The following is a 72089-nucleotide window of genomic DNA, read 5'->3' as shown; positions in this document are numbered from 1 at the left end:
AGTTGATGGAGTTTGGTACTTTTCTGAAACAACTCTCCAGATATCGAGATCCATGGATTGCAAGAATATTGTCATTCTTACTTTCCAGTATCCATAGTTTGTTTCGTCGAAGAGAGGAGGACGAACAGAGGAGCATCCTTCTTTGTGCTGAGATGTTGTAGTTGTCATGATAGATGATGGTCAAATCAAAGTAATAGCAAACCTGTGCTCTGATACCAAATGAAAGTGCACTAGGATCTAGGCAACGAGCACTAGAGGGGGGGTGAATAGTGCTTTTAAAAAATTGTCTGCAGAATATTTAATGATTTTGCAAATCTCAAAGCAAACACACAAAGAACACAAGATTTTATCCTGGTTCGGTCTAACCCGACCTACATCCAGTCCCCAAGCAAAACCCGCTTGAGATATCCACTATCAACCTTGTAAACTACAAGATCACACAGACCATAACTGGTCCCACTTTCAGTAACAACCCTACTGAAAGCAAACAACTCCTTTACACCAAGGAGTCCTTTTTACAGAAAATAAGTAACAACTTACAAAACAACCTATGAGCCTTCCTTTTGAATGCAAATGAGATGCAATTGGCTTTTGAGGTTGTTGAAATACTCTACTCACGAATTCACTATCTCTCAAAGTGATTTGAGTGAAAAACTAAAGTGAAAATATCACGTGAGTGAGAAAACAAATACTTGAATGAATATGAGTGAAAAGCAATAAGCAAATGATTCAAATCGATTGAATTCTTGTTGTTTTTTAGTGTACAATGCACTCATATTTATAGTTAAAGTTTTCCATACGTTGAGGGTATGAAAGGGTATCAAAACTGTTCATTTCGAACGATCAAAACGTTTGAAAAATGAAAAGACACGCCTTTTTGAAGTTTCAGAAAAACGGCAAAATTAGTCGACTGAAACATCAGTTAGTCGACTAATAGTTAGTTATTAGTAGACTGACAGTTATCGTCGGTCGACTGATCTGTTAATCGAGCCGTTTGAAAATCTGAACTTTTGAAACTTAGTCGACTTTAGAAAAGTTAGTCGACTGATAATATCATCAGTAGACTGAAAAACCTTTTAGTCGACTGCTGCTAAAAAATCTTCTGAAAAACAAACATTCTGTTCGGTCGACTGATAAAAAGCATTAGTCGACTGCTGCTAAATTTTCAGAAAACACATGTTCTGTTCAGTCGACTGATAAAACTATTAGTCGACTACTGCTAATTTTCCAGAAAACAGACATTCTGTCTAGTCGACTGATAAAACCTTCGGTCGACTAATTTGACAAAAATGACTTTTTAGAAAATATGGCGCGAAAGGATTAGTCGACTGGTAAGTCTATTGGTCGACTAATAAACATGAAAATTTAAGAAAAGAGTTTTCTAAAAAGATTTTCATGAGGGTTCTTTTTAGAAAAGTTTTTCTAAAGACTTTTAAGGTGAAATGCAACCTAAATATGCACTCTAAGTAAGGCTCTTACAAGAATCTAAGACTTTTAATGAATTAAACATTTGCACACTAGTCTTCAAAGATTCTTCACTGAATTCATCAATTTCTTCATAGCCTTAGCTGAAATGCAGTTGATTCCACTTGCTCATCATCAAAACCTTGTACTTGAAGTATCATGTATGGCTTCATTGTCGTAACAGGGTTAATTAAGGATTTTTTGGACCGTATTAAGATTCGTAATTATGATTGTGTGTGAATTTATGAAACATCGATTCTACCCAAAGGTAGGTCGTTGTGTTCCAAATTTACATAGGGTGTGATAGTAGATGTGTATTCCAGCCCATGAAGCATGTTCGTACCCAAAGGTACAGTACTAAATTGCCTCTGGTTACATAATCTGCTAGTTTCACCAACTGAAGTAAATTTCTTCAGAATTGAAGAGACGGAGCAATTATGAGTATTGTCGTTTTCACCAAAGTGAAACGATAATGGCTCAACTATGCTTGTCTCAAAAAAGGTGAAAATAAAGGGTCTCACTTTTACCTTTTCAACTCGAGTCTCGTTTGAGCAATAATAGTAATGTTTTTCCATTTTCGTTCCTTGTTTTATCAGGTTCCTTCCATATCGACAGTTCTAGTAATATCCTCATTTTAGACTAATCAAATTTTTCTGATTGGAAAGAAATCGTATTATTCACTTTGGGCTATATGGATTTAGATCTGGCCATTAGAATTGACGAACCTCCTGCTCTTACAGAGCATAGCACAACCGATTAGAAGGCTGCCTCTGAGAAGTGGGAGCGCTCGAATAGACTTAGCCTATTGCTTTTGCAATCTCGGGTGGCTAAGAATATTCGAGGCGCCATTCCTCATTGTAGGACAGTTAAGGAATTTATGGGAGCCATTAAGGCTCAGTTCGTCACTTCTAATAAGGCAAGGGCCAGTACGCTCATGTCCAAATTAGTGTCTATGAAATATGTTGGTGACAGTCACATCCGACAACACATTTTGGAAATGAGGAATATTGCGACTCAACTGAATGACATGAAGTTCGCCATCTCAGACTCCTTCTTAGTCCATCTGATCTTAACCACGTTACCTACTGAGTATGGACTCTTTAAAATCTCCTACAACACACATAATGATGAGTGATCTTTTAATGACCTATTGGCTAAGTGTGTTGAGGAAGAGGAAAGATTGAAGAGTGAGAGGGTGTCAAGTGCACATATGGTCTCTCATAAGGATAAACAGAGGTCGATGCCAAAGAAAAGCTCTTTCAAAAGAAAGAATCAGAAGAAAGCCACTGAGGAGAGTTCAAACTCTCAGGCGAAAGCTAGATCCCAGTTAGGAGGCCCTTCTATAAAGTGTTTCTTCTGCAAAAAGAAAGGGCATAAGAAGGTGGACTGTTTGAAGTTCAAGAAGTGGCTCGAAAATAAAGATAATAAGTCATTCATTTCTCATGAGTGCAATCTAATTCATGTTTCATTGCATAGTTGGTGGATTGATTCTGGTGCCACGGTGCACATTGCCAACTCTTTGCAGGCATTTCTGAACAAAAGGGAACCAACGGAGCATGAAAGAAGCATTTTCTCAGGAAATAAGATGTGTTCACATGTCAAGAGCGTTGGGACCTGCAGAATTGTGTTGGAGTCAGAATTTATATTGGATTTGGTCGATACTTTTTATGTTTCATCTTATAGTCGGAACCTAATTTCAATTTCAAAACTTGATAAGTTTGATTTTGTATTTAAATTTGAAAAATATGAACTTATTATTATAAAAAATTCAATGAATATAGGTTCTGCATATATGTGTGATGGTTTGTATTGATTAAGAACCAAATTCTAAAATTGGGAATCTCACTCCATTGAGAACACAATGATTGACAATAAACGTGGCCTAAAGGATGATCAATCCTATTTGCTTTGGCATCGGAGGTTAGGACATATCTCCAAAGAGAGAGTCCAAAGGCTCGTGAAAGAGGGAATCTTTGGATCCCTTGATTTTACGAATATAGAGCCATGTGTTGACTGCATAAAGGCTAAGCAGTCTAACACATATAAGAAAGATGTCAAACACAGCAATGGAAAGTTAGAAATAGTGCATACGGATGTCTGCGGCCCTTTTTCGCCGTGTTATACGAGTGAAAAATATTTTGTCACCTTTATAGATGATTACTCACGATATATGTATCTCTACTTATTATTTGAAAAATCAGAGCTCTTTCAGGTTTTTAAGGACTTCAAGAAAGAAGTAGATAAACAAACCGGTGAAGTTATTAAGGTTGTTAGGTCAGATAGAGGTGGCAAATATTATGATCGTTTCATTGAGATTGGATAAAATGAAGGTCCATTAGCGCGGTTTCTAAAAGAGGAAGACATTGTACCTCAGTATACCATGCCTGGTAGTGCTTACCAGAATGGTGTAGCTGAAAGGAGAAACCGTATGCTTAAAGAAATGGTTCGAGCGATGTTGAATCACTCAAACCTTCCTTTGACCTTGTGGGATAAAGCTCTTAGGACAATAGTGCATATTCTGAATAAGGTTCCTACGAAGGTTGTTCAAAAGACTCCTTACGAGTTATGGACAGATAGAAAACCTTCTTTATCATATATGCACATATGGGGATGTCCAGCAGAAGCTAAATTGTATAACCCATATATAAAAGCTTTTGATCCTACGACAATTAGTGGTTTCTTCATTGGTTATCCAGAAAGATCGAAAGGCTTTAGGTTTTATTGTCCATCTTATACACCACAGATAGTGAAAACAGATAAAGCAAGATTTCTTGAAAATGGTTCTGTTGGGATAAATGCGTCTCAAAATATTGATTTTCAGGAAATGCAGGATTCAGGTTTCTCACCTGCTAAGGATAAAGACTCGATTTTCTCTATCATTGTTCCTTCGAGTAATGTAAGAGAAAGTCCAGTCAATGAATATCAATCCCAACTAGATCCAGTTATTGATGAGGATATACAACAACAACAGGATACAGAGGCTCATTTTGAACCGCCTGTAGCACCTGTATGGAGGTCCACCAGAATTAGGAAATCTGCTATTCATCCAGACTATGTGGTGTATTTACAAGAGTCAAATGATTTCATAGACATTGATGAAGATCCCTTCACATTTGCAGAAGCCATTAAAAGTGAAAGATCAACACATTGGATCAATGCAATGAAAGAAGAGCTTGACTCTATGGCAAAAAACCATGTGTGGGATCGTGTACCTCGACCTAATGGAGTTAGACATGTTGGTTGTAAATGGGTTTATAAAACCAAAACAGACTCTAAAGGTCATGTGGAGAGGTACAAGGTTAGGCTTGTTATAAAAGGTTTCACACAGATAGAGGGCATTGATTATAATGAGACTTTTTCTCTTGTCTCAACTAAGGAATCATTGAGGATAATCATGGCCCTCGTAGCTCATTTTGATTTAGAGATGCATCAGATGGATGTGAAAACTGCCTTCCTGAATGGGGATCTGGATGAGGAGGTATACATGCAACAACCTCCTAGTTTCAGTATAGATGACTCGAATAACTTAGTTTGCAAATTGAATAAGTCAATTTATGGACTTAAACATGCCTCCCGCCAGTGGTATAAGAAGTTCAATCAGGTAATTATGAACTTTCGATTCACTGAAAACATTGTTGATCAGTGTATTTACATTAAGACTAGTGGGAGTAAGTTCATGATTTTGGTTTTATATGTTGATGATATTCTTCTTGCAACTAATGATTTGAGTCTTTTACATGAAACAAAAGACTTTATTTCCTCTCATTTCGATATGAAAGACATGGGTGAGGCCACTTATGTCCTTCGAATCGAGATCCGTCGTAACAGATCTAAGGGTGTCCTTGGCCTATCTCAGAAATCCTATATCCTTAAGGTTCTTAAAAGATATGAGATGGGGAATTGTTCTCCTAGTTCGGCACCTATAGTGAAAGGGGATAAATTGAGCTTAAAGGACTGTCCTCAAGATGATATTGTGAAGGCTTAGATGGATGATGTCTCATATGCTTCAACAGTTGGGAGTTTACAGTACATGCAGACCTGCACTCGACCTGATATAGCATTTGCTGTGGGAATGCTTGGTAGATATCAGTCAAATCCAGGCATTGCGCACTGGAAGGCAGCAAAGAAGGTCATGCGCTATTTACAAGGAACGAAAGACTATATGTTGACCTACAGGAAAGTTGACCACCTAGAGGTCGTTGGATACTCTAATGCCGACTTAGGAGGGTGTATTGACAGTAGAAAATCCACTACTGGATACATTTTCCTTCTAGCGGGTGGTGTTGTCTCATGGAGAAGTGGAAAACAGTCTACCACTGTTGCTCATACCATGGAGGCAGAATTTATTGCTTTATACGAGACTTCGTCACAGGCCATTTGGATAAGAAACTTCATTATGGGTCTTGGTATAGTAGACTCTATTGAGAGATCACTAAAGATCTTTTGTGACAATGAAGCAGTCGTGTCCTTTTCAAATAACAACAAGAGCTCAACATCGTGTCGACACATGGAGTTAAAATATTTTGTTGTTAAAGAAAGGACTGAGAATCATCTGGTATGTATTGATACAATTGGAACGAAGGAAATGACTGTGGATCCCCTTACTAAAGGGCTAGCACCAAGATTATATTCCCAACATGTAAAGGGGATGGGTCTTTTTTATTCCTTCTGATGTATGACAATACATTATGTGATCACATTTGTGTTTATGTTTTGATTCTCTAAGGTTTTGTGTTATTGTTGATTTTGCATAAAGAATCTCTCATATGGGTTAGAGAGAATAACAGAATAACAATATTAAAGGACCAATAGAATAGGTAAGAGACCAACCTATTCATAAATGTGATTTCTTTACATGCCTAAGCACTAAAGGTGAATTGTAGCGTAGTATAAGGAATTATGACATTTCATAAAGGGGTGTTCATATCCTTGACTCATACGATTCAGCCTTGTGATAAAGGGTGGCATGTGAACCCACATGAAGAATTAGATCGAGATAACGATATATACCTCGATTTAGTACACTTTTGGTGTCAATGGGTCAAGTGGGAGAATGTTGGACATTATGGGTTAAGGGTCCAACCCACAGTCTGACCTGGTTTGACAGCCTTTAGTGGGTCACGTAAGTGGCCAAGTAATGAAGATAGTGGGTGAGATTTACGTGAATGTGGAGAGACCACATTCACGTAACTGCCTAATCTCCCATTATAAATAAGGGGTTAGGGGCAACTGGGATGATGAGAGACTTGTAGCGGTTTCTCTGCCCAAATTCTGCTCCACATTCGGACGCTGCAAAAAGGGTCCTGCTCACCGTCAACCTAAGGCCTGGGCTCATTGTGGGCGTCAACCGGTTGAGGAGAACGCCGAACTTCCTACACAAACTATGGAGAATTTAGGTACGCTCCCTGTCAATGTTGTTTTTTGCAGGGATACGCCAACAGATATTACCTTAAAATGTACCAGCTTTCGGGGCAGATGTGGTTTCAAGCCTTGTTGACATCGACTTTTCTGAGGCCATCCCTGTTTCTTAGAGACTCAAAACTAGTTTTAGGTTATGTTTTTTATATAACCTATTTAACCATTTCTGATGTGAAATATAGCTTTTCTGTGCTGTTTTGTTTATATTGATAAATTCATTCTTATGACTGCTGTATTAATTGCCAAACTATACTTTTTTCATAAAAGTTTTTGTTTATCAGCATTGTTGTTTTGCATGCTTGCCCATGGATCTTGAATTAATAGCTTCTTTGTGCTCATTTCAAGTTTTTGTTTTCCCCAATTTCACTCAATCTTATGATATTGTTAATGGATAACTTGAATAATCTTGAGAATGCATTTTAAACTTAACAATGGTGCCTTTCTGTTGCCATCACCATAGTTAATGGTAGTCATCGCTCTTTGCATTTCTCTTAATTTTCACCAAGCAATCTTGCTATGTTTTGAAAGAAAAATACTTTTTCTTTTATTGTCAAATCCTGGTCGTTCTGAGCCCTTAGGCGAGTGAGCACAACAAAACCATTATAAAGCCAATGACAAATATTCGTTTTGAGCCCTCGTGAGGACCCACTCATTTTAACATAGGTCCAACAGATGAGTTGTGGAGCCTGATTCAGAGTTTTTGCCCTTGCAGTAAGGGAGGTCCGGGGGCTCCTTCCCCCCCCCCCCCGATGCGGGTCCCAATTTTTTTTGGGGCTTATATATGAGACCTGGTGTCTTATGGATCAAACCCGATTTTTTACTAGCAGCTTAGTTAAAACTGTGTAAAAAAACCCTACTTTTTGGTCAAATGAGGACTTTGACCCTCATTTGACTAAAAAATTCAAGGCGTGTATGCCTCGACTTGAGCCTCGCCTCGCCTTGAGGCGTGCACCTCAAGGCGTATGAGGTGCATGCCTTGGGCTCTTTTTTTATTTTTATTTTAAAATTTTATGACGGATTAGCCACAGATATTATCCTTCGCTAATATTCAGCGATGAATGTTTGATGTTTTACGATGGATTATATTTCATCGTTAATTCCATTGTTAATTTAGCGACATAATATATTTCATCGCAAACTCAAATCAGTGCTTATTTAGCATCGAACTCGCGATAGATCATGTTTGTCGTTATTCTGTTGCAAATTAGCAACGAAAGTAGCGACAGATCAGTTCTGTCACTAATTAGCGACTAGGATTATCCAACGGACGCTATACGTCGCTAATTCGTTGCTAAACTGTTTAGCGACAGATAGAGTCCATCGCTAATCCGCGTTTTTCTTGTAGTGAAGGTTCCCCTATGTTTAGTATCCTTCTTTAAATGAGAGCTCTAAAAAAACATAACGTGTGCAAGAGAAGGTAGCAATTCATACTTACCTTTTTTTTGTTTCTATATGGAATCTCCAAATGCGTGTATGAGAGGGAGGGTTTATAGCTTTCTGTATTCCTTGCCCTCCTTTAGGTAGGTTTCTTGTATAGCTTTCATTTAGGATGTTCTTATTTACTATTATTTTTCTTTGTACTACTTAGTCTATTATTTAATTTAGGAAATTAATTAAATATCTTGACTCTTAATTATAATAGAATTCTAGTAGATAAATTTCAGCCATCAAGGAGAGTTCCACTAGGATGGGACATCCCATCCTAGGGGGTCTCCTACTTAACAAAACTTACAAAATTTTTAGATTTTGTTATTTTAATAAAAATCTCTCTTTTTTTATTTCCTTTCTTTTTAGTCTAGGTCTATTTTAGGCCACTTAGAGATCTGACTTAATTAATAAATTCCAATTAGGTATTTTATTTCTTTTTCATTTTTTCCAAAAATTTACCAAGGGTGAAATGCCACATAGGATGGGCCCCAAAGGGGACACCCCGCCTATGGATCTCTACAGGTTTATAAGTTTTGACTAAATCTAAATTTCTATTCCATTTAATTAATTTTCAATTAATTAAATTTGTAATTTGAATTTCAATTTTTTCAAAACTAAAATATAGAATTAAGTGAAATGACTCTAAATAAAATGTAAATTAGGTTCAAATGTAGGTGCATGTCCTCTTATCAAATTTTTGAAAAATTATTAGTTATTTATTATATATTTTTCTTTGCTAACGATATTCGAATTCTTAAGAAATAATTCACTAAGGTCGATGAGACCCTTGGGCGTGTAAGTGTATTTCTTACATTTAATTTTTTTTAAGTCTTTCATAATACACAATATAATACTTAGTACATATTAGCATTATCAATTTATCTAGATTATTTAAATTATTTTTTAAAAATATCATTTTCTCATAAATGCATTTCAAAAATAATTTCCCTCAGTGTCGGCAGTTTCCATTGTCGTTTTGAACATTTTATTTTATTTTTTTATAGATTAGATTTCAAACTCATGAACTAAACTCACCTTTACATTACACACATATCAAATTAGCTTAGATTCGTCTAAAATCTTATTCGACTTTATTTTAATAAAATTTACTAGTTATTTTATTGAATTCTATCTTTTCAGAAATTTGATTATAAATGCAAATTTTACTTAAATCAACTCGAATCAACTTTAATTTTTTATAGGATGTTTCTTATAATTTATTTTAGGCTAATCTATATTTTTACATTTCTTTCTCATAAAAGTATCATTATTATTATTTTATTAATTAAAAATACCCTTTGTAGGTATTATTTCTAGATTCAATTGAAGGTTCTAAATTCAATTTCACCAAAAATGTAAATTATTGTATATTTTAAACTTGAATTAACATTCAATTAAGTCTTAATTTAGATTCGAATCAAACTTAAATCTAATTATAATATTCAAGACATATTTATTAAATCCGAATTCGAATTCAAATTCAAATCTGATTGAAAATCAAAACCCTGATTCAAAATAAATTCTCCACTGAAAATTTATTTTTAATCCTAATAAATGTTTGAATTATAAATTAATTTTCATCTTAATCTCAAGTAATATTTTAGCCTTAATTCAACGTTATTTTTTTTAACATATTGAAAATTTGCGGGTTTTACAGTAGGCCCACTAATTGACCCGGTTCTCGGCAAGGACTCCTCGTCATAAAAACGCCCTATTCTAAAGAGTTAATTTTCACACTTTTGCATAGAATAATCTTGCCCAGGGTATGTTGACAGGAAGTCACAAGTTCAAAACCTAGAGGTCCGCTTCCTTTGGCCGAACATGGGTATACTCCCTAACGGGCAAAAGGGGGCCTGGAGTTGGCATGTTAGTGATCTCCCCAGTTGCCAAAAAAAATTCTTGTAAGGGGTATGTGGAGACCCTTCGGTGCTCCACCCTGTCCAAGTCCCTTGTATCCAAACAAGAAGGAAATTTGACTACATTCCTTCATTACAGCTTAACACTCTCCTACTTCCCTCCATAAGCTTACCGAGCAAAAAGAAACACCCTTTCCGAGTAGGTAGCAAGGTCATGTTCACTTTAGAGTTTTTTCTTTTCGAGGGAAATGTTCACTTGAGTTAAATGATGTTCTTATTTATTCCATTGCATACACGTTCATCTATCTCTACCCTCTTCCTCTTTGTGGAAGGGCCAATCTCACGAGTGTAAATGATGCCCCTCCAACAATCCTAATTGGTTGAGTGTGTTTCTATGGGATGAAGCACTTCTCAAACATGCACGAACACATTCCTTGATTTCCTTAGATGCACACTGATGGCCGTATTATTCATCTTGTAACAATGTTAAGACCTTCCACTTGAGAGAGAGAGAGAGAGAGATTACTGAAACCAGCATATGGAAACATGTTGAGGCCAGCCAACTCCTACATTTTGCATGATCGAAAGCCCTATGAGACATACACGGAACAAGGGAAAGCCAAAGAAAGACATGGTCATGGTGAGGCCTAACTTGCTCAAGAAACTGGCTACTAACAAAATCCATAACAAAGTCAACAAATTCACAGAGCATATGAACTTTATTATCATATTGAAACACAAAGCTTGACAAACTCACTTATGTTTCAAATGGACTTCAGTAGAAAAAGTTATAATAATAGCTACCAAAGGAAGCCTGCTAAAGTGAGCCAGCAAGAACTCCAACACCACAAATGGAATCTATGTGCATTTCTTTCATGGTTTTAGAGAATTGGGCAATTCCAATAATTGTCTTCACGGACAACAAACCATGCATCACATCTTCGGCAACAGTTTGGAACACAAGGGTATAGATCCTTCTTTTCGTCCTTCTCCTCCTTGGGAGGTCCAACACTCACAATCTGTGCACTCTTTCTGAATTTCCGTATCTTTTTTATGATCAGTGCCGGATCAGCCTCTCCGATGATTGTTGCTGTGCTTTTTGATGGGTCAAGCACAATGGAAGCGACACCTTCCAAGTCTGCTACGAGCTTCATAACTTTCATTTTGCACTTGGTACATAACATGTCCACAGAGATTACAGTTTTCTGCAACAGGACTTAGAGAGATGCATTAGTACTTTCAGATGAGAATGCAGAGATCATGCAATGGTTCAATTTACTGAAAAAAATGTTTACAGAATTCTTGAGTGAAGGTGTCAGTAATAACAGTGAGACAGAGGAACAGCCAAAATGGCATTAAAGGTACCTTTGACATGCTATTAAACTAGAGTTGAAGGCACAGACTGGCAGTGGCAGCAAGGTGGTATCATAAGAAAAATTTGCAGAGGACTTGACTGCAGAGTTCCGTATATAAAAGGACGTTTATTGTTCCTCATCATCATAACCAATATCATTATCATCATCATGATACCACCACCATCATGATAATCACTTTATTTAAGATATGCAATGTGAAGCTACAATATGTCGGAAAAGTTTGAAAATTTTCGTGGAAGCTTTAAAATTCAGCGTGACCACAATATTCATGAGCTCACGTTTCATCACAATGATCATTACCATCTTTGTGATACAGCAATATTTACCCTCTGCCTCCTTGGTTCCTCAATTGGACTCATTGGTTATCATATAGTGCAAAGCAGTGTAAATAGTCTTTAGTTCAATATAATAGGAAGCATCATAATCATCGTAATCACCATACGGCAGCAGATGAATGTCAAAAATGTTGTTTATCATCGTGGTCACCATCACATGAGGGTGTCAGCTTTTGTATAACAGTAAATTTGGCGCATGAAGCAAGTTGGCGACTTGTGAGAAGGCAGGCAGTAGAAGTAATTGTGTGTCAGATGTTTAATAGCGGTATGCCCTGTGAACAGCCTTTGATATACATATTGGCTGTCGAAAATTTAAAAGGCAGTTGGTTGCAAGCACAAAGAGGATTAAAAGGTAAAAACCTTTTTAAATTCACTGTGTGTGTGTGTGTGTGTGTGAGAGAGAGAGAGAGAGAGAGAGCTCTATTAGTTGAATTCGTTGTAGCGTAAGTCACACAGACACTATTTTGCCATACCCGTATACCCGTGTCGACAAGCATCAACACTTGAACATGCCATTCTACCCTCCATACATAAGTTTGTATTCAATTTATAACTATATTTTCAGTTTATAACTTTATATTTTCAGTATATAATATATATTTTAGATATAGCATATATATTTAGATTATATTCAGTTTATTTTGTATTTATGTGATATATATATAGCCATATCCCCGTACCCATATCTTTTGGAATTGCCGTGTCGTACCCTCCATACCTGTACCCGTACCCAGGTGACAGGTTGTAGCACATGCGATCTACTGTGTTGTGTTGTACTGGTCATTCTCATTTATAAACAGCATTGCTGCACAATTGTCAAGCATCAGCACCGCCTTTCCCTGAAAATGCAACTGCAGTAACTTGTACAATATGTTCAACCACAAATCTGTTGTGCCAATGAACCGTAATATTCGGGCCTGCGTTGTTTTGCTGCTACTTGTACAAAAAGAGGCGCACTGTAGGAATTAACAAAGATGAGGGCAACAACTAACCTTAATTTGTAGTGCCATTGCCACATCATATTCCGTTATTCTTCACAAATTTACCACAAAATGGCTTCACAATTTTAGCTTTCTACTTCTCAGAACCATATGATCAAGTAGGTCACTGGTTTGTGCTACACTAAATTCAGATGAAGATTTTGAAGATTCTTATTTGAGAAACATGATTTCCCAACAAAATCTGGTTTCAGACAGTGTTTGGATCTAAAGTTCAGGACACTGAACTTTTGAGTGGATTGAGTTGGTATCCTCCAAACCTCGTATCCAGAGAACTAGACCTTCAGCATCCTTGACAAAAACCAAATCTCTCTCTCTCTCTCTCTCTCTCTCTCTCTCTCTCTCTCTCTCTCTCTCTCTCTCTCTCTCTCTCTCCTGGGAAGCTGGGGAACGGCTCCCATTGGGATTAGAACCCAAGACCTCCCAATTTAAGGCACCACAACCCAACATTCCATTCTTGATGATGACTGCAACTTCACATGCCACTATAGGTTTAGCAAATTTTTAAGATGCATAGCAACCGTATCATGGTTATGCAGCACACGAGTTTTACACCTTGCTCATTAATCAGAGCCAAGTACCACCTACTAATAACTTAAAAGCATAGCAAAAAATATGAAAAAGAAAGAAAAGATTGAAAAAAAAAAAACCTATTTCAGTATGTCTCTATGCACCCAATGTTTTAGGGCAACCCTTCTTAACCGATTAATAGCAGATAATGACGTTAATAAAATCACCATAGCATCAATTAGCAATCATGTGGGAAACGGCACTATAAGTCATGCAACTCATGAATTCTACCTATTCAGAAAATGGTCCCTAGTTCACCAGTAACAGTAAACTAAGCTGTTCCACGCAAGGATAAATGCTATGAAGTTTGGTGGTTGTATCAATTCCCCTCCTGTCCCTTTCATGTTAAATACAAATGCCGGAGCCTAGCCACCCTTATGAGTAAATGATCTAAAGCTGGGGCCACACAATAATACCATACTGTGCCAGAATTTGTCAGGAATTTATCAGCTTGGAAATAAAAACTATGACTTTGGTGCATTACAATTGGAAAGTAGCACACGGTAAGAAAAACATTAGAAAAATAGAACAGAAACAAGTTTATAACAGGGATTAAAAGGATGGCTTATCAGATTGTGGTACTAAATGGAAACATTTTAATTATGCATTACCTTCAGTGGCAAAGCTATAGCCTTCTCAGCACCATCAATCTCAAAAGAGCCGCATTGTCCATTCATGCAATGCAGCATATTGCTCAAGTTAATGATTTCTCATCATGACTACATAATTTATGGTCATCACAAGCTGATCTATCAATAGAATGACAGTCAACAATGCAGGAGAGAGTCTGAGGAACATAAGAATAATTGATTTGAAGAAATGTTGTGAAGATCATGGCTGATCAGTGCCGGAAGTGGACATCAACCCCACGTCACACTAACCCCGATCTTGTGGTTGCGTCCTTTCACACTCTAAACCGGTTTTATGGTTCCTGCAGCAAGTATTGTTCTATGACTATTGCCTAATGTAGCATCATTTTGCATTATCAGATTTCACAATGAAGAGCGCAAACTGACTGAATTGAAAATAGTGCCTCTCATCTATGATACACCCATGATCCAAAATGTTGATGATTGCAATTGTCCATGTAGATTTTAAGTGGGTTTTTCATTTAACATGCACAAACACCCATTATAGAAAGATGACTCAAAACATATATAAAAAATGTTTTCAAGGCCAATGGTTGAAATTATCATCTAATTCCCATATGGTCCCCATCTCCCTGTGCTCAAGATACCATTGTTACATTGCTGTATAGAAACAAGGACTAAAAGATGTTCAGAAGCAACATTGCATATCTGTTGGCAGAAAACGAACTTCGAGATTGTGAACAAGTGAAGAATTCAAGCAAAGATCACAATTCCCCAAGCATGACTTGGTTAGAGGTGAGAACTGGACCAAAAAAAAAATACTCGGCTGAAGAGGATTAAATAAATGCATGGCATGTGGCAAGGGAGCTGAAAACACATCAGCCTTATCAAAACCTGAGGGTCAACAGGCCATTTGTCCTGGGTGTCATCACGACCCTATACATAAGTTTAGACACAAACCATAGTCTATCTGGCCACTAAGAAACTGTTTAACTCGGTACAATCATCAAAATTGTCAATCCAATATGCACATTAAGGATCCAAATCTACTAGGACCCAGTAAGCTAGAAGAATGTAACCACAGTGAAAAATGTGACCAGGAGGTGGTGTCCATCTTGTCAGAGCAAGCAGATCTCTGGCATCAAAAGTAAAAGGTATGCCTCTCAGGCATGAGGCAACATGTTATACACCACTATTATTATATAAAAAAACAAAAAAAAATGCATCAGATAGCATATAATATGGGTTATACATTAAAGATTTGAAGTTTAGAAATAGGCGCTTGTTGAATTTTCTGGCTAAATACTAAGTATATATTTTACACACTTGTTATTTTGATATAACAGGTACATACTGTTAAGACATATGTAATAATACATCTATATATATATATATATATATAAATATAGATGTATTCACCATAATACCCGATAGGGGTATTATGGTCTTTTCACAAGTACCCAATAGGGGTACTTGTTTTATTTCCTTTATTTTGCTGTTTTTTATTTTTTGTTTTTTTATTTTTTTTAAATGTAATTTGGGATACCAAAAGGGGTCCCACAATGGAGACGTTGGGGCCCCCAACGGTCACAATTGTGACCGTTGAGGGCTCCCAACGACTCTATTGGGAGTCCCCTTCGGTCTCCCTTTTCTTATAAATAGGGGGAACCCCCCTTGTATTTGGCATTGCTTTTAGAGAGCTTCTCTCCAATAAAAGAGATATTATTTTTATGTGTGTAGCCTTATTATAAGGCCCTTCGTATATCCCTTGGTGGATTTCCTCTCTTATGCTTGTTTCATTTGTCCGTGTTGGACATAGTGAATGTTTTGGCATTCTTGGATTCTTCCGCATGCTTCATTACATGGTATCAGAGCCATACGATCTTCTAAGGTAAAATCGTGTCTCTCTCTACTTCCTTTCCTTTTCACATCTTCATTTTTGTAGCAATGGAAGTCAAGATCGATCTATCATTCAAGCTCAATGGGAAAAATTACATGATGTGGGCATCCGCAATGGAGAATAATCTCAAAGGCAAGAAGCTTTGGGGTTATGTAATGGGAACAGTTCTGGAACCCCAACTTAAGCTCACAAAGATAGAAGAAGATCAAGAGAAAACACTTGAAGATGATGCTCGTCTCAAGGCCATAGAAGATTATCATCACCAAATGGAAGATTGGGAGAGCAACCATGCAAAAATCCTAGCATGGTTTATGAATAATGTCGAACTTAAGGTATGTGCAAATATTGCAAAATTCCGCCGGGCAAATGAAACTTGGTTTTTTATGAAGGGTATGTTTACCCAAAAGGATCTTGCAAGAGCTTATTTTTTGCAAGAAAAAGTGAGAACCACAAAACAAGGTGACATGAGCATACAAGACTATTATAGTGTTCTAAATCCTTTGTGGGATGAATTGGCTCTTTTAGAGCCTAAATGGGTGGCTATGGAGGATGTGGTACTAAGGCAAAAACAAATGGAACAAGATAGATTGTTTCAATTTTTATTTGGGCTTCGTCTCGAATTTGAACAAGTTAGATCCTCACTTCTCCATAGATCTACGTTTCCTCCCTTAGAAGAGGCTATTGCCGAAATTACTCAAGAAGAGACTAGGCATAGCATGGGTAAAAGCATAGATGAAGTTCTTGCCGTATCTAAACCCGACAATCATGTTAAAACATACAAACCACCTCATTTTGGTAAACAAGGGAGTGGTGGAAGAAAAATGATTATATGTCATCATTGTTATGAGCCGGGACATATTAAACCCGTTTGCCCAAAGCTAAATGGGGCATTCAAGCCAAAGGCGGCTTCCGTTGAAGAATCATCCACCAAAGAAGATGACGGCAAGAACGGGGATCTCAAAGATACTCTTGGTCAAATCTCCTTTGCTCTCCAACAAATTCTAAAGGCTACTTCTTACGTACTCTTGGATTTTAGATTCCGGAGCCTCTTTTCATATGACTCCTCATGAAAATGCATTAACCAACGTGCACACCAATTCAAAAATATCTTGTGTCTCTATGGCCGATGGAACTTTTCTCAAAATAAATGGTATTGGAACTCTTGATTCTAAAAATGTTCAAAATTTTCTTGTTCCAAAAGTTAGAATAGTTCCTAAATTAAATCTTAACCTCTTTTCTGTTTCTCAAATTGTCGACCATGGATGTGAAATATCTTTCTCATCCCAAGGGTGCTTTGTGCAGGATCTCCGGTCCGGGAAGCGGATTGGGCAAGGCCATAGGAAGGGAGATCTTTATTTTATAGATAACTTAATGCTTCCAAATACCTCATTTTGTACTTATGTCCAAGACAAAAATATTGAAACTTGGTATAAAAGGCTTGAACATCCAAGTTACTCTAAAATGTATCTTTTTCCTTTTGGAAACAAGTTTTGTAAAGAAAAAGATATCAATTGCAAAGATTGCATTTTTGGAAAAATGAAGTCTATTCCTTTTCCTATTAGAACCTTTGTGACAACAAGACCTTTTGAATTGGTGCATTCTGATGTATGGGGACCATCTCCGGTTCTATCCAAAGGTGGTTATTCGTATTATGTTACCTTTATTGATGATTATACTAGATATGTATGGATTTATTTTTTTAACCTTAAATCGGAAGTTTTTAACTTCTTCAAAGAATTTCATGCAAAAGTTCAAAATCAATTTCAAAGTAAAATATCCATTCTTAGATCCGATTCGGGTGGAGAATACTTATCAAATGAGTTTCAATCATATTTAAAACAACATGGCATTTGTCATCAAAAATCTTGTCCAAGAACTCCTCAACAAAACAGTCTAGCGAAAAGAAAATATAGACATATTTTAGAAACCACTAGATCTTTACTCATTTCTAAAAATATTCCTAAAAGTTTTTGGGCCGAAGCCGTGTTAACCTCCACCTATTTAATCAATAGGATGCCATCTTCAAAATTGAACAATATCTCTCCTTATGAAAAACTTTTCAATATGACACCCAACTACAATCGTCTTCGTATTTTTGGGTGTAAATGCTTTGTTCTTTTACATAAAAGAGATAAATTGTCACCTAAAGCAATAGAATGCGTATTTTTAGGATATGGTGAAAATCAAAAGGGCTATAGATGCTTTGACTATAAAAACAATAAATTATTTGTCTCCAAAGATGTGACCTTTTTAGAAGATGAAAATGGATTTGAAATATTGGAAAAACCAAATGAAATTGATTATATGTTTATCAATGATCTTTTAGAAGACTCAAATGATGACTCTTTGAGTCATCCGGAATTTTTAGAAAATACTCATGATTCTCATGATAATGATGTATCACCAACTAATAGTGACAATCTCCAAGTATACACTCGGCGTGAGGAAGCACAACCTATTAGTGATTTAGAAAAATTCTTGCGGCTTAATGAACCCCTAGAAGAAACCTCCCTTAGGCGATCTTCTAGAGAATCAATTACACCTAATAGGTTTGTCTCATATGAAACTCTCTCACCTAACTATAGAGCTTGTCTAATAGCCTTGCATTCTTACTATGAACCTTCCCATTATAATCAAGCAAAAAATATTCCTCATTGGGTTGAAGCAATGAAAGTTGAACTAGATGCTTTAAATAAGGCTAAAACTTGGGAAATAGTTCAACTTCCTCCAAATAAAAAAACTATAGGATGTCGATGGGTCTACAAAGTCAAAACAAAAAGTGATGGTTCCCTAGAATGTTATAAAGCTAGATTAGTTGCTAAGGGATATTGACAAGAATATGGCATCGATTATGAGGAGACTTTTGCCCCCGTGGCTCGCATGACAAGCGTTAGAACTCTAACAGCGGTAGCATCATCTAAGAAATGGCCTATATTTCAATTAGATGTTAAAAATGTCTTTCTTAATGGTCAGTTAAATGAATAAGTATATATGGACCCTCCGCCGGGAATTAGTGTTAACCAAGGTCAAACTCTTCGATTATTAAAAGCTTTATATGGCCTTAAACAAGCCCCTAAGGCTTGGTATAATAGATTTAGTGCTAGCATGTTACAATTGGGATTTCATTTATGTTATACTGACACTGCTCTTTTTGTTAAACGTGCAGGTAATAGTATCATCATCCTTCTGCTTTATGTTGATGATATGATCATCACTGGCAATGATGAAAGTGGTATTCTTAATGTTAAAACATAATTTCGATATGTCTGATCTGGGTTTTCTCAGGTACTTTCTTGGTATAAAAGTAGCATACTCTCCTCGAGGGTATATATTGTCACAGATGAAGCTTGCTGCAGACATATGTTCCAAATCTGGGATTTCAGATGACAAAAAGGTGGAGACTCCCGAGGTTATCAATGCTAAACTACGACTGAAGGATGGAGTTCTGTTGGATGATCCTACACCCTACAGGCAACTCATTGGCTCCCTCACCTATCTGACTATCACCAGGCCTGATATTGCTCATGCTGTGCACTCTGCAAGCCAATTTCAGCATGCCCCTACATCTGTGCATATGAGTGTTGTGCTTCGGATCATTCGATACATCAAAAATACTTTGACTAAAGGGCTATTCCTATCCTCACTCTCTTCCTTAGATTTACTGGCTTATACTGATGCTGACTGGGGAGGAAACCCAAATGATCGAGTCTCAACTACTGGCTTTTGTGTTTTCCTAGGAGATTCGCTAATTGCTTGGAGGTGCAAGAAACAGCAGAAAGTCTCATTGTCTTCTACTGAAGCAGAATACAGGGCTATGGCAACTACTACAATGGAGCTTGTGTGGCTTCGAAGTCTTCTTCAAGATATGGGAGTCGAAATTACCGGTGCTTCGAAGCTTTGTTGCGACAACAAAAGTGTCATCTACATTGCCAGCAACCACACCTTTCATGAGAGTACTTAACATATTGAAATGGACTGTCACTATGTACGTGATGGATATCTTTGTGGGACAGTTACACTGCCATATGTCACTTCAGAATATCAACTTGCAGATTTCTTTACCAAAGCCCTGCCTGCTCCTCGCTTTTTGTTCCTTCTTGGCAAACTTTCGGTCATCTCCCCGTAAAGTTTGAGGGGGGGTGTTAAGATATATGTAATAATACATCTATATATATATATAAATATAGATGTATTCACCATAATACCCGATAGGGGTATTATGGTCTTTTCACAAGTACCCAATAGGGGTACTTGTTTTATTTCTTTTATTTTGTTGTTTTTTATTTTTTGTTTTTTTGTTTTTTTTAAATGTAATTTGGGATACCAAAAGGGGCCCCACAATGGAGTCGTTGGGGCCCCCAACGGTCACAATTGTGACCGTTGGGGGCACCCAACGACTCTATTGGGAGTCCCCTTTGGTCTCCCTTTTCTTATAAATAGTGGGAACCCCCCTTGTATTTGGCATTGCTTTTAGAGAGCTTCTCTCCAATAAAAGAGATATTATTTTTATGTGTGTAGCCTTATTATAAGGCCCTTCGTATATCCCTTGGTGGATTTCCTCTCTTATGCTTGTTTCATTTGTCTATGTTGGACATAGTGAATGCTTGGGCATTCTTGGATTCTTCCGCATACTTCATTACACATACAGCATGACACACGTATATATGGCATGATTTTACCTAATAATTATTGTAGAATGGCCTGAACCCTAGAAATAGAGAAGAGAGAGAGAGAAGAGAGAGAGAGAGAAAGAGAGAGAAGAGAGAGAGACGGCTGCAAAGAAAACCTCAGAACTCATAATTCGATTAGGGCCTCTCTCTATGTTAAATAGAGAGCCTTAAAGACCTAATTACAATACTGCCCCATTATAAATAACTAAATTACAGAAAGCACCTTAATGAAAGATAACTCTACTTAAAACCACCTATTCTCAACACTCCCCCTCAAGCTGGAGCATAGATATCGATCATGCTTAGCTTGTCACAACATTTTGAAAAATTTGGTCTGGCAAGAGGTTTTGTGAACATATCTGCAACTTGGTCTTCCGACTTTAGATATTGGGTAGTGATATGACCCGCTTGAACCATATCCCTTACATAGTGGCAATCAACCTCAATGTGCTTTGTTCTCTCATGAAATACAGGATTGTTCGCTATATATGTTGCAGCTTTGTTATCGCACATCATGGTCATGGGAGAAGAAACCTTCACCTGGAGATCAAGAAGCACAGTACGAACCCACATCAATTCAGCAGCTGTTTGGGCCATAGCCCGATATTCTGATTCTGCACTTGACCTCGAAACCACATTTTGCTTCTTACTTCTCCAAGAGATTAAGTTGTCTCCCAGGAACACACAAAATCCTGTGGTAGATTTTCTATCTACTACAGATCCTGCATAGTCAGCATCAGAATAGGCCACTATATCCAGAGGTCCACCTTTCTTGAACAATAACCCCTTTCCAGGAGAAGATTTTAGATATCTGAGAATCATAATAGTTGCATTCCAGTGTACCTCAGTAGGTTTGTCCATAAACTGACTGACTTTACTCACAGCTAAAGCAATATCTGGCCTGGTCACAGTTACATACAGTAGTTTCCCAACTAGGGAGCGATAGCTTTTGCTATCAACCAGTTTTGACCCTTCTTCAAACAACTGAACTTTATGGTCCATGGGAATATTTGTTGGTTTAGCTCCCAACATTCCTGTTTCCTTTAATAAGTCAAGAACATACTTTCGTTGAGACAAAACCATCCCTTCACGGCTCCTGGCAACTTCTATACCTAGAAAATACCTGAGTGAACCAAGGTCTTTTGTAACAAAGTGTTTGTGAAGATGAGCCTTTGTGGCTTCAATAGCTTTCACATCATCACCTGTAAGAATGATGTCATCCACATATACCACCATAACAACTATGCCAGAGCTAGTTTTCTTTATGAATAGTGTATGATCTGCTGCTGACCTATTAAAGCCAAAACCTGACATTACTTCAAACAACTTCTGAAACCATGCACGAGGACTTTGTTTGAAGCCATAAATTGCCTTTTTCAATCTACACACCTTCTGACACTCCCCCTCAACCTCGAATCCTGGAGGTTGTTGCATGTAAACAGTTTCAGATAGGTCCCCATATAGAAATGCATTTTTCACATCTAATTGAGACAGGCTCCAACCATGCTGCACAGCTACTGAGAGAACAAGACGAATGGTACCCATTCGTGCAACAGGAGAAAAAGTTTCAAAGAAATCAATACCATATGTCTGAGTATACCCTTTGGCTACTAATCTGGCCTTGTACCGTTCAATGGAACCATCAGATTTGCACTTTATCGTATATACCCATTTGCATCCAACAATGTCAGCATCTGCAGGGGAATCAACTAGGTCCCAAGTATGCTGAGATAATAAGGCATCCATTTCTTCTTGCATAGCCCTCTTCCAGTGAGTATGAATCTCGGCCTGCTGATAGTTCCGAGGAATAACTTCAGCAGATAAAGCTGAAATAAAAGATTTCATCTGATTTCCAATTCGGGCTTCAGAGACAAAACGAGACATGGGATATAAAGTACATTGTCGTGTCCCCTTTCGTAGAGCAATCGGCCTGTTATCATCATCATGAAGATCATTATTGTCAGTAGAACTTACCTCAGGAGAAGAAGATGGAGGCACTTGAGGAGGTGGATCTCTACGCACATATACCAATGGAGGATTATGAAATCTGGAAGAGGATGAAGTGTGGTTCGGGAATGAGGGCACGGATTCCAAGGGAAAAGGGGGTATAGGTAATGGGCAAGACTCAGCTGGATCAACCTGCAGCGGGGAACCAGTATTAGAGTAATATGGAGTGGATTCCAAGAAAGACACATCCGCACTGACATACTCTCTGCGAGAAGTAGGATCATAACATCGATATCCCTTTTGATTTTTGGGATAACCTATAAATATGCACTTTGTAGCTTGAGCAGCTAATTTATCACGGTCAGGGCCAAGTTTGTGTACAAAGCAAACACATCCAAACACTTTGGGCGAGAGGGAGAAAAGAGGGGTATTGGGTTTTAGGATATGAATTGGAATTTGATCACCCACAGAAGAGGAAGGCATGCGGTTGATCAGATAGCAAGCAGTTGTAATTGCATCTCCCCAGTATAACGCAGGAACATTTGATTGGATCATAATGGTCCAGGCAATATCAAGTAGGTGACGATGTTTTCGCTCAGCCACCCCATTTTGTTGAGATGAATAGGCACAGGAAGTTTGGGGTTGGATGCCACTATCATGGTAAAATTGTAACAGACTTTTTGATTTAAACTCGAGAGCATTATCAGTGCGAACAATCTTGACACTCGATTCAAACTGAGTCTTTATTTCAAGAATTAAAGATTTGATAATATTTGGAACATCAGATCGTTCCTTTATTAAAAACACCCATGATAACTTAGAGAAATCATCAACAATAACTAGATAGTATCGACACTAAGTCCTAGTAGGAATCTTACTAGGACCCCATACATCTGCATGAAGAAGTTCAAAGACTTTATTACTAGACGGACTCTGACTCGAAGGGAACGAACTTCGATGATGCTTGCCCAGCTGACATGCTTCACACTGAAATGATGTGGTGGAGGGAATCTGAGGAAAGACCGAACGAAGCTTTGACAATGAAGGATGACCAAGACGACGATGCCACTGAACAGGACTAAATGAATGGTCCACTGCTGCATGCACAGTACCCATTGGATGATGTAAGTAGTAGATTCCATTTTCTTCATAGCCGCCACCAATCTTCTTCCCCGTCAGCAAATCCTGAAAATGACAACCCATTGGATCAAATATTACTCTACAGTTTTGTTCTTTTACAAGACAACTCACAGAAAGTAAACTCTGAGGAAATTTTGGGGCATGAAGAGCATTTTTCAACTGTAATGAGGAGGATATAGAAATATTTCCCTGACCAACAACCGGGGAGGTACTCCCATCGGCTAATGAGACTCCAAGTTGAGCCTTAATATCCTTCAGATCTGAAAAAACAAGTGAATTTCCACACAAATGCCTGGATGCACCAGAATCAATAATCCACTTACTGTCAGTCGGATGAATAAGATTTCCGGTTGAATAGGCAACACCAGCAACAGGAGAGGTAGAGCTCAAAGGACGAAGAGCTATCAGCTCATCATATTCAGCACGACTGAGGGTTATACTACTGTCACTTGCAGAAATATTGTCTTGTGCCTTTGTTGCCTCGAGAGAAGTAGTATTAGCCCTAGGAGTATATGACTTTGATGAAGATGAGGTTGGTCGGCCATGCTTATCCCAGCAACGATCTTCTAAATGTCCAGATTTTCCACAGAATGTACATTGAAGCTTTCCTCTGCCTCCCACACCTCGGCCACGACCTCGTCCTCTGATGTTCTGAAGATTTTCACGTCCATAACCAGATGAGACAACTAAGGCAGAAGACTGAGTCACAGGCTGAGAATGTGGAAGAGATATAGCAAGTCTGCTTAGACGGTTATATGCCTCAGCAAGAGTAGGCACATCCGACCCAGTCAACATTTGGACTTTTGCAACAGAAAATTCTGAAGATAAACCTGTAAGAAACCTAGCAACCATAGTTTGTTCTTGATGATCCTTTTGTTTCGAACAACAGAGAGGTCTGTGAGCATTAAGTCTTTCAAAAGCAGCTTTTACGGAGGCATAGTACTGGGCCAAGGTTTGATCTCCCTGCTGTAAATTGTATATTTCCTGTTCGACTTGTAGGATACGACTCACATTAGTTTCTTGTGAGTATGTATCTCGAAGATTGTCCCACATCTGTTTGGCGGTATTATAATAAATTAAACCATCTGCAATATGGGGTTCGACACTATTCATAATCCATGACATGACTATGTCATTATCTTCATCCCAAGTAACATATTTTCCCACCTTTTCAGTGGGTCCATCTTCCAACAAGATATGTTTTCTACGATGTCCAGATACCGACATCATAAATGTTCTGGACCACCGGGCATAGTTGGTTTCATTTAACCTCACAGACGAGCCGTACGAAAAAGGATTGGCAAATGCCTTATATTCTCCCATCTGTTCCAATTTTGAATCACCTTTAGAAGTTTCAACCATACTGCAGAAAAAAAAAACTGGACAGTCTCCACACTATCCAAAAACAAACCCCGCGTGTTACACCCACACGCTAACTGATATTCCAACCAGCAGTTGTTCACTCACGAACAACAAAAAAAAACCCCACTACAGTAGTGAGCAGCAGCCCACAAGCAGACAGATAATTCAGCACTTCAGTGATTCACAGCTAACACGACTTCTGCATATGCAAAAAAATCTTTCATAACAGGGGCAGCTCCCCAGACATATACAGTTTGACAATACGTCATTAATTTTTCCCGAGCAACACCACTAAGAGTTGGATTGCTGGAGGGAAAAAAAATAAGCAGGAAGTACCAGCACCAATCAAACTCCACACAGCCACGATATCACCAATCAAACTCCACACAGCCACGATATCAAGATACACAAAACATTTTCAGTGCAAAGAGTACCAACACCAATCAAACTCCACACAACCACGGTATCAAGATACACAAAACAGGCCCCCAACCATATGTAAAATCACCAACAGTAATCAGACTCCCAACAACAACTATAGCAATATCTCACAACATGTTCAGTGTATATTATACCAACAACAATCAACTCCCAACAGGTAGCCACGAAACCGAGACAGTAGGCAGTCATGAAATGATAAAAACAAGAAGCTGCGAACTCACAGCAAGCATCCACGACAAGAAGCTGCGAACTCACAGCAAGCATCCACGACCAACTGCGTGATCAGATCTGTCAACAGATCCAGAAAAAAAAAATTATCGCTGACCTGATTAGGTATTTTTCCTTTTTCTCATTAGATCTGTTGACAGATCTGGTGGCCTCCACGATCTGATGGCCTCCACGATCGATCGAGCCTTGATCAGACTCGATCACGCTCCCACGATCACGTTCCCACGATCACGCTCCCACGATCACGCTCCCACGATCACGCTCGATCACGCTCCCACGATCGGTACAGCTCTGATACCATGTAGAATGGCCTGAACCCTAGAAATAGAGAAGAGAGAGAGAGAAGAGAGAAGAGAGAGAGACGGCTGCAAAGAAAACCTCAGAACTCATAATTCGATTAGGGCCTCTCTCTATGTTAAATAGAGAGAGGCTTAAAGACCTAATTACAATACTGCCCCATTATAAATAACTAAATTACAGAAAGCACCTTAATGAAAGATAACTCTACTTAAAACCACCTATTCTCAACAATTATTATCAACCACTATCTTTTGTGCAACTAAATTTGACCAACAATCAACAGTTATTGTTTGACATTCTTATTGTAAAATCCAGCCAATTCTAGTTCGCCTGTGCCACTCCAAGAAGAAAAAGGAATCATAATGATTACAGCATAAAAGAACAACCATTTCATAAGACATGGGTGAATTTCCACTCAAGAAATTTCTGCTTTTTCTAATCAAGCAATTTCTTTAATGAAAGAGAATATCAGGGATTACCTGCTTCAGCTATACACCCACATCACACTAAACAGCATTACGAAATAAGTGCACTTCCAAAATGTGTAGTGCTAGCAACTAACAAATGAAACATTCAATCAAACTGGGCAATTTCGTGAATTGAAAATAATGTACCTATGGGCATAACAATTCATTATTAACTAATACAGAATTTCTCTCATTTCCAAAATGTAATATCCTACTTTATTTGATCACCCATGTTTGGTTCAAATAATGCTAATTGTTGGTTATGCAACTTGGCTACTGTGTCACCATCTCCAACTTCTCTTATCATACGTGCACAATAATGGCTGACAATTTTCTGGTCCAACTCATAGTAGTAAACCATCTTCTTCAAAGGCTTCATATCAAGGTCAATGAAGTGAGCCTGCAGGTAGGATTTGTATAGTACAGTTAACACCAAAATCACAATTAACCAAGAAAAAAGAACCCAACCAAAAGTGCCATGATAATAGAAATACTATTTTGTCTGGATGGAAATTAAGAATGGATTAAAATAATAGCCTCATTAAAGTCATGGAGCCGCTCATCTTTGGTGAAAGTTTAAGAATGAACAACAGCCACTGGAAGGAGGTAGGTATGGTTGCCCTTTTTTTCCATGTTCTGTATTTAGTTTACTAGATGAATAACTTTATTCATTGATAAAAGTATTGCCAATAACTAATCTTATTAAATCACAAGCTCAATGCACTAGAAGGAAACAAAAATCCAAACATACTATAGAAATGTGCAGCAATCAGATGTATCTGCACAAGACTCTTACTGATGAAAACACAATAAAAAATAAATTTGTTACATGAGTAGTGAGGACAAAGTAAATGCACGTTTTGTATTGATACGTGAAAACACGTGCACAAAGAACGTTATGCCTTGGGTTTTGACGACAAGAGACAAACCTAACTAGAAACAATATATGTGAAAACATGTGTTTACAAAAAACTCTACGCCTTGGGCTTTGACGTAAGAAGGAAAACCTAACTTGAAACAATCTAAAGAGATATTGCTAAACTGAGTTTTTTTTAGGCAAATTACTTGAATTTTTTATTGCAAAGTATATGAAGGACACTCATCATGTAGGACCAGATAACTAAACCATGAAGTTCATTCTTGGAAGTAGAGGAACAGGTAAAATGCACTACTATATTGAAACTGGGAGAACAATTTAAAAATGAAGTCAGGATGAGATAAATTTACAGGATGGGTATAAGGCCAAGGAGCTCTATCTGTTAGCTCAAGCCTTTGAATAAATGAAGCAAGTAACAACAGATTAGTGATTTTTTATGCAATGCTAATTTGTGGAACATAAAGCCAAAAAGGCAAGAAGAAATTATGGATTGGATTCACAATCTTCTGATAACGATGAGAATGCTAATGTACATAATGAAATGATGCCACAACAAAACAACCAAGGTGGTAACATAATCACTTAATAAACTTGTTGCAACTTTTCACGAGAAATGACTAAAAGCAAAACCATTCTCGTTTGGCATGTACAGCCCTAGAATAAACCAAAGCAAATTATGTCTACTCAAAAGAGAGACTAAAAGGAAAAGAGTGCAATGACTTAAGATGCATATGAGCGTGTGAAATGAATAGCTATCACGGGATGATCACTATTATGTGATCCTTAACTAGATTGCCTAGACTTAAACAAACATAACAGTAATAACTGAAGAAAATACTGAGGGTCAGGATTAACCTTGTAATTGAAACTTTGATTTGTGGACCCCAGAGAAATAGAGCCATATTCATTATGTGAGTCTCCAGTCCCTCTGGGTTGAAAGCTGATCATAACACTGCAATCCTTTGCAGTTGCAGATATTAGGTACTCCCTTATGATTTTTAAGCTCTCCTCCAATGAAAGAGAATGGAAGAAAGAACAACGCTGCACCAATTTTGAATCAAATGAATTCTTGCATATGCTGCAGGGTTGTGAAATTATGTTGTAGTATGCATGGATTGCTCCTTCTATGTCAAATAAATCAAGTTTCTGAACCTTGACAAGCTTATTTAGTATCCCAGAATGGTAAAGTGTCTCTGCAACTAGCTCTATAAAACATGAGATGCGCTGACCATTGTTGGACTTGATCACACCATCAAGCATATCCACAAATACTTTGCTTCTTTCACATGTGTCAGTCAAACTACAAATAGCTTCCGAGTAACCACCTAAACTACCATAAATGAGCACCCCATCCAAAAATACACGAAAATTGTTCTGTGGAGTAGTAAAGAGAGCTCTGATAGCATGGTGTATTCTTTCCCTAGATCCAGAGAATAAATCTAAGGGGTCATATATGCTTAACTCTGATATCTGAAAGAAAAATAGAAAAACGCCCTGGATGAGACCAGCATATACAGTGTATGTGGACTTCTGCAGAAAACCTGAATCTACAAAGAATACTAAAACAACAAATGCTTCCAGTTTGTTTGGACTTTTAAAAGAACATCTACAACAAACTGACTTAAATATTTATGTGTTTGGTTCAATAAGGTGAGTTTGTGAGGTCAACAAATTGATGACTAAAATAAAAAGATTTCACATGATAAACAATGAAAAACCTGTTTACAAGTCAAAAAGGCAATTACAATGCCCAGAACGATGAAACACAAAAAACTAACATATCTTAGGAGTTGTAAATAATGAAGCAGTTTGAAATTCATGTAATTAATACCATTAGACTTCAACAAAAATCTTCCAAGAAGGATTGGGCAATTTTGTGTTAAACCAGACTTGTGCAGCAAGTGGAAAGAAATGATACCTCTCCTTGATGAAATTTCAGCACTTGGTGCATTTTGAAACGAGTAGCCCTCTTCTTGATAGAATTTACCTCAGCTATGAAACTTGAGAAAGGAAGAAATCCGCATTTTGGCTGGTCACTTATGATACCATGGGCATTAAAAAGAAAAAGAACACAAAATGAGAATGCAACTGAAAGAAACATAGAAAAAAGAAAATGGACTTTGCAGTTTGCACCACCATAAACACCAAGAAGATTTGTGAGAATTTCAGAAAAGACACCTTTATTTCCACAGCAATGCAGTGCCCCCGTGTCAGCAGACCTGTAATGAACAAATAAAAACCACTAACTGCATCTTCTTCTTTGTACACTCAGAATGATGTGTGTGTGTGTGTCAGCAGACCTGTAATGATCAGAATGATGTGTGCATGTACATGCACGTGTCCATCTATGCATGTGTGTTTAAAAGAGAGAGAGAGAGAGTAGTCTTTACCATGTGAAAACAAAGAATGGTCAGACATAAGAAGTGCAGAACCACAGCATGCGTTGACATTGGCAGCATCAATACGCCAAGATGGGCGCTGTCCAAGAATTCTCTTCTCCACAGCCTTGAGGAATTCTTTTGATACTTGGACATGCCTCTGAAAGTCCGAGGAAAAGGTTATCCAAAATCAAAACCATGATACAGATAAATCTCAGACTCAAATGGAACAATAGAAGCTGAAACACAAATTTAACAATGCCCAGGAGAAGAAAATCATTAAAATGTTCCCTTAGATTCTGTTAAAATGTACACATATGTATATATTATATATATATATATATAATTATTTTTTCTTTTTCTTTATTTTTACGTTTTTCATTTTTTGCATTTTTTATCTAGTTCAAAATGAACTAGAGCTCTAACTAGTCAACAACTAAGTTGATTAGTCATAGAGCCGTTGGAGCTAGTCCAATGGCAACAAATAGAGCTGTTGGACTTGGCTCCAACGACTCTATTAAGTCTCTTTCTCACTCTTCTCTCATGTATATAAATAGGAGTTATCCCCCCTCCTTAATGCAATGCTTCTTGCATTTGGTAATGAATAAAATGTTATTTATTTTTAAGTCTTCTCGTGGATACCCCTTGTGTGGGTCTTGGTAGTGTGCCCTTTTGTGGACACTTGTTGTGCTTGTTCTCCTAAATATTTGGTGGACATATTGTGCGTGATTAGAAGACTTGTTTCTTTACATAGTATTAGAGCAAGGTTGCTCTTGACTCTTGAGGATTGTTTGTTACCTCGTTTTTTATGATCGTGGGAGAAAGAAAGAATTCTTTGGTGATTCAAGTGTTTGTGTGATTGTGCAAGCATGGTTCGTTGGCTCGTGTATTCGTGGTGGTGTGCTCGTGCTATTACTCTCTTCTTTCTCATCTATTCCCTTCTCTCATCTCTCTCCTCATCTCTTTCTCTCTTCTTTGTAAGAATGAATGACAATGAGAAAGTCACTATCATACCCACGAAACCCAATGATACTAATTTTGTAATGTAGTCTTCAATAATGAAGCACCACATATGGGGAAAGGGATTGTAGAGATTAATTGATGGTTCGATCTGAAGCCTAAACTAGTCCTCACAAAAGTAAAAAACGAAAAAGAAGTGCCTCTTACGGAAGGTAAAAACATTAAGGTACTAGTTACTTATGAGAAAAAGTGGAAAGAGTAGAGAATGGGGCATGCCAAGATTATGTCTTGGCTAATCAATAGAGTGAATATTAAAAAGTTCTCTAATCTTGCAAAATTCGAGCATGTCAACAAAGCTTTGGAATACCTTAAGAATATGTATTCCCTTAAAGATATTGCACATGTGCAATTTACAAAACAAAGTTCGAACAATGATTCAAAAAAACAAAAGTATTAGAGAATACTATAATGAATTGTCCGAACTTTGAAAAGAATTATTTATTCTTAAGCTTAAGTGGCATTACCTAAAAGATATAGAACTCTGGCAAAAACAACATGATGCGGAGCACTTCTACCAATTTATAAATGGCTTGAGACTGGAGTTTGAGAGTACTAAACCTAGAAAAATTGACTAAGGATACCTTTTGTTTCAATATTCAGAAAATTGACTTGGATTTATGGCACAAACGACTTGGTCATCCTAATGTATCCAAAATTCAATACTTTCCAAATCTGAAAAAGTTGTGTAACTTTGAAAATTTTAAATCTAAAGATTGTATCCTTGATAAAATGAAGAGATTACCATTCTATGAAAGAACTTTTATTTCTTCTACACCGCTTGAGTTAATACATTCGGATGTCTGAGGGCCAGAACCAGTTACATCAAAGGGTGGATATGCATACTATGTGATTTTTGTTGATGATTTCAGTAGTCATACTTGGATCTATTTAAACATAAGTCTGAAGTCTTTTTATATTTTCAAATATTTCTCAACTTAGTCAAAAATAGGTTTAAAAATGACATTTCTACTTTTTGAACTGATTTAGGGGGAGAATTCTTGTAAAAAAAAATTAATGATTATCTAAATCTACATGGCATGGCATCACACATCAAAAATTTTGTCCTCACACCACAACAAAATAGCTTGGCTGAACGAAAACTGTTAAATTATGTAATCAAATCATGTAATGTTATATATATATTTTATATATATAAGGTAATACATATACATATATTAATATATATGTATATGTATCTACTTATTATATATATAAAATATATATTTCTATTATTTAGCCGTAGGGGTAGTTTAGTCTTTTTCTCATTTTTGCGCATATTCATTTCTTGAATATGTATTGTATTTTTTCCTTTTTATTTTTCTCCTTTTTTCTTTTTTGTACCATTTGTACCTTGTATCTTGGGGGGCCCACCACTAGTCGTAGGGCCCCTCCAACGGTCACATTTGTGACCGTTGGAGGGGCTCCAACGACTATGTGGGAGCCCCTCCAAGGGTCTCTCTAAGCCCTATATAATGGGCCCTCCTCCATTGTATTTGATAAGGCTTTGGGATTATAGCCCAAGCTTGTGTTAGTGGAACTTATGACTTTTGGGTTCGTATTTGTGCATTTGTGAGTTTGTGTTGTGCACAAGTGTTTCAAGTGTTCTTGTTGGGCGTTTGTATACGCATTTATTTCCAAGAATATTGTAATATTGTTTGTAGTATCTTGTTGGAGATACTTTCACAAAAACACAGACATATTATACAAACAACTAGAACTTTACTAATAGCAAACCAAGTATCAAAGGATTTTTGAGCTTAAGCAACCCTAACTGCGACATATCTTACTAATAAGATGTTATCTTCTTCTCTGAAAAATATATCAGCAGTTGAAAAACTTCTTAAATTAGCTCATGAATATTTTAGATTGAGAGTTTTTGGAATAAAATATTTTGTTTTCACTAACAGAAATGATAAACACTCCCCTCGAGCTATTTCATGTGCATTTTTGGGTTATGCAGATAACCAAAAAGGTTATCAGTGCTTTGATCCCAAAAATAAAAAATTATATGTTTCATGAATGTGTCCTTTTTAGAAAAGGAAAGCTTTTTTTACTTTGAAAAAGTTGAGGAAGTAGTTGAGTATTCATTTTTATTTGATTTGATTTCAAATTATAAAAAACATGATCATGAATATGATCTTGATGATAATATTGATATAATAGATGAGTGTAACCTTGATAATGATCATATAATTAATGAAGAGCATTCTCATGGGAACCAACACTATTTGCAGTATTCTGTAAGGATTTCAAATACCCATGTGCACTAGAAAAATATGCTAAACAATCCGAAGTTCAAACTAAAAGGTTATTTAGAATCTCTAAATCACCTAGAAAGTTCGTATCTTATGACTTTTTTTTCTCAAAATACAAAGCATTCATTGCATTAATTCACTCATATGCAAAACCTTCAACCTATGCGTAGAAGCCACGAGGATAAAGTTAGAAGCGTTAGAAAAGGCTAATACTTGGATCATTCAAGATGTCCTACGAGGCAAAAAACCTATAGGTTGCAGGTGGGTATATAAGATCAAAACCAAGAGTGATGAAATTCTTAAAAGATATAAATTCAGATTAGTTGCCAAAGACTATTCCCAGGAATATGGCATAGATTACGAAAAAAAATTTGCACCAGTTGCTAGAATGACCATTGTTAGGACTCAAGTAGCATTAGCCTCAATTAAAAAATGACCTATATTTCAAATGGATGTCAAAAATATCTTTTTTAAAGAAAACTTAGTTGAAGAAGTCTATATGGAGGCACTTCTTGGTATAAATGCTCCTAAAGGTAAAGCTTTTCGTCTAAAAAGGGCTTTTTATGGTCTTAAACAAGACCCAAAGGCTTAGTATGATAGGTTTAGCCATGTCATGATTGATATTGGATTCAGATCTTGTTTGACTGACACTGCCTTATTTGTTAAGATTTCTGATGCAAGTATTATTATCCTACTTATCTATGTGGACGACATGATCATCATCGAAGAAGACAAATAGGGAGTTGAAAATATTAAAAAACTTCTCAAAAAATATTTTGAAATGACTGATTTAGGTTTTCTAATATATTTTTTAGGAATTGAAGTTGTTTACTCTTGTAGAGGGTATTTATTATGCAACAACAACAACAACTACTACGCCTTCATCCCAAAACAATTGGGGTCGGCGATATGAACCAAAAAAGAAAATCATTATGGGTTTTCCATATGAATCCTTCTCCTACAATCATTTCTATCCAATGTCATGTCCTCGGTGAGGTTCAAAGCATTCATATCCTTTCCTATCATCTCCATCCAAGTCTTCTTAGGCCTACTCCGACCTCTTTTAACTAATATATTTTTCCATTTCTCCATCCTTCTAACTGGAGCATCATTAGGCCTTCGCCGAATATGTCCAAACCACCGTAAACGATTATCTCTCATCTTATTTTCAATGGATGCAACGCCTACCTTCTTACGTATCTCCTTGTTTTGAATCTAATCTTTTATTGTATTTCCACACATCCATCTAAGCATACGCATCTCAGCTACACTTATTTTTTGAATATGATGTCGCTTGGCAGCCCAGCATTTCGTACCATATAGTAAAGTGGGCCTAATTGTCGTCCTATAAAACTTTCCCTTCAATGGAAATCTACGATCGCACAACACTTCAGTTGCACTTTTTCATTTCATCCACCCAACCTTTATCCTATGATTTACATCTCCATCAATTTCTCCATACTTTTGAATGATAGTTCCCAAATATTTGAAACAGTCATCCACCAGTATTTCTTGCTCACCAAGCTTCACTACACTCGCATCACTACTTCGTTGCTTACTAAACCGACATTCCATATATTCTGTCTTACTCTTACTCAACTTAAAACCTCTTGCTTTCAATGTCTGTCTCCATAATTCTAACTTAGCATTAACCTCAGCTCTAGACTCATCAATCAAAACAATATCATCAGCAAACAACATACACCATGACACATTTTCTTGAATTGATCTCGTAAGCTCATCCATCACTATAGCAAATAGGAAAGGGCTTAATGCAGATCCTTGATATAACCCAACCGTTATAGGAAAATTGGTTGTCACCCCTCCACAAGTGCGGACATTGGTTACTACTACTTTGTACATATCTTTAATTATACTGATGTACTTGAGAGAAACACATTTCTTCATCATTGTCCACCAGAGAACATCCCTAAGTACTCTATCGTATGCCTTCTCCAAATCAATAAAAACCATATGCAAATCTTTGCTCCTCTCTCTATTGTAATGAAATATGCGGAAAAGAAATGTATGTCCTACAATGGACATTCACACATAGAAATCAAAGAACAAGTCCAAAAGAGGACATACACAAAAGCCAAAAATTGCTAGAAAGCATAAAATCTTATAAATGCACTAAAGGGCTTGTAGAAGTCACACATTACAAAGGGGGAGACCCCACTTATTTATAGGCAAGAGAGGAGTGAGGGAGAGTTAGAGAAAAGCAAGAGAGAGGGACCATTGGGAGTCCCAACAAGGAGTCGTTGGGCTCCCAACGGTCACAATTGTGACCGTTGGGGGCCCAACGACTCTTTGTTGGGGCTCCCAATGGTTGTGCATTAAATGCACAAAAAGAAAAAGAAAAAAGACAAAAAAGAAATGGAAAAAATAGAAAAGGAAAAAGGAAAAAGGAAAAAAGTAGAAAAGAAAAAAGACTAAACTGCCCCTATTGGGCGAGTTACAGAATTACCCCTTATCGGGCAGAATATATTTATATATATATATATATAGATATATATATATAAATATATATTACATATATATTTTAACACCCTCCCTCAAGCTTTACGGGGATACAACGAAAAGCTTGTTGAGAAGAAACATGAAACGAGGAGCAGCAAGAGCTTTGGTGAAGAAGTCCGCCAACTAGTACTCGGATGTGACGTAGGGCAGAGTAATGGTTCCTTTTAGGTATTCATCTCGAACATAGTGGCAATCCATCTCAATATGTTTAGTACGCTCATGGAAGGTGTGGTTGCTTGCAATATAGATAGCACTCTTGTTATCGCAACACATCTTCGAAGGAATTGAGATGATGATGCCCATATCACAGAGGAGACTTCTAAGCCACACAAGCTCCATGGTTGTAGTGGCCATTGCACGATATTCCGCTTCAGTTGAGGACAATGATACTTTATGCTGCTTCTTGCATCTCCAAGAAATCATAGAGTCACCTAAGAAAACACAAAAACCAGTGGTTGAGACTCTATCATTGGGATTTCCTCCCCAATCAGCATCTGTATAAGCAATTAAATCAAGTGATGATGAAGAGGAAAGAAAAACTCCCTTAGTTATGGTGTTTTTAATATATCTGACAATCCTTAAGACTACACTCATGTGCACAGTTGTAGGTGCATGTTGAAATTGACTGACGGAATGAACTGCATGAGCTATGTCTGGCCGAGTAATGGATAAGTATGTCAGAGGCCCAACGAGTTGACGGTAGGGAGTAGGATTCTCGAGAAGTGTACCATCTTCCAGCCTTAGCTTTGCATTGATAACCTCAGGGGTTTCTGTCTTTTTATCATCCGAAATTCCAGACTTGGCACAAATGTCAGCAGCAAGTTTCATCTGAGAGAGAATATACCCTCGAGGTGAATATGCAACTTCAATACCTAGAAAATATCTTAAGAAACCAAGGTCAGACATGTCAAAATTTTCTTTTAAAATTTTCTTAATATCATGGATTCCTTGCTCATCATTTCCAGTGATGATCATATCATCAACATATAGTAGTAAAATAACTACAGAGGACCCTGCATTTTTCACAAATAACGCAGTGTCAGTATAACATGAACGGAAATTTAAGCTAGTCATTACATTGCTAAATCTGTCATGCCAAGCTTTTGGAGCTTGTTTTAACCCATATAGTGCCTTTTTTAGTTTAAGAACTTTGTTTTCACCAATAGATACTCCTGGTGGAGGATCCATATAGACCTCTTCACTTAGTTCGCCATTAAGAAATGCGTTCTTAACATCCAATTGATAGATAGGCCATTTTTTAATGGATGCAACCGCAATAAGAGTCCTAACACTAGTCATTCTAGCTATGGGAGCAAAGGTTTCCTCATAGTCTATTCCGTACTCTTGAGCATATCCTTTATCTACCAACCTAGCTTTATACCGTTCCAATGACCCATCACTTTTAGTTTTAATTTTGAAGACCCATCTACATCCGATAGACTTCTTTCCAGTGGGTAATGAAGTTATTTCCCAAGTTTTAGCCTTTTCAAGGGCACTAAGTTCTAGTTTCATGGCTTCAACCCATTGAGGAATGTTTTTGGCTTCATTATAGTGTGATGGTTCATGATAAGAGTGTAATGCAATTAGACATGCCCTATACTTAGGTGTTAGGGATTCATAGGAAACAAACCTATTAGGAGGATTGGAGATTCGACTAGATCTCCTTAAAGAGGTTTCTTCTATGTTGGAACTTTGAGAATATTTTTCTAAAGCACTTATGGGAATTTCTTGACCACGCCTAGTATAGGTTTGAATTGACCTATTTTCAACATCATTACTTCCATTTTCATCATTACTAAGAGGAGTATCCTCTAAATCATTAAGAACATCCTGTACGTGAGGAGTCACATCTTCTTGAGAAAGAAGATCAAATAAGAAAGCATATTCGCTTTCATCAATATCTTTATTTTTCTCAAAACCGCTCATTTTCTAAAAAAGTAACATCTTTGGATACATATAGTTTGTTGCTTTTGGGATCGAAGCACCTAAAACCTTTTTTATTTTCTCCATATCCTAAGAACACACATTCGATAGCTTTGGGAGATAATTTATCTCTTTTATGTGTAAGGACAAAACACTTACACCCAAAAATTCTTAATCTATTAAAATCGGGTGTTCTTTCAAAAAGTTTTTCATATGGAGATATATTTTGAAGGGATGAGGATATCATTCTATTTATCAAATAAGTGGAGGTTAAGGCGGCTTCGGCCCAATAGCATTTTGGAATTTCTTTGGAAATGAGAAGAGTCCTAGTGGTTTCCAAAATGTGTCTATGCTTTCTTTCGGCTAGACCGTTTTGTTGGGGAGTCCTAGGACATGACCTTTGATGACAAATTCCATTGGTTTCCAAATATTTTTGAAATTCATTTGATAGATATTCTCCACCGGAATCGGATCGAAGAATGAAGATATTAGTTGAAAATTGATTTTTGACAATCATATGAAATTTTTTAAAAAAGTTAAAAACTTCGGATTTTAAATTGAGAAAATAGATCCACACATATCGAGTGAAATCATCAATGAAAGTAACATAATATGAGTATCCTCCTTTTGATATGACCGGAGAAGGACCCCAAACATCCGAATGAATTAATTCAAAGGGTCTTTTTGACACAAATGTTCTTTTTGGAAAGGGGGTGGATTTCATTTTTCCAAAAATACAACTCTTGCAAACAAAATGTTTCTCATTACAAAATTTCTTTCCAAAAGGAAAGGAGTACATTTTTGAGAAGCTTGGATGTCCAAGTCTTTGATGCCAAGTTTCTATATTTTTATCTTGGACATGATTACAAAAAGAGTTGGTGGGAAGTTTCAAATTGGTCATGTAGTAGAGATCTCCCCTCCTATGGCCTTGCCCAATCCGCTTCCCGGACTGGAGATCCTGTATAAAACAATCCTTGGTTGAGAAGGAGATTTCACATCCATGATCACATATTTGAGAGACAGATAAGAGATTTAAATTAAGTTGAGGTACTACTCTTACATTTGGCACAAAAAAATCTTTTGAAAAATCTAAGGTTCCAAAGCTTTTAACTTGTAAAGAGGTACCATCGGCGGTGGAGACAAAAGAATTTTTGGAGTTGCTATATACGTTGGATAGTCCATTTTCAATAGGGGTCATATGAAAAGATGCTCCAGAGTCAAGAATCCAAGAAGGCGTACCTGGAGAAGAAGAAGAGGCAATGGCGGCTCCCGAAGTTGACGGCGATTTGAGTAGAATTTGAAGTGCTTCGGATAGTTGAGCAAGGGAGAAGGACTCTTTCCCTTTCATTGGCTCCTCCTTCTTTTGGGGAATTTCTTCAATAGTAGCAACTTTACCTTTTGGAGGCTCATTTATCTTTGGACAATTGGGTCTTATATGGCCCGGTTCTTGACAATGATGGCAAATAGCTTTCCTATAATTGCCATTATAGTTATTTTGCCTCCCAAAGTGTGGAGGCTTATATGCTTTCATATGATTGTCGGGTCTAGACACGGCAAGAACTTCATCTCCTCCCTTAATCATGCCAAGACGAGTTTCTTCTTGGCATATTTCGGCTATGGCATCTTCCAATGGAAGCGGTTTTGATCTATGGAGAAGGGAGGACCTTACTTGTTCATATTCGGGCCTAAGCCCATGTAAAAATTGGAAAAAGTGTTCTTTCTCCATTTGTTCTCTTCTTATTTCAACATCTTCACTTGATACCCATTTGGGTTCAAGAAGGGATAGCTCATCCCATAAAGGTCCAATAGTGATATAGTAATCTCTTACACTCATTTCACCTTGCTTAATGGTACGAATTTTTTCTTGGATAAAGAATTGACGAGCAAGGTCTTTTTGGGTATACATACCTTTCATAAAGAACCATGCTTCATTTGCTAAGCGGAATTTGGCAATGTTGGCGCAAATCTTTAGCTCCACGTTGTTCATGAACCATGCAAGAATTTTCGCATGCTTACTTTCCCAATCTTCTACCTTGGATTGGTGATCTTCAATAGCCTTCATGCGAGCACTTCCTTCTAGAGCCTTTTCTTGATCACCATCTATTTTTGTAAGTTGAAGTTGAGGTTCCTTAATGGTGCCCATCACATATCCCCAAAGCTTTTTACCTTTCAGGTTGTTTTTCATGGCGGCGGCCCACATCATGTAGTTCGTACCGTTAAGCTTGAAGGAGAGATCAATCTTTTGTTCTCCTTCCATTATATAATCAAGAATGGAGGACAAACAAAGAGAGAGAGAAAACTAGACAACTAGCTATATGAAACAAGAGCACAACCAAGGCTCTGATACCATGTAATGAAATATGCGGAAAAGAAATGTATGTCCTACAATGGACATTCACACATAGAAATCAAAGAACAAGTCCAAAAGAGGACATACACAAAAGCCAAAAATGGCTAGAAAGCATAAAATCTTATAAATGCACTAAAGGGCTTGTAGAAGCCACACATTACAAAGGGGGAGACCCCACTTATTTATAGGCAAGAGAGGAGTGAGGGAGAGTTAGAGAAAAGCAAGAGAGAGGGACCATTGGGAGTCCCAACAAGGAGTCGTTGGGGGCCCAACGACTCTTTGTTGGGGCCCCCAATGGCTGTGCATTAAATGCACAAAAAGAAAAAGAAAAAAGACAAAAAAGAAATGGAAAAAATAGAAAAGGAAAAAGGAAAAAAAGTAGAAAAGAAAAAAGACTAAACTGCCCCTATTGGGCGAGTTACAGAATTACCCCTTATCGGGCAGAATATATTTATATATATATATATAGATATATATATATATAAATATATATTACATATATATTTTAACATCTATATCTCTTAATAAGTTGTCTAAGAAGATGTATAGCTTCCATAGTTGATCTTCCAGGCATAAAACCAAATTGATTCTCCGATATCATGACAACCTTCCTCAACCTATACTCAATCACCCTCTCCCAAAGTTTCATAGTATGACTCATGAGTTTTATACCACGATAGTTTGTGCAATCTTGTATATCACCCTTATTCTTATATAGAGGCACCAAAGTACTCTTCCTCCACTCATTAGGCATTTTATTTGTCCGCCAAATCTTGTTAAAAAGATTTGTCAACCATTCTAAACCTTTCTCACCTAAGCATTTTCAAGCCTCGATAGGTATACCATCTGGACCAACTACCCTTCTTGATTTCATTTTCTTCAAAGCCTCTGCAATTTCTTTCTTTTGAATCTTGCGCATGAAGTCACGATTCATCTCATGAAAAGGAATGGAGAAGTCTCCAAGATCCTGAGCATGACTTCCATTAAATAGCTTATTAAAATAATCTTTCCATCTCTCCTTAATCTCCTCATCTTTGACTAAAACCCTTTGTATTTCATCTTTGATACATCTAACCATACCCAGATCCCTCGATTTCCTATCTCTCATCTTTACAGGCCTATAAATATTCTTCTCGCCCTCTTTGGTATTCAACTTGTCATAAACCCCCTTATATACCTTATCCCTCGCGTTTCAAACTACTTTTTTAGCTTTCTTCTTTGCTATCATATACTTCTCCAAATTCTCATTATCACGACTCTTAGATTTCTAGAAGGTATTTATTATCTCAGTATAAATTTGCTTTGATATTGTTTCCAGGTAACTCCGCCTGTGTAGTTATACACTGCCGGTCCCAAGCCCGGATAAAGGAGGAGGGTTGCGGTAGGCCTGTGACAGCCAGCATAAAAACTTTGTCATATCCTATGAAAATGAACCAATATGAGAATTTCGTTGGGGTGTTCCCTACTGAGCGACGCGTTGTACTCTCTAAGCCCGGAGGCAGTGATAAATGTGCAAGGGTTGCTAGGTCGTCGCCCAGAAGCGACGCGTCACACCGGCGCCCGGGTGTGGTGTCAAATAGGCAAGGGTTCCCTCACTTTGTTGGACGGGTGGGGGTAAAGAAGTTAGTCCAAGACCATAAAATTAGGTTAGCCACTTGGAACATAGGGTCTTTAACTGGTAAGTTGGTAGAGTTAGTAGATGTTATGTGTAGGAGAAAGATTGATATTTTATGTCTTCAAGAGACCAAATGGGTAGGTGAGAAAGCTAAAGTGATAGAACCTTGGGGATATAAGATTTGGTATACAGGAATGGAGTAGGGATTGTTATGAGTCGTCAGTTTATAGATAATGTAGTTGAGGTCCGTAGGAAGGGTGATAGAATTTTACTTATTAAATTAGTATTAGGTACGGATATTATTAATATTATTAGTGTTTATGCACCTCAAGTAGGTTTAGATGATTCCATTAAGCATCAATTTTGGGAAGATTTAGATGGAGTAGTACAAGAGACATCTTATGGAGAAAAGCTTTTCATCGGCGGTGACCTTAATGGACATGTAGGCATTAGTAGGGATGGATTTGAGAATATCCATGGAGGCTATGGTATAGGAGAAAGAAATGAAAGTGGAGAAAGGATTTTAGATTTTTGTTTGTCCTATGATATGATCTTAGCAAACACTTGGTTTAGGAAGAGGGAGTCTCACCTAGTAACATTTAAAAGTGGGGTTAATACGAGTCAAATAGATTTTTTCCTACTTAGAAAGAGAGATAGGGGTTGTTGCATCGATTGTAAGGTTATACCAGGAGAAAGTGTAGCTACACAACATAGAGTCTTAATTTTAGATCTTAGAATTAGACAATGTCGCAAAAGGGATAGACATAGGATAGATCCTAGAATTAAGTGGTGGGCACTGAAAGGAGCTAAACAAGGAATGTTTGTAGAGCAGGTAGTTAAGGAAGTTGATTGGTGTCTCGAGGAGGATTCAGAATCAATGTGGAATAAGATAGCGGGTGGTATGAGAAAAGTAGCTAAGGAGGTATTGGGTGAGTCTAAAGGCGGTGCACCACTAGGTAAGGATACATCATGGTGGAACGAGGATGTCAAATTAGCTATTAAGGTTAAAAGAGAGTGTTATAGAAATCTAAGTAAGAGTCGTGATAATGAGAATTTGGAGAAGTATATGATAGCAAAGAAGGAAGCTAAAAAAGTTGTTCGAAACGCGAGGGCTAAGGTATATAAGGAGGTTTATGACAAGTTGGATACCAAAGAAGGCGAGAAGGATATTTATAGGCTTGCAAAGATGAGAGATAGGAAATCGAAGGATTTGGGTATGGTTAGATGTATCAAAGATGAAACGCAAAGGGTTTTAGTCAAAGATGAGGAGATTAAGGAGAGATGGAAAGATTATTTTGATAAGCTATTTAATGATAGTCATGCTCAAGATCTTGGAGACTTCTCCATTCCTTTTCATGAGATAAATCGTGACTTCATGCGCAAGATTCAAAAGAAAGAAATTGCAGAGGCTTTGAAGAAAATGAAATCAAGAAGGGCAGTTGGCCCAGATGGTATACCTATCGAGGCTTGGAAATGCTTGGGAGAGAAAGGTTTAGAATGGTTGACAAATCTTTTTAACTTGATTTGGCGAACAAATAAGATGCCTAATGAGTGGAGGAAGAGTACTTTGGTGCCTTTATATAAGAATAAGGGTGATATACAAGATTGCACAAACTATCGTGGTATAAAACTCATGAGTCATACTATGAAACTTTGGGAGAGGGTGATTGAGTCTAGGTTGAGGAAGGTTGTCATGATATCGGAGAATCAATTTGGTTTTATGCCTGGAAGATCAACTATGGAAGCTATACATCTTCTTAGACAACTTATTGAAAGATATAGAGAGATGAACAAAGATTTGCATATGGTTTTTATTGATTTAGAGAAGGCATACGATAGAGTACCTAAGGACGTTCTCTGGTGGACAATGATGAAGAAAGGTGTTTCTCTCAAGTACATTAGTATAATTAAAGATATGTATGAAGGAGTAGTAACCAATGTCCGCACTTGTGGAGGGGTGACAACCAATTTTCCGATAACGGTTGGGTTACATCAAGGATCTGCTTTAAGCCCTTTCCTATTTGTGATAGTGATGGATGAACTTACGAGATCAATTCAAGAAAATGTACCGTGGTGTATGTTGTTTGCTGATGATATTGTTTTGATTGATGAGTCTAGAGCTGGGGTTAATGCTAAGTTAGAATTATGGAGACAGACATTGGAAGCTAGAGGTTTTAAGTTGAGTAAGAGTAAGACTGAATATATGGAATGTCGGTTTAGTAAGCAACGAAGTAGTGATGGGAGTGTAGTGAAGCTTGGTGAGCAAGATATACCGGTGAATGATTATTTCAAATATTTGGGATCCATCATTCAAAAGTATGGAGAAATTGATGGAGATGTAAATCATAGGATAAAGGTTGGGTGGATGAAATGGAAAAGTGCTACTGGAGTGCTGTGCGATCGTAGAATGCCATTGCGGTTGAAGGGAAAGTTTTATAGGACGACTATTAGACCCGCTTTACTATATGGTACGGAATGTTGGGCTGCCAAGAGACATCATATTCAAAAAATGAGTGTAGCTGAGATGCGGATGCTTAGATGGATGTGTGGAAATACAATAAAAGATAAGATTCGGAACGAAGAGATACGTAAGAAGGTAGGTGTTGCACCCATTGAAAATAAGATGCGAGAGAATCGTTTACGGTGGTTTGGACATATTCGGCGAAGGCCTAATGATGCTCCAGTTAGAAGGTTGGAGAAATGGGAAAATATATTAGTTAAAAGAGGTCGGGGTAGGCCTAGGAAGACTTGGATGGAGATGATAGGAAAGGATATGAATGCTTTGAACCTCACCGAGGACATGGCGTTGGATAGAAATGATTGGAGGAAAAGGATTCATGTGGAAGACCCAAAATGAATTTCTTTTTGGTTCATATCGCTGACCCCAATTGTTTTGGGATGAAGGCGTAGTTGTTGTTGTTGTTGTTGTTGTTGTATTGTTTCCAAGTCTAGAATCACGAATGATAAGAAAGTTGATACTCCCGAGATTGCCAACACCAACATGTGAATTGATAATAGAGAACATCTTGAAGATCCTCCTCCTTGCCGACAACTCATTGGAGCACTTTCTTACCTTTCAATTACTAGGCCTGATATAGCACACGTTGTACATAAAGCTAGTCAATTTCAATACGCTTCCACTTCTATTCACATAGGAGCAGCCCTGCGTATTATTAGATATATTAAAAATTCACTTTCTCGAGGACTTTTTCTTCATCTTCATTAATATTTAATTGCTTACAATGATGCTGATCGGGGAGGTCATCATAATATCAGGCACTCAACCACTAGTGTTTGTGTGTTTTTAGGTGAATCTCTAATTTTGTGGCGATGCAAGAAGCAGTAGAAGGTTTCGCTTTCATCAACTGAAGTTCAATATCGAGCCATGGCAACTACAACGATGGAGGAGGTCTGGCATAGAAGATTGTTGGCTGATATGAGAGTTCAAGTAACTGGTGTTGTGAAAATCTTTATAAAAAGAGATTTTGTGTATAAACACAATGCTAGAAACACGAAGTGTGCACAAAGGTACAAAAGAGAACTCTCACAAGTGCACAAAAGCACGGATACACACGCACAAAAGCATAAAAAAATATCAACTTCAATATAATGGGTCCCAAAAGGGGCTTTACAAAAGCATGAAAAAGCAAGAAGGGGAGAACCCCTATATATACATGTTGGAGGAGTGGGGGCTCCAACGTATGTGTTGTGCCCCCCCCCCCCCATATTATGAAAGACAAAAAACACAAAAATAAAAAAAGGAAAACTAAAAGAAATAAAAATATGAATAAATACAGTCATATTCTCAAATGAGAGTCGTGATAATGAGAATTTAGAGAAGTATATGATAGCAAAGAAGGAAGCTAAAAAAGTAGTTCGAAACGCGAGGGCTAAGGTATATAAGGAGGTTTATGACAAGTTGGATACCAAAGAAGGCGAGAAGGATATTTATAGGCTTGCAAAGATGAGAGATAGAAAATCGAGGGATTTGGGTATGGTTAGATGTATCAAAGATGAAACGCAAAGGGTTTTAGTCAAAGATGAGGAGATTAAGGAGAGATGGAAAGATTATTTTGATAAGCTATTTAATGATAGTCATGCTCAAGATCTTGGAGACTTCTCCATTCCTTTTCATGAGATAAATCGTGACTTCATGCGCAAGATTCAAAAGAAAGAAATTGCAGAGGCTTTGAAGAAAATGAAATCAAGAAGGGCAGTTGGCCCAGATGGTATACCTATCGAGGCTTGGAAATGCTTGGGAGAGAAAGGTTTAGAATGGTTGACAAATCTTTTTAACTTGATTTGGCGAACAAATAAGATGCCTAATGAGTGGAGGAAAAGTACTTTGGTGCCTTTATATAAGAATAAGGGTGATATACAAGATTGCACAAACTATCGTGGTATAAAACTCATGAGTCATACTATGAAACTTTGGGAGGGGGTGATTGAGTCTAGGTTGAGGAAGGTTGTCATGATATCGGAGAATCAATTTGGTTTTATGCCTGGAAGATCAACTATGGAAGCTATACATCTTCTTAGACAACTTATTGAAAGATAGAGAGAGAGGAACAAAGATTTGCATATGGTTTTTATTGATTTAGAGAAGGCATACGATAGAGTACCTAGGGACGTTCTCTGGTAGACAATGATGAAGAAAGGTGTTTCTCTCAAGTACATTAGTATAATCAAAGATATGTATGAAGGAGTAGTAACCAATGTCCGCACTTGTGGAGGGGTGACAACCAATTTTCCGATAACGGTTGGGTTACATCAAGGATCTGCTTTAAGCCTTTTTCTATTTGCGATAGTGATGGATGAGCTTACGAGATCAATTCAAGAAAATGTACCGTGGTGTATGTTGTTTGCTGATGATATTGTTTTGATTGATGAGTCTAGAGCTGGGGTTAATGCTAAGTTAGAATTATGGAGACATACATTGGAAGCTAGAGGTTTTAAGTTGAGTAAGAGTAAGACTGAATATATGGAATGTCGGTTTAGTAAGCAACGAAGTAGTGATGAGAGTGTAGTAAAGCTTGGTGAGCAAGAAATACCGGTGAATGATTATTTCAAATATTTGGGATCCATCATTCAAAAGTATGGAGAAATTGATGGAGATGTAAATCATAGGATAAAGGTTGGGTGGATGAAATGGAAAAGTGCAACTGGAGTGCTGTGCGATCGTAGAATGCCATTGCGGTTGAAGGGAAAGTTTTATAGGACGACTATTAGGCCCGCTTTACTATATGGTACGGAATGTTGGGCTGCCAAGAGACATCATATTCAAAAAATGAGTGTAGCTGAGATGCGGATGCTTAGATGGATGTGTGGAAATACAATAAAAGATAAGATTCGGAACGAAGAGATACGTAAGAAGGTAGGTGTTGCACCCATTGAAAATAAGATGCAAGAGAATCGTTTATGGTGGTTTGGGCATATTCGGTGAAGGCCTAATGATGCTCCAGTTAGAAGGTTGGAGAAATGGGAAAATATATTAGTTAAAAGAGGTCGGGGTAGGCCTAGGAAGACTTGGATGGAGATGATAGGAAAGGATATGAATGCTTTGAACCTCACCGAGGACATGGCATTGGATAGAAATGATTAGAGGAAAAGGATTCATGTGGAAGACCCAAAATGAATTTCTTTTTTTGGTTCATATCGCTGACCCCAATTGTTTTGGGATGAAGGCGTAGTTGTTGTTGTTGTTGTTTATATTCTCAAATGAGAATATGCGAAAAATAAAAAATGACTGAAATACCCTTTAACGGGTTTTGAAAAATATATTTATATATATATCTTATATATATATATATATATATATATATATATATATATATATATATATATATATCATATATATATGTATATGTATCTCTCCACATATATATAAGAATATATATATGTATATATATATATAAAAAGAATAATACATTTTAACACCCCCCCTCAAACTTAGGGTGATATAATTGAAAGTTTGCCAAAAAGGAAGTTAAATCTTGGAGAGCACAGCGCTTTGGTGAAGAAGTCTGTCAGTTGATATTTGATGTAACATATGAAAGGTCTATTGTTCTTCTTAAGTATTCTTCACGAACATAGTGGCAGTCCATCTCAATATGCTTCGTGCGCCCATGAAATGTGTGATTTTTGGCAATGTAAATTGCACTTTTATTATCACAACATAGTTTTGTGGGCCCTTGAACTTGAATATTCATATCTTCCAGCAAACTACGAATCCAAACAATTTCCATGGTAGTAGATGTCATGGTTCTGTATTCTGCTTTTGTGGATGAAAAGGAGACCTTCTATTGTTTCTTTCATCTCCAAAAAATTAAAGATTCCCTTAAAAAATGCAGAAACCAGTGGTGGAGTGACAGTTATTCGGGTCACCTCCCCTATCAGAGTCAGTATAAGCAATTAAATTTAATTCAGAAGAAGAAGATAGAAATACCTCATTGTTTATTGTACCCTTTATGTATCTGATGATGCAGAGAATGACGCTCATATGAACTGTAGTAGGTGTATGTTGAAATTGACTAGCAACATGTACTGCATGAGAAATATCAGGCCTCATGATGCTAAGATACGTTAAAGACCCAACCAGTTGCCGGTAAGGTGTGGGGTCTTTTAGGAGAATCCCATCATTAATCTTCATCTTCGAACCTACTGTTTCAGGAGTTTCATAGACCTTGTCATCTGTAATTCCTGATCTGTCAAGAATCTCACAGGCAAGTTTAGTTTGAGACAAAAAATAGCCTATGTGAGAATAGGCAACCTCAATTCCCAAAAAATATGTCAGAAATCCCAAATCTGACATTTTAAACTTTGAAGTCAAGATAGATTTAATGCTCTTGATTCATTTGGTATCATCACCTGTTATTAACATATCATCAACATATAACAGTAATATAACAATCCCTGCATCAGATTTCTTGACAAACAATGCAGTGTCAGTATATCATGAAGAGAAACCATTTTAAGTCATTACATTGTTAAACCTATCGTGTCAAGCTTTGGGAGCTTGTTTCAAGCCATAGAGAGCTTTACGAAGACGAAGAACTTTATTTTTAGGAATTTTCATACCAGGTGGAGCATCCATGTAGACTTCTTCATTAGGTCACCATTTAAAAATGCATTTTTGACATTCATTTGGTAGATATTTCATTTCCTAATGGAAGCAATGGTGATGAGACATCTGACAGTAACCATACGAGCTACTGGAGCAAATGTCTCTTCATAGTCAATCTTGTATTCTTGACTATACCCTTTAGCTACTAGACGAGCTTTATACCTTTCAAGAAATCCATCATTCTTGGTTTTGACTTTAAACACCCATTGACATCCTATAGTTTTCTTACCACTGGGAAGCGTTTGAAATTCCCAAGTGTTGACTTTCCTAAGCGCTTTGAGTTCACTCTCCATGGCTTCTGTCCATTCAATACACCGTTTGGCATCTTCAAAAATTTTTGGTTCAAAATATGAGTGAATGGCACTTAAGCAAGCCTGATATTTAAGAGAGAAAGAGTCAAAGGATACGAATCTAGAGGGAGTTTTTCTAGTTCTTTTGGTTCTTCTAGGATTTTAATCATGTGTGGAAATAGATTCGTTAGGTTCACTATATTGCTCAATGGCACTTCTAAAGGTGCGTCTATCTCTATGAGTATAGGTGATAGGGTCTCTAGTTATATTTTCTTCTTGAGAGGTAGTAGGGTTAGAGCTATTGTTGATTTCAACCACTTCATTGTCACTGTTATACGTTGATTCATCGTCACTAGAGATATCATCATCTTTAGATAATAGATCAAAAAGAAAGGAATAGTCAGCATTTTCTAAATGAGATTCATTTTTTTCAAAACCACTATCATTTTCCAAAAAGGTTATATTCCTTGAGACATATAACTTATCATTCTTAGTATCATAACATCGAAACCCTTTTTGGGTTTCGGAATAGCCAAGAAAGGCACAAGGAATGGCTTTTGGTGAGAGTTTATCATTTTTATCTGTAAGGACAAAGCACTTACAACAAAAAACTCTCAATCTATTATAATCAGGTTCTTTTTCATATAGAGTCTCAAAATGAGAGATTTTATCTAAATTTTTGGATGAAAGACGATTAATAAGATAAACGAAAGCAAGAGCCGCCTCGACCCAAAAAAAATTGGAATACTTTGGGAGATAAGAAGAGTTCTAGTGGTTTCAATGATATGCATATGCTTCCTTTCGGCCAAACCATTTCGTTGTGGGGTCTTAGGACACGAACTTAGATGGACAATACCATAGTCTTTAAGATATTTCTTAAATTCATTAGATAGATATTCACCTCCGGAATCGGTCTTAAATATCTTTAAATTACTATTAAATTAATTTTTGATCATCATATGATATGATTTAAAACATGTAAAGACTTTGTGCTTATGTTTGAAAAAATATATCCAACAATATCGTGACAAGTCATCCACAAAAATCACATAATAGACAAAACCTCCTTTGGATATGACGGGTGTCGGTCCCCAAACATCCGAATGAATAATTTCAAAAGGTTTAGTGGTAAACATAAATCTATGTTCAAAAGGCATACTTCTCATTTTTTCAAGAATGCAATCATTACAAGAGAAAGTATTTTTACAAAGATTTTTAGCAAAATCCAAATAGAGGAACTTAGTGATATTGGGATGACCAAGTCTTTTGTGTCAAACATTTATGTCTTTATGTTGGGCCACATTACAAAAGAGGGTTTTAGGAATTTGAAGAGAGTCCACATAGTATAAGTCTCCCTTCCTAGAGCCTTCCCCAATCAACCTCCTGGACCGGTGATCCTGTATTAAACATTTATTAGATGAGAATTGAATGTTACACGTAAGGTCCGAGAGTTTAGAGACAGAAAGTAAGTTTAAATTTAATTTTGGTATAAATCTAATTTTAAAAATAAAGAAGTTTTGGGTTTTAAAGTTTCCAATTCTCTTAATTTCAAGAGAAGTGTCATTCGCGGTTGAAACAAAAGATGGTGACAAATTTTCAAAATATTCGAAAAGAGATGAAATGTTTGGAGACATATGAAACGACGTACCAGAATCTAAAAGCCAAGAAGTTTTACTTGGAGGAGAAGGAGTAGACACGGCGGCACCAAAAATAGTTCCATTAAGATGAGGTTGAAGAGCTTCCACAATTTGATTTAGAGATAGAGCTCCATTTGTAGATTTCTCTTTTTGTCGTTGAGATGTGGTGGCCATTGCTAGTAATTTCTTTCACTTAGGACAAACCGGTTTGATATGACCTGATTTTTTGCAAAAGTGACACACAATTTTGCTATAATCCCTTCTTCCGCCTTGATCACCTTGATTTTGGCTTTTAAAATGAGGAGGTTTATATGTCTTCAAGTTGTTCCTCGGCCTAAAAACGACATTTGCTCCATCACACTCATCTTGATTTGTGGGCATTGCAAGAACACTTGGATTTTGCTTGTTAATGCCCATGCGAGTTTCCTTTCCACTTAATTTTGTAATGACGTCTTCAAGAGAGGGAGAGGTGAAGGAGGATAGAAGAGAAGATCTAATTAGATCAAACTCGGGCCTTAGCCCATTCAAAAAGTTAAAAAATCAATCTTCTTCAAGTTGTTTATGACGAAGCTCTATAGCTTCTCCACTCCACTTGGGTTTGAGCATAGCAAGCTCATCCCAAATAGATAAGTGTTCGGCAAAATATTTCCTTATAGTCATCTCCCCTTAAAGAAGGGTTAGCGCCCTCTTTTGGAGGTAATACTTATGGGACAAGTCTCTAGAAGTGTACATTTTCTCAAGGTACTCCCATGCTTGAGAAGCCTTTTTAAACTTTATAATATTGTCGTTGGTTCTAGTCTCAACGGAGGAGAAGATCCATGACAAAATCTTGAAGTTCTTTATTTTTCACTCCTCATGTTTTTTGCTATATTCTTCAAGAGCCTTAGTTCTTTCATCTCCATCAAGAATTTTGATTTTTGCTCTTTCAACCAAAGTAATTTTAGGCTCCAGTTCCATAATTGAGCCTTGAATATAACCCCAAAGCCATTTTCCTTTAATATGGGCTTTCATATTTTCGGCCCACACGTGATAATTGGAGTCGTTGGGCTTAAAGCCAAGAAAGAAATGGGAGTCTTTTTCTCTCATTTGAGAGATAAGTGAGAGAAAATAATACATACCATAATGAGATTTCAAATCTTGTAAAAAACTTCTAAAATATTGGATGAAGAGAAGTCTTCACGTCAATCACAAGAAAGTTGAAGGCATGCTTTTCGAGGCACTCAATATTGTGAAGAACCGTAAGATTTTCTTTCTCCAAGCAACCTCGCTCTGATACCATGTGAAAATCTCTATAAAAAGAGTTTTTGTGTATAAACACAATGCTAGAAACACGAAGTGTGCACAAAGGAGAACTCTCACAAGTGCACAAAGGCACGGATACACATGCACAAAAGCATAAAAAATATCAACTTCAATATATTGGGTCCCAAAAGGGGCTTTACAAAAGCATGAAAAAGAAAGAAGGGGAGCACCCCTATATAGACATGTTGGAGGAGTGGGGGGCTCCAACATATGCGTTGGAACCCCTCCAACAGTTATAAATATAACCGTTGGAGGGGGCTCCAACGTATCTGTTGTGCCCCCCCCCCCCATATTATGAAAGACAAAAAACACAAAAATAAAAAAGGAAAAGCTAAAAGAAATAAAAATATGAAAAAATAGTCATATTCTCAAATGAGAATATGCGCAAAATGAGAAATGACCGAAATACCCTTTATCAGGTTTTGAAAAATACATTTTTATATATATACTTAGATAGATACATATACATATATATATATATATATCATATATATATATATATATATATGTATCTCTCCACACACACACATATATATAAGAATATATATATAAAAAGAATAATACATTTTAACAGGTGCCTCACGCATGTGCTGTGAAAACAAGAGTGTGATCTATATTGCCAGCAATTGTACCTTTTATGAACGGACTAAACATATTTAAATGGATTGACACTATGTTCGAGAGGAGTATCTTCATGGGACTATAGATATGTCGTATGTGACATCGGAATATCAGTTAGCAGATTTCTTCACCAAACCTCTCGCAGTTCCCCGATATCACTTTCTTTTAGACAAACTTTTGATTATGATATTGTAAGTTTGATGGAGAGTGTCAAAATATACATATATGTATATTATATATATATATATATATATATTACTTATTAATTATTTTTTCTTTTTCTTTATTTTTAACTTTTTTTATTTTTTGTATTTTTTATCTAGTTCAAAACGAACTAGAGCTCTAACTAGTCAACAACTAAGTTGACTAGTCATAGAGCCGTTGGAGCTAGTCCAACGACTACAAATAGAGTCGTTGGAGCTAGCTCCAATGATTCTATTAAGTCTCTCTTCCTCACTCTTCTCTCATGTATATAAATAGGAGTTATCCCCCCTCCTTAATGTAATGCTTCTTGCATTTGGTAATGAATAAAATATTATTTATTTTTAAGTCTTCTTGTGGATACCCCTTGTGTGGGTCTTGGTAGTGTGCCCTTTTGTGGACACTTGTTGTGCTTGTTCTCTTGAATATTTGGTGGATATATTGTGTGTGATTAGAAGACTTGTTTCTTTACAAGATTCCCAGTCTATAGATGACATAAACATTAATTCTCAAAGCAACAAAGACAACCATTCTTGATACTGGAATTGCACGGAGGAACCTGCCAAAGACTTGCTTGATAGTTGGCTGCACCTTAAGAAGCTATGTCACATGGGTACGGGGTATGAAGGGTATGACACAACAATTTCAAAAAAATGCGGGTACGGGGAAACAATTATATATAGAGAGAGAGTTTGGGTATGAGTCTAGATTATATATAGATCCACTAGATCCATATATAAGACATCAGATAAAAGGGGGAAGGGCCCTTCCCCCTTTTTGCTCTCTTTGTCTGATTGTTGCAGGAAGAAGAAGAGGAGGAGGAGGTATGCTCCCTCCCTCCCTCTCTCTCTCTCAAGCAGATTGTAAGAAGGAGGTTGAAGAGCGTATGCTCTCTCTCTCTCCTTCCTGTTCCTCTTTCATCTTCTTCTCCTCCTCTTCCTCTTCCTCTTTTATTTTTTTCTTCATTCTACCCCTCTTCCTCTTTAGATTTCTTCTTCCTTCTCCTCCTCTTCCTCTTCCACTTTCCTCTTCTTCTTCCTTCTCCTCCTCTTTCTTTTTTTTCTTCTTCTTCCTTCTCCTCCTTTTTCTTCTCTTACTTTTTCTTCTTCCTCCTTGCCTTTCACCGACATCAAAAAAAAAATTTTGCTTTGTGTCAGGGTTGGACCCAACCCAATCTGGACCTGCACGGACCCACGCTGCGTCTGGTACCAGTACTCGTGTCAGGCCGTGTCAATATGGGTACGGTTGCTCAATAGTCGTGTCTAGGTGACATAGTTAAGAAACAATGTCATAGTTCATTTCTTTATTACAAGGACTGGAGTTTCCGGCTGTGGTCAGACTTCCATGATTTGCTCAATATAACCAACTAGTCCAATAGAATGAAAATATGAAATTGATCTCCATTGATTGGTTTGGAATGGAAGAGGGAAAAGGAATTGACGACACTACAACACATGTCCCTTCTCATTGAGGGATACTGATATGCATTGGATCTTTAAAATCTTGGATCTCTTGCCAAGCTTGGGTGATTTTCTCATACGTTGCATCTAAGTTTTCCTTTTCATTTTCAATGTTTGGCAAAAATCTTAAGAGAACAAGAAAATAGAGAAGTTGGAAAACTTTTCATAAGAGTAGAGGAAAAATGAAAAAGTAGAATCTCATGAAAATACCATAAAACCCAAGCAACAACAACAAGCATGCAACAAGACTCCCAAGTTTTACTCATTGCATAAATACTATGAGATTTATGAATGTTTTGCAATAGATGCTACTCTTCTCTTTTTCAGCATAATGTTTGAAATGCAACATACCTCAAACCTCAGGATTTTCATGATTTATCCAAATACAACATTGAGTGTTTAGCAAGACTGACTGACCAGTTTAGGCTCGAGTCGATAACTGATTGCCAAAATCTATGGTGAGTTCCAGCCCCTGCTAATCATAACCTAGGATTTATTAGATTGATGGGAACTATCCAAACCTGAGGCCCAGAGCTCAACCACAAATTTGCATAGGGTCTATTATTTTTTTGCAGAAGTCCCAATGAATTTTCACAGTGCATAGCAAATAGTGAACTTCAAACTAAACAAAACTGAAGCTATAATTCAATTAATGAGATTTATACTACTCTTGTTTCCCTTTTTTAAGGCAAAGAAATCGACTACAGATTTGATACAGCTCATACAAAAGCAGAGCTTGAGTTCGCATTCTATCAACATTATGATGTGAAATGTTACCAAACAATAAAATGTGAAGTGGCACAGCATCATTCCCTATCCCTTAGGATATGTTTGATGGCTTGTCCAGGGTTAGACGAAATGAACAAAAAAGACAGAACAGAACATTGGTTCGGTTCATTCCGTAACAATTGTTCCAAGTCCAACGTTTGTTTAGACCATACTCAGAAGCTATGTTCCAAATGTCCGTTGTGTGATGATGATGTGCGGACAACTTGGAGAGTCATGGATAATGGATCGAATTACTTCGTTTTGGATCGTAAGACCCGATCTGTCCACTATTTTACATGTTTTAACAAGTTTATTATTGTTTTTTGCCCGGATATGGATCCAATTACGAAATTATGTCTAAAATCATAAATTTTTACCTGAATATGGATTTGAATTTGATGAACAAAATAACCATCAAGTGAAGCTGCATTTCTTATCAAACGCTTATATATATTAGCAATGATTTTAATTAAACAATGATTTTAATTAATACGCTTGTATACTAGCAATCAAAAACAAAATGAGCGATTATGAATAACATAATCGCTGGAAGAACAAAGATTAAAGCCATCCAATAGTTGTTGCATCCACCCCTCTATGGATGAACCGGTCTTATGATGGAGATTCATAAGGTGGATTTGAGTTGAACCAGTTCAAAACTATATCGGTCCCCTCTATCCCACCCATCTCTCACGATGGAAATTGGAAAGTGGTCAAGTGGGAGGAAGGCGGTTAGGGTTTGGCAACTCACCCTCTTCCACCATTCTTGGGAATCAACAAGCAGAGCTGCCGACTAATGGCTTGGCTTGCCGCTGGTCGTGGATGGCCGGCAGCCACCATCTGGTGTGAACCTCGCCGGAGAAGACCGGTTGAAGGGAGGCAGTGAAAGAAGGAAAAAGGGGGAAGAAGAAAGGAGGGAAGGAGAGGAGTGGGGCGGCGATCAGGGGGTCTCACCGGTCGTCCTTGGTCGGCGTCCAGTCGCCGGCCATGTAATGGCCGGTGATGGTGCTTGGCACCGTCTGCCACCATCTGGTCTGAACCTCACCGGAGAAGACTGGTTAAGGGGAGGCAATGAAAGAAGAAAAAAGGGGGAAGAAGAAAGGAGGGAAGGAGAGGAGTGGGGCGGCGATCAGGGGGTCTCACCGATTGTCCTTGGTCGGCGTCCAGTCACCGGCCATGTAATGGTCGATGATGGTGCTTGGCGCTGCCTGATTTTTTGGGGAAGGAGTAGATTGGAAGGGAGGAGTAAGGTGGAGAAGATGGGGTGGTGGAGGGAAAGGGAGGAAGAGAGGGGTTGCAGGCGGAGGTCGGACCAGGGACTGCGCCACCGCTACCGCCTCCGGAGTCCCCACCGGACATGCCCTGCATCTGAGGTAGAGTTGGGGACGGCGCTCCCGTTGATGTTTTTTTTATTGTTCCCTTCGTTCCTGTTCTTTTTGCAACAAGGGGGAGGTGGATTGAAAATTATACACATTAATGAACACAACGAACGCGCGGAACGTCGTCCGTTGCGTCCAATGTTTGTTAAAAATCGTGTTCTCGAAGTCTTTTTCGTCTCGTGCGATGCACGAGATGAGCCATCAAACATACCCTTAAAGTACAGAATGGACCAACACACATAAATTATTCCTTCCAAGGAAAATGAGTATCACTGGATGCCACAAACTACAACAGAATAAGTCACAAATGCAAAGCAATGTTCATATTGTTGCTATTAAGAATTTCTTGGCAACAGTAAAACATACAATAAATTAAAAAAAAATTGTTTCTACGAAAAAGTGAGAAATATTGACAAATCTAAGCAATAAAAAATTTAAGAAAAAAGATAAAAATATAAACAGCAGAAAGTGTTAATACCACAACAGTATATCATGTTCTAAAAATAGGCAACATTTTGCAAATATCAGGAATTGACCATGATTTTATCGTTTTCAATATATCATGATAAAATCACAATATTTAAGTTCACACATTTAAGTGAGAAAAAATAGGACCAGGAATTTCTCTTTTTGTTTGAATTAATCAAAGATTTTGAAACCTATACACTAAAGCAACTAAAGTTAATTAAAGCTCACCCCTGCATCAACATGCTCATAACCTAACAAGGGGCTCATTATGTGTAGGGAAAACATTCGGGACATAATTTCTTTTGAAGGGGACATCACAAGTTCTGGTGTATCTTTCCACAGAAGATGTTCATGTGGGGTCAAGATTGTAGCACTGGTGACTGCTTGAGATTCCTTTACCGGAGCCTTTTGCACACGGATGACTTTGCCAACCTGCAATTTTAAAAATAGATAAACATGCAAACTATGATAGCTTGAAAACCTGGAAAAAAGAAGTTCCTGATATAAGGATTAAAAGTATAAGAAACTCCAACCGAGAAGAATCAATAATAACGCAAGAAGTAATAATGAAAAAGCTAAGTGGTGAAATGCTTCAACAAGAAGGCTGAAACAAAAGAATGCTAAATAGAAATTTATCTTTAAAATGAAAATTTAGACCAGGAAGTAAACCCCTTAAATTTAAGTTCTACATGACCTGGCATTTAGTTATTGGAAAGTAGAAGAAAACCCTAGGTACAATATTATTTCCAAATACCATCTTCCTACAGGTTAGAAACTTAGAATTACTATCAACAATTGAGAGCGCATGCAATGAACAATTCTCCAGTAATAGCATAAGCTTTCAATCGGGCAAACCAACATACTTGGCCAATTGATTGTCTAGGTAAATTTTGTTCAACTCATGCGCTAAATTACTGATCCAGAAGTACACATGCACGAACACTTCCCCACAAAACACATGCGCACACGAGAACACATGCATGCACAGATAAAAAATTGTTGGCATATTCTGAAGTTCACCAACAAAAAATACCATTACCAGTTATGATGCTTAGAAAAATATGAATAGCAGAGGAAGGCTAAAGCTCAAAGAATCGACATACAAATGCGGGGGACGAACCACAATATCCCAAAACTATATTGGCAGCACCCTCTCCCCTGTATATCCAATCTTCTGCATCTCTTCCTTCCAGAATTAGCTCCATATGTGTGGAAAATACTGTCATGGCATTGAGATTCACAAAGGTTACAAATAACCATAAGTCTTTCCCTTGCATGACACACCCTAACGATAGTCCAAATGCATAGAAAACATGAAATGGAGGAAGAGACTGCTTAGAATTCTCCATCAATAATTTCGCAATCTACATTTATTTTTCCTAATTTATCCAGCAAACCTGAAAATGCTTTCCTCAAATGAATAAATTCTATAGTTCAAACATACGGCAATTTTAACAAAATGGTGCTAAAAATTCCACATGCCAACCACCTATATAAATGTTAGTGGTGGCGGGGCATCGGAAAAACCGCATTTTCATCATGCAATGCACAGCTGATCCATAGAAATTCAAATTTTATTGCTTTCCTTCTAAGAAACAAAAATGGAACAGAACGGAGAAGAAGAAAAGGATAAAACGACTCGCTCTAAAAAACTCGTGGCATCAAACCACTTTTTTTTTCTGTTTTGGCAGAATACAGGTAAATTATGAACTTCAGATATGGGAGAAAAATGAAGAAGAAACCAAATGGAAGCGAAGACAGAGAGGAAAAAAGGAAATCGCGAGGAAAAATAACCTGTTGGACCCCTAAACCCCTCTGACTTCGATCTCACTCACCTGAGAAGTAATTGCGATCGCCGAAACGCTAGTTTAAGAGAGAGAGAGAGAGAGAGAGAGAGAGAGAGAGTTTAACGGGCACCAGGCGCACAAAGAGAAGCCGCGCGTCGAGAGAGAGAGAGATTCGACTTCTGAATCGAATCGTTTCTCAAAAACTCCTGAATCGGTCAGAAACGGATCGATATGTTTAAAAACCCGTTTTCAAATTAAAAAATAAAAAATTCAGAAACAAAAATTACAAATAGAAAAATTAAGGAACATTAAAAAAGAAGAAAAGACAAACGAGTAAAGTATGACTCCTATAGATTTTAATCAGATTGTAAAATAGGTATTCAACGATTAAATGATATAATAACAGCGAAAAAATAGGATTATTGACACACAAAAATGGTCATATGAAAGAGAGAGAGAGAGAGAGAGAGCTGTCTCGGCAGTGATGGCGTCGGGATTCCGACACCGGCGACGGCGATTCCAAAAGCCCCAAACCCGAGAAAATAAATAGATAAATAAATGGAAATATTGAAAACTATATCGAAGAAGAAGGGGAGAGCGTAACCACAAGTCAGAGAGTCATCAACGGAAGAAAAAGCGTTTGGCAGAAGAAGAGGGTGGCGCCGTCTCGCACCGAACCAGCGCCCGCGCTTTCTGTCGAAAAGGCGTGCAACGAGAGAGCGATCGATAATTCTTGCCTAGGACGTTTTTAATGTTAAAATTGAGAGTCGATCCACTCTTCAAACCGTGCGGTACACGCCCACTTACATTACATGGCAAATGAACCGATTTGGTGAGTCGGCTCGCCTAAGCTTGTCATTTGTTAGCTCATCATGTTTATAGAGTCAAGCCTTCACGAACGAAGGCCACAGGTTGGCCTGGGTAACCTTGTATAATTAAAATCACAATTATAATTTTAATGAAGTTTGCTAGACAGGGAAATTGTTTGTTATATTCTATATTTTTAAATCAATTAACCTTATTTTGTATCGTAGATGTATTATCAAGAATTTTTTTTGTAAATTTTTTGGAAAAGCAATATATTCTGAACCTCATGAGATTCGAGATTTGTGATTATGGGTTTAAAATGTGCTATTTTGCCCTAAATTTTGACATTTAAAATATTGTTATAACTCCCTTTTAAATGAAATTCATGTCGTCATACTTGCAGCAAAATATTGGGAAAAACATTTGTATCCTTTTATTTATATGTTGATGAATCGGTTCTGAGTCCCGTTACATCAGCAACCCTGACAACTTGCCTCAGCAAGTGCCAAGTAATAAATATCATGTAACGTGGTATAAAATAAGTAGTCCAAGTGATTTTTAGCTTGCAACCTACGTGTTTAGAGTTTACGCTACTGTTGTCACTGAATAGGCCAGGGCGCCACGACGGTCCTTCCTTACCGTCGCAAGCTTATTTATCTCTCGCTTGCCAATCGCGGAAGCTTGTAACCATAGTGCAAGAGAGAATGGAGAGAGAAGAATTGCAATCACAAGAAGCAATCACAACGAGGGTGAACAAAAGCAAGCTCAATGCATTTGATTCATTCACAATTTTGTCAGCACGCTATTACAGTTCAAGTATACAGGTTGTCCCTTCGGAGTATTGTTTCACCTGAATCGGGCAGCTTACATCAAACTCAATAAAAGCAAAACAGACTCTAGACGCAACTTTACAATGTAAGTCACAAGAAAACATGTCCCCCTTTCAAAGCATGTGTCGTCCTTGGCATCATCTGTTTCATGATAAGCCCTGACTTCAATCGAGTAGTGGATGTTCATCCGAAAAACTGGCTCCCATGTAGGTTTTGTTGTTTCCTCTCACTGCACTAGGTATTTCTTTACTTCGCCCAAGTAATTGACCTTGTGACGAAGGATCTGACTGAGGTACTTCTCGGCTTGTTGTGTTGTCGGGGCCCTCTGTATTATGGGAGCGCGTTGTGGCACGCTGCATTCTGAATCTCTATCGTATGGATGAAACTGCTTGAGGTTGCACACATGGAACACTGGGTGCACCTTGAAGTCTGGGGGCAACTCCATCTTATACGTCAGCTTGTCAACCTTCTTTGTGATGGTGAAGGGTCCTTCATACTGTCTGAGCAATCCGCGGTGCCGCCCGCGAAAGATGCCTGTGCGACTTGGATACAACTTCACCAACACTTGGTCCCCAACTTGGAACCCAACAGGCCGATGATGCTTGGCCGCCCACTTCTTCATTCTCTTTGCCGCCTTGTTTAGGAATGCCTTTGTCAGCTCATTCTGCTCATGCTAGTCTTGAACAAACTGATAGGCAAAGGATGGTATTCTCTTTTCTTGTGCGGCAAGAGTGTGCGGGGTCAGTGGCCCCGTGGTTATCTCAAATGGATTATAGCCTGAAGACTCGTTCTTTTGCAGATTGTAACAGAATTGTGCCACGTCAAGGAGCTTCACCCAATTTTTCTGATTGGCACTAACAAAGTACCTAAGGTACTACTAAAGTATCTCGTTGATGCACTCTATTTGCCCATCTGTCTGTGGATGGAAGCTTGTTGAAAACAGCAAATCAGAGTCAAGTAACTGAAATACTTTAGGCCAGAACTTGTCCATGAAGCGAGCATCGTGATCACTCACAATGCTCTTTGGTATGCCCCAGTGCTTCACCACATGCTTTACAAACAACTCTGCAGGGCACTCCTTAGAAGCTGGGATGAAGGTGACATACTTTGAGAAACGATCCACCACAACCAAAATAGAACTAAGGCCCTCTACCTTTGGCAGACTAACAATGAAGTCCATGGAGATGCTATCCCAAGGACGTTCTAGAATTGGTAGAGGCTCAAGGAGACCGGCAGCCTTCTAATTTGTCCTATTATCTTGCTGACAGATGAGGCATGTTCGCACATACCCCTCCACGTCGTCCCTCATCTGCGACCAATAGTAACCGCGCTCAAGTAGTGCTAAGGTCTGCTCCTGACCAGGATGGCCGACTCATAATGTATTATGGCACTCCTTAAGCAGTTCTCGACAGAGGCTTTCCCACCGTGGCAAAAAGATGTGTCCCCTTTTTGTCATGAGGAAGCCGTCCTGCAGCCAAAATTGTTGAGTCTTTCGTGCTTACGCCAGAGAAACAAGGTGTTATGTTGTTGAATCCTGCTGCGTACCCTCGCAGATACAGCTCGACAATGCGCACTTCAAATGCACTTCATAAGGCTTTGCACGTATAGCTGTCAGTTCAGCCCTGTGGCTCAAGGCATCCGCCACAACATAGGTCTTTCTAACCTTGTACTCCAAGGCAAAGTCGAACTCAGCCAAAAACATCTACCACCAAGCTTGCTTGGGCGTCAATTTCTTCTGTGTTTAAAAATAGCTCGTGGCAACATTGTCTGTTTTGACGATAAACTGGGTACCCAAGAGGTAGTGTCGCTAGGTCCTGAGGCAATACACAATGGCGGTCATCTCACGTTCATGCATCGTGTAACGCTTCTCTGTATCATTCAGGTTACGACTCTCATATGCAATCGGATGACCCTCTTGCATAATAACTCCGTTGATGGCAAAGTCTGAGTCATCTATGTGGACCTTAAAGGGTTTTGAGTGATCAGGCAGTCGCAGCACTGGCTCCCTCACTAAGGTTTTATTCAAGCCATCGAAGGCATCTTGGCACGCTCCTGTCCAGAGTCATACCTGATTCTTCTTTAACAAATCTGTGAGGAGCACAACAATGAGGGAATAGCCTTCGATAAAACGTTGATAGTAGTTTGCCAAACCAAGGAATGACCATAACGTTGGTACTTTACCTAGCGAAACTCATTCCTGGATGGCCCTTATCTTTTGGCCATCCATACGCAGCACACCACACCACACAACGTGGCCAAGGAAGCTGATCTCCTCCTGCTCAAAGAGACACTTCTCTCATTTGACATAAAGGTCTTTCTTCTTCAGCACCTGAAACACTGTTCGTAAGTGCTTGACATGTTCCTCCATGTTGCTGTTGTAGATCACGATATCATTCAGGTAGGCTACTACGAACTTGTCTAAGTAAGGGTAGAAGATCTGGTTCATTAAAGTCATGAACGTGGCTGGAGCATTCGTCAACCCAAATGGCATTACTAAGAATTCGCAAGCACCATAGCGGGTGACGCAAGTTGTCTTCAGCTCATCACCTTCAGCAATCCTCACATGCCAGTAACCCAATCACAAATCTAGCTTGGAAAAGATACGGACACTGCCTAGCTGATCGAACAAGTTTGCTATCAATGACAATGGGTACTTGTTCTTCACCGTGACCTTTTTCAAAGCACGGTAATTCACACATAACCTTCTAGACCCGTCATGCTTCATTTGAAATAGAACCGGGGCACCAAATTGGGCTTTTGAGGGATGAACGATGTCTGCATCCAACATCTTGTCTAGCTACCTATACAACTCTTTCAACTCAACTAGCCCCATACGGTATGGAACCATTGCGAAAGGCTTCGCTCCCAGGGTTAGCTCAATCTTATGGTCAACCTTGCGTCTTGGTGGAAGACGCTTCAGCAATTCTGGAGGCATCACCCCCCGAAACTCCTTCAACAAAAGGGCTAGGGTTGGCGGCACTGCTGCTTGCACCTTTCTTTCTTGTGCGCGTACGACAACTAAGAATGTCTGCTCCTCACGCTTGACACCCTTCTTCAGCTCCATTGCCGATAACACTGAAGACTTGTCTTTCTGCGTAAAGCACTACACTGTGTGGTACAGGTCTTACCCCATGATCGTCAATGTGTTAAACTTTGGCAGCATCATAACATTCTGGCTCCGCAGAAACTCCATACCCAAAATCATTTTAAAATCATTCAAGGGCACCACAGAGAAGTTGGCTTTCTCGGCCTAACTCTCCACTTGGATAGCCACATCTCTTGCTTTACCAATTATGAGCTTGGCCTCAGAGTTTACCGTTTTGATGGTCATCTGCTTTGGCCCAGGCTTTAAGCCCAACCGCTCTGCCTCTTCCCGCGAGTTAAAGTTGTTTGTGGCCCCGGAGTCTACCATTACTGAAGTAGACTTTTCATTCGTAATGACTTCGAGATACATTAGTTCTTTGCTAACCTTCATGTTCTCAATTGTGCAACTTCTATCTACGTTGATCTATGACATTGCTCCCATCTACGGTTGCATAGTCTTAGTGTCGTTGTATTCTGCCTGTGTAGCATTGGCATGTCTGTCGTCCTTTACAAGGCACTTTGGGCACTGCCTGGCGATATGCCTATCGTCACAGAACCAGCATGTCACAACCGCACCCTTGTTGTTGTTGTTATACTTTGTGTATATCTGTTTCTTGTCAGATTGATGGTGTGTTGATACCTCACCTTTGTTGTTGTGTCACTCATCTTTTTTGCCTCCGTAGTCAGGCTTCTTCCCGACTTTGGTTGATGGGGTGAAGGGCTTGCACTGAGTGTCAGCTAAGTGCTCGACCGTCACATATGCATCTTCCAAAATATGGGGGTTGCTCCTTTCTACTTTAGACCGTGCCCATGGCTAAAGTCCCACAATAAACAAGTTGAGCTTGTCCTCTTCTGGCATGTTAGGCACCTCAAGCATAAGCTTCTAGAATGTCTTGATATAGTCTTGTAACGAACCAGCATGTTTAAGCTCACTGACCATCATGTACGCCTGCCTTTGCGCATTCCTTGGCATGAAGTAGTTGTGCAACTCTATTTTGAAGTCGTCAAAGGTGTCTATCACTTATTGACCCCTCTCCATGTCACTGCGCTTCTACCTCCACCAAGCGATAGCATCTCCATCGAGTAGAGCTGCTGCAGCCTTGATTCTAAGGTCCTCAAGCGTCACATTCTGAATGTCCAAATAGTCTTCTACTTGAAATAAAAAGTTCTCAATGGCCTTGCTGTCGCGAGAACCACTAAACTTTGTTGATCTTGGTACTTCAATCCTTGATGGCCTTTCACCATTTCCCCCATGTATGGTCACTGTCCACTGCAATGTGCGATTATTCAACTGAAGTTCCCCTACTTCAGTCTGCAAGTCTGTCATTGTTGTCGTCAACGAAGTGACCTGATCCATCAGCAAGATCACCTGCTCTTGCAGGCTCGCCACCACATCATTCAGTCTATCGAATGATTCAACTACGCGTGAAATCGCTTCTTCGTGCGAAATCACATCTTTTATCAGCTTGTTTACAGTTGCAACCATCTGCTCTTGGCCCCGAGGTGAACCCATCTCCTTTGCTTCGACCATTGCTGTAAGACCCACAAATTTTCTGAAAAATTATTCAATACAAGATGGGATTTCATAATTTCAATTATCGATGTATTCATATATACATATGTAGGTGTGCGCATTCGTATATATATATATATATATATATATATATATATATATATATGTGTATATGTATATCGGAAACCCTAAAATGAATCTCTCTCTCTTTCTCTCTCTCTCTCTCTATATATATATATATATATTATTCGTAATTATACCTAAGTTTTGTTCAAAAGCATATAATTAATTGAATTTCACCAACGAGACCTCTAAACGATCTAAACCCTTTCATTTTACGTAATTAGACAAGGGATTGAGGTTTGAGAAATTCTTAAGTCTTACAAGAGTTTAGACAAATCCTTTATATATATATATATATATATATATATATATATATATATATATATATATATATATATAACACTATGTGCAAATTTTAGTAAAGCTAATATCAGATTGTGGTTTGGTTGGGCTCGACTTGGAGAGCTTGAACCAAGACCCTAGCTGGGCGTGTTTGACCAGCTAGGGGGTTTGACCAGGCTGGGCGGTGGCCCCTTGGTAATAAAAAGGTAAGTTTTGAAAACAGTGAAATCTGATTGGCCATGTGGGCGACCCATGGCATTTCTGAAAGAGTTTAAAGATAGCATAAAGGATGTAATCCTATTGGCCACAGGGGGGCGGCAACCCTAGGACACCTTTTGAAGTTTTCCAAAAGCCAGGAGGGCATTAAAGACCAAATGCAATGGCATTTTTGAAAGAGTTTTAAGAAAATTCAAATGCTTGAATCCTATAGGGGGCGTGGGAGGCATACTTGAGGTATTTCAAGTATGCCATTGCATGGGTGAGTGTGAAACACATCCCAACCATTTTTTTTCTGAGATTTAATCTTAGCCACACAACCTAAAACCCTAGACTATATAGCATTTTTGAGAAAGGATGAGAGAGAAGATTAAGGGGCGATTTTGCTCCCTCTCTCACCTCTCGTCTTCCACTGAAAATTCGTGAGTGTGTGTGTGTGCTCATTTTGTTTCTGGTTGATTTCTTCTCCAAGCTAGAAGAACCATCTCCTCCTCCTCCATCCAAAAGCAAGGTGAGGCATTCTATTACATTTTACTGTTTGGTTTGGAAAATGATGAATGCATGTTTTGGTTAAAGCATGAAGCCTTCCGCCCTACATGCATTTGATAAAATGTGTAGGGAAGGCAAATTAGTTGATGTTTTAACATTTCTTAAAGTTGTTCTACTTCACTTTCCACTTCTATGCTCACACATGCACTGTGTACCTCTTGCATGCACCAGTTTTTTCTGATTTCCAGAGTTGTCAGAGATAACTCTGAAGAATCGACTGTATCTCCCTAGATACTTGCGAGTTTTCAGTGTTTTTGAACATTATGGAAAGCCTAGACGCAGTCCTCCAACTTTGTAGTTGAAGACTTAGCCTGATTTGGTCTGCACGGTTCTTAAAAATCTCTGTCAAACTGTCAGACAGTTGGATTTTTGTAAGGCCTTATTCAGTCTAGAGCGTCCAGGATAGTTTCCCGTATTTTCAGAATTCCTACCAGATCCCTCCATGAAAATTTGATTTGTTTGATTTTGTGGAAAGCTAAGAGATAACTCTACAACTTTTATGTTTAGCGTCATGGCTGAATCTTCCTCTAAGCATCTCAAAAATATTGATTTTTCAGTTGCTGAGCACTCCAGCTCCTTGAGCCCGGACAAACCTCTTTTACAAAGATCCAAAGGCCTGCACCACCCTCTTCCTTTTTTTTTCTGGTGTGGCAGCACCATACCAGGTCTGAACGACCTGATCTAGACCCTTGCTCAAGGCCCGAGCATCCCAGCATAGGTCTGGACCAGTTGGTCCAGACCTAGGCTGCTCGTTTCAGTCGTAACCTGACCCGAGTTGGGGCTAGGTTATGGCTGTCGTGTGTGGCAGTGCTACACCAGCTCTGAACATCCCTGTCCAGACCATGTGTGCTATCAGCACACCCCAATACAGGTCTGGACCAGTCAGACCTACGTTGTTCATCCTCGTCGTGACCTGCAGCCAGTTCGGGTAAGGTCATGGCTGCCGCTCGTTGGCCCTAAGAAGGGTGCAGCGTGATAGCTTTTTTTTTCGGGTCCTTGTGCCAGCACCTTGCTGTTGCATCATAGCAGCAGGGAGGTGGTCGATGAGCTGCAGGTTGCTGCTCACCTAGGCGCCCCCCCTTCGCTACATGGTCACGACCCCCATTTTGCCAAAGTCATGGATGGTGCGGTTCGCTTGCAACTGCCTCATAGGCTGCAACTGACCATGTCGAGGATGCGTTACTTCTAGCCACCTTGACTATGATGGGTGGTCTCTTTCATCCTATTGCATGTATGTTGAAGTGCGACATTTAATATATGCATCTTTGCAAAAGAAAAGCATACAAAAATGTAGTTCTCGCAAGTATGTTTTGGAAGATATCGCACACCACTTGCACATCATAACACATCTATGATAACTTTTCGTTAAATAGCGTAAGGGTGATGGCAAAATGAAAAGAGTGTGTTGCGATTATGCGTACCACCCTTGCACATAACGGCACACAATGTGATGCTAAAGACATGTGATATAAAGCGCAAGGGCAAATGCTTATTACAACATAAACTGCAAAATAATGTGTGAAGCATGTAGTTGACTTATGTATCGAGCGTTGTTGTACCAACTTACATTCTTCACTTGCACCTAATAACACAATTGTGATACAGAAGGTACGTGGCATGTGTAGTTGTTGCGAATTACATATTATCATATGCATAAACATAATTGAAGACCAATGTGTAAATTAGAAGTCATTACACACACACTTTGGCACATCATGTCATGAGACTGACATTGTTGTATGCTTATCATCAAGTGTAGTTTATAAATTTTGTGCGCTATCCATGCTTGTTGAATGTGTTTTCACGTTGGCACTACATAGATGCTTGTCAGACATTACACACTTGATGTGTCTCGACAAAGGTTTTGGATCGAACACCACGTAGGGTATTGACACATTTGCTAATTGATGTTATGGAACTCCATATGAGTTGCATTGGGTGAGGGTCTCACATTCGTGAGTGAACTCATGTGTAGTATTACCCTTAAGACATAAATGGTGTTATGTCGCCTCCATCGGCGAAATGCTCATCTTGACTTTGTTGTATTAAAGTACGTGAATAGGCAGGCTAGATCTTGTGCGTTGTTCCTGTTGCTCTGCGGGGAACACTATGCTAGATGAGACTAAGTACCTCAGAATAAGGGAATGTTGCTATAAGTCGCACTGCCCGGTTGCCTATTTTACAAAATTGGTTTGCCTTGAAGAACATAGATTGAATATGTTACCTATGCGAGTTTCCTTCGCATACCCGAAGGAGTAAGCAAGAGAGATCATAAACCAAAAACTATCACATATTTCTTTATGTTAGAAGTGTGTAGTTACATGTGTGTTCCTTCTTAGTACATATCTTGCACGTTTCTATAGATGTCTTACTTTGATTGAATGTTTCTAATTGTCTCATCATGATGCATATAGCTTTGTATTGTTACTTTTGCTAGTTCTCGTACTTATCGCACGATGCACATGTATGCTCACATGCACCTATGCTTTGGTTGCATATTTTTTACTGTTCTATCATGCTAGTCGTAGTTCTGCTTTTTCATAAATCCTGAGCTATATCATTAATTGCTCTCAAGATTCATGATTTCCCAAAAAAAAATGGTAATTTATGATGGTTTATCTCACCAACTCGCAAGAGTACTGACCCCATTTTATGGGAATACAAGTGACTTCTAGTGGTGCGATGGCGATCGATGTGCGACAGAGAAATGAACCCACACTCTAGAATTTGGTGATCTTGGCAATTGGTTTTAAGAAATCCCTTGTTTGGGAGACATTTTGTAAAGGAAATTAATGTATACCTGTTGGTTTCATGTTTTGTGAATCAATTGAAATGTGTTGTTTCTACTTGTTGTTTCCTCCTGTAACCCACTCAGAATTTCTAAATGTTTTCCCTTATGTTTTTCCGCTTTGTGCAATGTTAAAAAAAAAAAAGTTTACTCTAAAAATCTAAATGATTTTCCAAGTTGGGATTTTGAAGCGTTACAATTGCCTTGACTTTGGTGTTACACAAGTTTTGATAGGGCACCACGATGTCTTGCTCACAAATCGTAGTCTGTCAATGTGTCTATCGACACCGACTCTGGAGTCCCTTCTCCAGCACGAGAATGAGCTCTGGTACCACTTGTCACAGGCCTATTTTTTTCAATAGGTCAACACAACACAATGGTTCTTCCTTACCGTCGCAAGCCTACTTATCGCTCACTTGCCAGTCATGGAAGCTTGTAATTAGAGTGCAAGAGAACAAGAAAGAATGGAGGGAGAAAAATTATAATCACAAGAAGCAATCACAACGAGGGTGAACAAAAGAAAGCTCAACGCATTTGATTCATTCACATTTTTGCCTGCAGGCTATTACAGTTCAAGTATACGGGCTGCCCTTTCAGGGTATTGATTCGCCTGAACCGGGCAGCTTACATCAGACTCAACAAAAGCAAAACAGACTCTAGACGCAACTTTACAGTGTAAGTCACAAGGAAACAATTGCAATGTAGTTTTTATACAAACAAGAAAATTTGACCTTGGCTCAATAGGCCAAGAGTTCGAATTCTGTTATTTTTGTAGCGACCCCAACTCATACTCAAAAATGCAGATTTTTTTTTTAAATTATTGCAGAAATATTCTCAGAGACCCGGGCTTTTACAGTTCCACTCACCATTGGATAACCCAACCAACCACTAGGGATCTTACATTTATCATCTACAACAAACCAAACTAAACTTTTATTGAATAATTAATGATAGTCTCGAGACAACTATATAAGGAAATTCAGAGTGCATAAATAATTAAATGTAAAGAAAAAGTAAAGAAAAATAGAGCCACACTGTCCATTTATAAAATAATCTAGCAAACGTGAAGCACTCGTAGCTCTTCCAGAAGAAAGTCGCTTCACTGATCCCCTGAGGCTGTAAAAAACAATAAAAGTAGGTGTAAAAAATATGAGGAATTTTGCGTACGAATTCCTCTAATAAAAAAATGAGCATAAAGAATACATATAAGAATTCATGCAATATTTTAGAGGTATGTAATTATGATAAATTTGTAATTCGATTAAACATTCATGCATTAGAGACAATTATTAACCATGAAGGAACATTTAATAAGTAATAAAGATCACAATTTAAGCAATACAATCATTTAACATGCATTAGGGAACAATATTATGTATTTACCAACATTTAACAGTTAAAGAAATAGGTAAACATGTATAATCTAATGCATACCAAGAATATGCATGGCTTCAGTGCAATGCATGAGTAAATTATTACCTCTTATTAGAACTTTCTTTTCATATGCATGTTCTTATTAAATGCACACAATTTAAGTTTCTCTTTTTAATTACCGTTGCTTGTGGATATATCAAACGGGTAAAATCCCTCACGTTAAGTTAGGTTTCCAGGATAGCTTAGCACACAATTTGTATTTTATTACTGAGTTTCATACTTAGCCCTCGAACAAAATAACCTTCAAAACATTATACAACCCATCTAATGTTGGGGACACTAGGGACCACCCATCCACAAGTGCCACTTTTTTTGGTATAGCAAAACAACAGCTGTGACTACACACCACCCCCAGGCAAAGTGACGAATTCTCCCTAAAACCATGGCCAGAAGAAATAACCTCAATATCGGGTTCATGGGTAACAATAGCGCATACAGAGTTTTTGTATCATCGTTGTCTCCTAAAATCAAAACTATAAGATTTTCATTCTTTCGACGGAAGATCTCAGAACGTATATTACACTGCTCTTTTATTTCTGTTTGATTATTATTATCCCATTTCTTTAATTTGCAATTCAACATGCAAACAAAGGCAATAACTCACACATTCCCCTGCGAGAACCATCACAGGACCACTGCTTGCAGAAAAGTATAGAACAATGCAATACAGTGCAATAACATTAATGTGATTTTTGCGATGCATTAAAATTAAATAAAGAAAGAGCAAAACAACGCTCAAGGCTCTATAGGGCTGCGATGATTCATTTAGACCATCGATGCACCATATGCAAAAACCTTTTCAACATGCCATATGTGCAAAGATGTCAACATGCCTCAAAATGCGCATTCATATATATCAATTTAACATGTGCATGGAAAAATAATATTCATAAGCGTGGTTTTAGAGATTTATGTGCAAGAGTTCACATATTCATGCCAAAATGCATGTTGTCATTCATTGATCAACTCCATTATAACACGTGAACATACAAGTAGGTTCAAGCAATAAAGCGTTAGTTTCATGAATGCTCATGCCCATGAAAACAACTAGGCAACAACATCTGGGGCAAACATAATATATCAAGCCTAAGCGCATTGACATTCCGTTCTGCTGTATACAAAAAGGCCACAAATAACCAGCATTCTGAAAATCACACGTCCAGCTGAATATATATATATATATATATAGATATTTTATATTATGTAGGAATCGACATGTCATTTATTCACACATTTGGACAGTTAACAATATAAGGAATAACATTCATTTCTAATTCCCTTGACAATTTCCAATCAGGCAGTCATGTGTACGCAAACAAGTCTACATGTATTAGACAATTTTTTTTATACCAAACATCAATCATATGTTGTTTTACAATTTCATATAACTCAATAAGGAAAATAAACAGCCATGTGCATGTCTCAAGGCATGATATTCAACTAGCGAACCATAATTAAAAGAGATCTTTTTGTTTTATATGACCATAAATGTAAACAAATTTTTTTTTTTTGAAAATGAACCAACTGCACCCAGTCGGCTGGGGTTCGGTTCATGACCAGCTGAACCTAATTAGTTGGGTCTGACCCGAGGCAGACCATGCACGACCTGGCAAGAGGCTGCCAGGCCTATACCCAATTAGCCGAGGGTTGGGCTGGGCCAGCCAAGGCCTGGCATGCCTAGCCGAGCTATTCGGCTTGGCTGCCAGCTACTAGCCAACACCAGACTGGGTCTGGCTCATCATAATCAGTCCTCTGCCACGTCTGGTAGGGCCTGCCATGTCAAGCCCGATTCGGCTGGCCTGACAACCAACCCACCCAAGAGCTAAGCCTCACTATATGATGCAGAAATATATTTTTCTAAAAAAAAAATCTTGTACCCTATACATATGGTTTTTAAACATACATTAATGTGTACGCAAGCAAGACTGCATCATCCATGTAATGGACAAAATTCTTTCTTCCTCCCAACCGTCAAACCTTTGTTGTTTCACAGTTTCAC

The 72089-nt window shown here is 38.0% G+C and overlaps 1 protein-coding gene across 1 annotated transcript; it reads right to left on the bottom strand.

Moving 5' to 3' along the window:
- Positions 1 to 26588: 26588 nt before the first annotated feature.
- On the bottom strand, positions 26589 to 55670 carry LOC149826999 (inositol-pentakisphosphate 2-kinase IPK1-like). The gene is made up of 7 exons (XM_090018409.1): positions 55582 to 55670; positions 48090 to 48132; positions 29758 to 29905; positions 29546 to 29586; positions 29286 to 29396; positions 28223 to 28837; positions 26589 to 26890 (listed from the first exon to the last, which is right to left on the bottom strand). Exons 1-7 carry the CDS (start codon positions 55668 to 55670, stop codon positions 26702 to 26704), a joined length of 1236 nt encoding a protein of 411 aa, XP_089874535.1. The 3' UTR covers positions 26589 to 26701.
- Between the last annotated feature and the right edge of the window lie 16419 nt (positions 55671 to 72089).

Source organism: Nuphar pumila, chromosome 10 (genome assembly GCF_984573655.1).
Source record: "Nuphar pumila chromosome 10, dmNupPumi1.hap1.1, whole genome shotgun sequence".
NCBI lineage: Eukaryota > Viridiplantae > Streptophyta > Magnoliopsida > Nymphaeales > Nymphaeaceae > Nuphar > Nuphar pumila.
Note: the sequence above shows the minus strand (reverse complement) of the source record. Positions and strands in the feature narration are given on the sequence as shown.

Coding starts and splice junctions, on each gene's coding strand:
- LOC149826999 (XM_090018409.1), bottom strand. CDS start 55,670: ATGGTGGCTGCCGGCCATCCACGACCAGCGGCAAGCCAAGCCATTAGT. Junction 29,906..48,089: donor TCTATGAAACTCCTGAAACA/GTAGGTTCGAAG, acceptor TCGGACTTTCAG/AGGCATGTCCAAGTATCAAA. Junction 29,397..29,545: donor GCATTGCTGTGGAAATAAAG/GTGTCTTTTCTG, acceptor ATAAGTGACCAG/CCAAAATGCGGATTTCTTCC.